The 72089-nt window shown below is 37.2% G+C and overlaps 1 protein-coding gene and 1 pseudogene across 1 annotated transcript; both read left to right on the forward strand.

Annotated features, from left to right (window-relative positions):
- Positions 1-32585: 32585 nt before the first annotated feature.
- On the forward strand, positions 32586-33247 carry LOC140515675 (charged multivesicular body protein 1B2-like; annotated as a pseudogene).
- A 16253-nt stretch (positions 33248-49500) lies between these two features.
- On the forward strand, positions 49501-51950 carry LOC140516378 (uncharacterized). Its single transcript, XM_072627325.1, has 2 exons — positions 49501-50671; positions 51827-51950. Exon 1 carries the CDS (start codon positions 49501-49503, stop codon positions 50635-50637), a length of 1137 nt encoding a protein of 378 aa, XP_072483426.1. The 3' UTR covers positions 50638-50671; positions 51827-51950.
- The last annotated feature ends 20139 nt before the right edge of the window (positions 51951-72089 follow it).

Here is a 72089-nt window from a genome sequence, read left to right on the forward strand (position 1 = left end):
TGTGCTTCCAGAGAGTTCTCAGGGCAAAATAGTCTTGAAAACTGTATATGAACAGGCAAAGTGACTGAGGCAGTATTGCAATACAGCCTCAGGGTTGTATCAACAAGTAAAGGTCAAAGAGACAGAAAATGGTTGAGGGGGGAATTTTTTAAAGGGCTAACCCCTCAAAAAAATTCAAGAGAAAAGCACTCAATAAAAGCCCAGGCACATAGAGATAAGTCAATGGAGAAGAACCTAAAAACAGAAGGAAGAATATACAATAATTCTTCAAAAAGAATATAAAGCTCCCAGAAATCGAAGACAAAAGAAAAAGAAGCAACAAGTTATGATGTATTGAATAATGGAGACTCTGAACACCATATGGAACAAGAAGAAAAAACACCAGACTGCTTCAAAAGATGAATTAAATCCATAAAGGAAGATATTAGGTAACAAATGTCAGAATTTAGAGCCCTGAATGGAGAATTTTAAAATCCAATTTGATTAGGAAAAAAAATGAAACCACAATGGAGAGTCTCTATAAGGAAGTGAAAAAAAATTGACTCATCTGTAACACAAAAATACTGATGTAGAAGAAAATCTGACAGAGGAGAAGCAAAAGGAAACATTGTTAATAGAAGAGCTGATTTCAACACAAGCCAAAGTGAAAGACCTTAAATAAAGGATATACAGACATAATTTTAGTATCAGTGGTCTACAAAAATATGACAGACTAAAAATTTAAATATCATAATGCAAGAAAGTATACAAGAAATCTTCCCCAAGCTTCCAAAACTAAACCAAAACAAACCCCTGATCTTCAAACTCCAACAAACAGAGTAGTTAAATCAAACTATTTTAATGGCAGTCAGCAAAATTTGTAAGCAACCAGGTGTAACAGAAAGCATCCCAGCATAAAAAGGAGGGCCTGCTGTACAGGTTCTTAGATCTGCTTTTCTCAAAGGAAAGCAACTTTGGAGGGGTCAAGAATCATTTTAATCAAGCACATGTCAAGATCATGTATCACTCACTTAATTCAGGGGGAAAAACCAACACCCTGAACTCCAGAGAAAATACAAACAGAGAAATAAAGATCAATAGACAGGGCTTCCAACTGTCTGACTGTAAGCAATACATATATCACAGATCAACAGACAGATCCTACTGTCTGACTATATATACATAGTTATCAGAGAGAGAAGCATCAAAATCTGGGTTTTCAAAGAGTGGGGGAACTTCTAAGGAGCTACTCAGAGTCTGGTCTGACCAAACAAATACTTCCATTGAGTAAGTCCCATAGTAAAAACCTCACCCTCAGAGTTTTTACATACTTTTCAGAGCCAGGGGGCACCACAACCCTTGAGAACTAGTACTTCAATAGAAATTAACAAAAAGTATAGGCTTCCCCTAATCAAGCTTCCCTTAATGGTCATGCTTATCAATGGGTGGGGAAGATCTTTAACTCTCTAATTAACTTTAGACCAGGAAAACAACTGGCATATATAAAGGAAAGAAAATTTGAATACCACCAGACTATTCTTTAGCAACCATATATCCTTTTGAGAAGCAAAAGTCTTCAAAATGCAAGCCCAAATGACATCATTCTGCAAGCTAGAGCTTAATCATAAAATTTAAAACTAGGCATTCAATCAAAGAATGGCATGAAGTATTTCTCAAAAAATGTGACCAGTAAAATGTTAAATAAAATATTCCCAAGCACTTAAGTAGTTAAGTAGTAGAGCTCAAATTCAAACCTGACTCCTCTGACTCCATGTCCAGCATTCTTTCCTCAATGGAGTTAATATAAGTACAGGAAGAGGTATTGAACCTGTAATTTCATTCATAAACAGAACTCCAAGACTAGAAAACTCTCTTGACTAATGGAGGGCTGCAAAGTACAGTTTTAGAGAGTTGCTTAGAGCACTGAGAGATTAAATGATCTACCCAGGATCATAAGAGTTAGCATGTGTCAGTGGTGGGATTTCAACCCTAGTCTTCAAGCTTGCAAAGGGAACTCTCTATCCACTATACCATGACACCACCTAGAAATGATTTTTTTCCTCTTCAATTGCTCCCTATACAATATAAGCATTACTTCTTCCTAAAATACACAGGTACACTATTTCTTTCATTAATTCTATACTACCTCATGCCTTTAAGAGAGCCACACAGAAAGGTTACTATTAATTCTCATATGACTCCTTAAAATAAAATGAACAAATTTTAAGAAGGCAGATCCATAAGTGAATTAGGAAAATGAGCTGCATAATTTGCAAACCGTGGTTGAAGAAATGAAGAGATTGGAGAAATAAAAAGTACCAAAAACTTTCAGTGTTCAAATACCCAGAAAAACCAATTAGATTGAGCTGATATTCTGATATGAATATATCATATTGACTCTTTGTTGCCAATGAAAAATATATCTCAGCATAATTATTTTGTAATTGCTTTAAGAATAGTGAAAGAAAAATAATGAAAATACCTAACACAAGCACTATACTGTTTACTTTAAAATTTGCTATCGGTCATACTTAATTTTATAGACTGAAAAACATAATATTTATGTCCTTCATTTACAAAGGGCAGAGAGGATGATCTGCATGGAAAGGGCAGTCTAGGAACCAAACTTAGAGTTAGCCCTAATTGCAACCCTAATTTTGAGGAAGGGCTAATAGTGATTCAGCTAAAACTGTAGTCCCTAAAATTTACATGAAGTCTGCCAAGCTGATTCATCTTCTTGAATATATGCGTCTATAACTTAGTCATTATGACTACTCCCTCCCCTGATGCCCTCTGTCTCAGTCTATGTGATTCATATCCATGTAGTGGAGGACCTTGCCTCATTTTGTTTTCTTTTAACATTTGTATGCACCAATGCAACACTTGGGTTTATCAGATCAATTCAATTTAGCAAACAGTTACTAAACACCTACTATGTGCAAGGCACTATAGTAAGTGCTATGGATACATAGACATTTCCTCAAGAAGCTTACATTCCACTGTAGTTTTTTATTCCACATGATTGATTCCATATATATGTATATGTATGTATGTATGTATGAATATATATATATATATATATATATATATGGTGCTACTTTCTCACAGTCAAGTTATTATAGGTAAGATGCTTTATACAATCTCCACATGCCAACAACCCTTCCATTGCCCTTTGGGTCACCTCACATTCTTATTGTTACTAAAGAGACAGATGTTTATAGAATTTTTTGTAACTCTGGGGTGTGTTTTGAGAGGGAATTTAGCATGAGGGTAGTTTTAGTGGCTGTACATGGAAATTCAAGAGTGAAGATATACTCCAGGGCAAGTGAGGCGATTGGAAGTCCATTTATCCAACATGCATTTACTAAGTGTCTATCATATATTAGGTACTATGCTAGGTACTGGAGGAACAAAAGACAAAACCAAACTATTCCTTCTTCTCAAGAAGCTTAGATTCTGCATTAAGGGTACAACAAGGTAAAAACAGGTAAATCAATAGAAATGGGGCCTAGATCTGTGATATCGTTGTGTATGAGCAAGCCCTGGGTGAGAGAACTCCTTCTAATAATGCAGTTCACCAACTTTATGGAACTACAGTCTCAGAAGCTTGCTTGGAGCATTGCCAAGTTAAGTGACTTGCTAAGGGTCATATAGCCAGGACAGGTCAGAGGTAAGACTTGAATTCACATCTATTTTATTTCAAAACTATGCCATGCTTTTTCTCCAGATATAAAATATAGGCCAATTAAATACAAAGTCAATTCCAAGGCATGGGGGACTATGGTCAATCAGGGCAGGTTTCATACTGAAGGTGGCATCTGACCTAAGCATCAAAAGAATTTAAGAATTCTACAGGGAGATAAGGAGAAAGTATACTAGGCATGGGACTACAAAGGCAGGGAGAAGGGAGATGGATTATCCTGTGCGGAAATAGCAAATAAGTATCTGACTAGAATGCAGGGTATGTAAAGATAGGCAGTAAGCCTGGAAAAGGAAACTGGAACCAGATTGCAAAGGGCTTTAAATGCAACACACAAGAGTTTGAATTTGATCATAAAGGCTCCCTCCTTGAATGACTTGAGTGAGGGAGTGACACTGTCAGACCTGGGATATAGAAATACGAATGTGGAAGATGGGATCAAGAGTAGAAGAAGTTGGAAGAGCAATTAAGAAACTGTGGCAATGGTCGCTGCAAGAAGTGATGGGGGGAGCGGAGCCAAGATGGCGGAGTAGAAAGACGCACATACACATAGCTCCGAACCCACAACCCATAGAACATCTACAAAAAAGTAACTCACGGCGAATTCTGCACCCAGAGGCCACAGAACATTGGAGCGAGGGAGATTTCTGTTCCAGAGAGACCTGCAAACCTCTCGCGAAAGGTCCTTCGTGCCATGGACTGGGCGCCGGGACAGGGAGCTGAGTACAGCCCTGCCGCGGCTGCGGCGCCGAGAGGAAAAGATCTGAGCGGGCTTCAGGTACAGGATCTCCAGTGGCCACGCGAGTACCCCCACCCACAGGTGACAGGGGTCGGTAAGAGGGTCTCTTTGGCGGGTCGAGAGGGGAGTGGGGTGCCCCCATAACTCAGGCCCCCTCGGGAGGCAACAGTGGAGGCGGGTGCAGACCGGGGCTCCCCAAGCAGGCAGGAGCCCGGATCCATTGTGGAAGGTCTCTGCATAAACCCCCTGAGGGAACAGAGCCTGTGAGGCTGCCCTGCCCTGACCTGAGCACCTAAACTTAATCACACACTGAATAGCAGCCCTGCCCCCGCCAAAAGCCCTGAGGCTGGCAAGCAGCATTTGAATCTCAAACCCCAAGCGCTGGCTGGGAGGATCTGGAGGCAAAGTGGGTGTGAAGAGAATATTCAGAAGTCAAATCACTGGCTGGGAAAATGCCCAGAAAAGGGAAAAGAAATAAGACTATAGAAGGTTATTTCTTGGTGAGCAGGCATCTCCTCCCTTCCCTTCTGATGAGGAAGAACAATGCTTACCATCAGACAAAGACACAGAAGTCAAGGCCTCTATATCCCAGCCCACTCAATAGGCTCAGGCCATAGAAGGGCTCAAAGAAAATCAAGTTAGAGAGGTGGAAGAAAAGCTGGGAAGAGAAATGAGAGACATGCAGTCAAAGCATGAACAGCAGATCAGCTCCCTGCTAAAGGAGACCCAAAAAAATGCTGAAGAAAATAACACCTTGAAAAATAGGCTAACTCAATTGGCAAAAGAGGTTCAAGAAGCCAATGAGGAGAAGAATGCTTTCAAAAGCAGAATTAGCCAAATGGAAAAGGAGATTCAAAAGCTCACTGAAGAAAATAGTTCTTTCAAAATCAGAATGGCACAGATGGAGGCTAAGGACTTTATGAGAAACCAAGAAATCACAAAACAAAGCCAGAAGAATGGAAAAATGGAAGATAATGTGAAATATCTCATTGGAAAAACAACTGACCTGGATAATAGATCCAGGAGAGACAATTTAAAAATTGTGGGCCTACGTGAAAGCCAGGATCAAAAAAAGAGCCTAGACATCATCTTTCATGAAATTATCAAGGAAAACTGCCCTGAGATTCTAGAACCAGAGGGCAAAATAAGTATTCAAGGAATCCACAGATCACTGCCTGAAAGAGATCCAAAAAGAGAAACTCCTAGGAACACTGTGGCCAAATTCCAGAGTTCCCAGATCAAGGAGAAAATATTGCAAGCAGCTAGAAAGAAACAATTCAAGTATTGTGGAAATACAATCAGGATAACACAAGATCTAGCAGCTTCCACATTAAGGGATTGAAGGGCATGGAACAGGATATTCCAGAAGTCAAAGGAACTAGGACTAAAACCAAGAATCACCTACCCAGTAAAACTGAGTATAATACTTCAGGGGGAAAAATTGGTCTTTCAATGAAATAGAGGATTTTCAAGCATTCTTGATGAAAAGACCAGAGCTGAAAAGAAAATTTGACTTTCAAACACAAGAATGAAGAGAATCATGAAAAAGTAAATAGCAAAGAGAAGTCATAAGGGACTTTACAAAAGTTGAACTGTTTACATTCCTACATGGAAAGACAATATTTGTAACTCTTGAAACTATTCAGCATCTGGGTACAGGGTGGGATAACACACACACACATGCACACGCACACGCACACACACATAGAGACAGTGCACAGAGTGAACTGAAGAGGAGGGGATCATATCTTAAAAAAAAAATGAAATCAAGTAGTGAGAGAGAAATATATTGGGAGGAGAAAGGGAGAAATGGAATGGGGCAAATTATCTCTCATAAAAGAGGCAAGCAAAAGACTTTTTAGTGAAGGGAAAAAGAGGGGAGGTGAGAGAAAAACATGAAGTTTACTCCCATCACATTCCACTAAAGGAAGGAATAAAATGCACAGTCATTTTGGTATGAAAACCTATCTTACAATACAGAAAAGTGGGGGATAAGGGGATAAGCAGGGTGGGGGGGATGATGGAAGGGAGGGCATGGGGAGGAGGGAGCAATTTGAGGTCAACACTCATGGGGAGGGTCAGGATCAAAAGAGAGAACAAAAGTAATGGGGGACAGGATAGGATGGAGGGAAATATAATTAGTTCTTATACAACACTACTATTACGGAAGTCATTTGCAAAACTACACAGATCTGGCCTGTATTGAATTGCACCCCTTCCAAAAGGAAGGGGTGGGGAGGGAGGGAGGGCAGATTGGCAGACAGGGGCAATTAGAACGCTCGGTGTCTTGGGGTGGGGGGAGGGGACAAAAGGGGAGAAAATGTGAAACCCAAAATTTTGTGAAAATGAATGTTAAAAGTTAAATAAATTAAAAAAAAAAAAGAAGTGATGGGGGCCTGAACCAGGGACGGATGAAGGAGAAGTCATAAAGAAAGGTGGAAAGCAACAAAATGTGGAAATTCATTGCATCAAAGATTTAGAATTTGAAGACATTTTAGAGGCCACTGAATCTAACCCTCTTGCTTTACAGATGAGATCACTGAGTCTGAGAGAGTTTAAGTGACCTGCACAAGGTGACAAAGATAGTTAAGTGTCTGAGGCAGGATTTTAGCTCAGGATGACTCTGAAGTTGCCAACTGTTTACCAGAACTTGGTGAGAAAGACACAGTTTGGGAAACAGAGCCACCCATCCCCCTCCATGTAGCATATACTGAGCAAGGAGTGAATAATACGAATTCATATGAATTATTGACTTGTGAGCTCCTCTTGGTTTCTGTTAAGGTGGAAAGTAGGCACAGGATGGCCTGGGTAAGAGTAACACCACAAAGTGCACTCCATCTGGAAACTGGGGAGGAAGAGAGCAGGGAAAGGGAAGGCATACACAGAACTGTGACAGAAAAAACAACTTCGACCCTGGAGTCTCATGCTCATACTATAACATACTTAATGGCCTAAATCATCTGCACTGCAGGGGGCTAGAGAGTAGACTCATTACAAACAGAGGAAGAACTTCTATAACAATTGCCTTCTATCTTATTAATCAATAAAGGGGAGGAAACAGTTTTAAAGTCATTCATTTTGGAAAATATTTATCACTTCCTTTCTCTCAACTGACCTTTTGTAATTAATTTTAAAATATTCTTTCCCCATTCACCTTTAATAGTGAGCAATGTTATTCAGTTGAAGATAATTTTTTAAATTTCATATTCTATTAGAATAATGAAAGTAATTATACAACACTCTTCATCCATCTAGCAGTTCTCAGCTAAATTGGAAAATGCAAACCAATTTCTGCTCAAAAATGATGTTTCTGATTAAATGAACCCTCTGCAACAAACTCTCACAAGAATTTTTAACAAGCCACAAATACGTGAATTAGTGATATTTCAGTATTACATATGTGACGTGAGATTTGGAAATGGGTTATAAAAAGGTAGCATTCTGTTAAATTAGGAGAGAAAGTTATTTTTCCTATCCTTCTAAACTACCTTCAAGATAGCTGTTATTTTAATTTATTGAGGAAAATTGGCATTATAAAGTCACTGACCTGTCTTCCAAGTAGAAAATTAATATGATTAATAAACTTCATATATGTCTACAATTTGAAAGCTATGGGCTTTAAAAATGTCTTTTTAAGTCCATAGAAATCCATGTTTATTTTTGGGGGGCCTCCTGCCAGGTCACTTATTAGTATATACTGATACTAATAGCCTTTTAAAAATAACTCTATGAATGTTTTCATCAGTCTTATTTGGCAGAAATAATGAATTAATGAAATTTCTTTCACATTTTAGGATATAAAACAGGGCAGGCATCTGTTTTTTTTTTATTGTAAATACATAAAATGCAAATGGAGGAGCTGAATAAAGCAAAAACAACTCTGTGGTTATTTACATTTAACCATAACCAAGAGTTTTGCTACAAAATACAGTGAAAAAGAATACAAACCTAAAGGCGCTTGGTTCTCTAATCCAAATACAAACTGACTTTCAATTAATGTAGTCCTCCTCTCTAATTGGCTAGCTTAATAATGAAATTACTAAATTCAGACAATCAAAGTGCTTTTGTTCTTTCTCCTTGTTCAATTGCTTTCAAATTGATTATTGCAATCTTAAAGCATTTTGACAGTGTTTGGATATCCTATTTTTAAAAACAAAGTTATAAGGTAAAGAACATTTTAAAAGATTATGACATGGAATCATTGGAAACATGAAGCCCATAGTATTTCAGTTTGTGAAACTTATTAACATTGTAGGGATGTGAGCAATAGATATAGATTCTGAATTATACTTTTCACATATGTATGTATGTGTGTGTGTGTGTGTGTGTGTGTGTGTGTGTGTGTGTGTGTGTGTAGGTATGTGTATGTAGTGAAAATGGAAGGTAATTCCAGAGGGAAGGCTTGAGCAGCATGGGAGACTGGTAAATGCATCAGAAAGGAGGTAAACATAAGCTAAGTATTGAAGGAAGCCAGGGGTGAGTGGGGTGGGTGGGTGGGGCCTTATCCAGACTCTCAACATCACGGACAAGTCAGGTACCCTAGAGTAACATTAACTATGTTGTTCTCTCAAGGTTCTAGAGGTACCTCAAAAGATTTTTGGGGTTTCTATCTCTAATATTTGGAGCTTGAACCCTCATTCTGATGTGCTCTCTCTCAGTGTAGCCAGCTAGAGTTCATTATCTACCTTATGTAATCATTACCCTCCAGTGATTTACATTGCAATTTCTTTTACCCAACTAACATAATTAGCTTTTCCCAAAGGATACTTGTTAAAGTTACAAAATATGTCCCTGCATACTCTCCCCTATACCACCTCAGACCCTGGGGAATTTGGGATCAACCTTAAAGTAACTTCTAGACAACAATGGCTCCACCAAGATCAGTTCTGACAGATGAGTCACTCTCTCTCATGGGACCTGGCATATTGGTCATAAGGTCAATCCATTTCTGAGTTGAGTTTTCATCACACCTTGAGGTTGCGTGGCCAGACCAGGCTCAGCTGTTTACAAAATTGATCATGGACTCCCATCATTGGTCCTCTGCCAGTTGACTACCCCCCCCCCTTTGAAGTTCACAGGGTTGAAGCCTAGAATTTTCCATCTCCAGTACTTCTATACTTTAGGTAGGAAAAAGAGATAGACAACAGTAACAGACCCAGAAGTATTTCCAGCCTTATATATTATTCCCTTCATATACTCTTTACTCTAGTCAAAATAGCCCTTTTGCTCTTCTTCTCAGAATACCTATCTTTATCTCCTGTTTCCAGGTCTTAACAACAGCTATCCTCCATGCCAGGAATGTACTCTGTCCTCAAATATACCACTTAGGATCCCTAGTTCTCATCAAAGTTCAATTTAAATATGAATGTTGTTTGATTCCTGCCCACCCCAAGCTGTTATCCCCTAAAATGACCTTGTATTTATTTTATCTAGACTTAGGCTGTCCTCATCTGTGGAATGGAATGGAATCTTCTTGGGGGAAAAGACTAGTGCCTCTGTGTTCTTGTACCCAAATGCCTAACACCCAATATGGGCTTAATGAATGCCTGTGAGTGACAGATAGGGCCTTGACTAGAGAAGAGGTTTGAGAGCTAAAGTTTACAAACTCCCAAAACCAGACCAAGGTTTCATTTTCTTCTTCTAGAAATCAAGAAGAAGGCAGAGCTCTTTAAGATCACTTCTAGATCCAAGAGTCTATGATTCTATAAGTAATATACGTTTTAGAGAGGGATAATGTTCATGGTAGAACCACCCAAACTCTGCACTATTATTCCCAAGCAACAACCTCCATGGGTTAATTCTGCAGTCAAAATAAAGATTATGAATTCCAATTGTCTGTAGAAAGTTCTTTTGGGAATACTTCATAATTAAATCTTGGCCAGAAGGCATTTCATATTTTATCTTCCTCTTTGGAGAAAAAAAAATATTTTTTCAGGTAGCTCACCCAGCAACATCAAATAATTTGGTTCAATATAGGCCTGGAAGAGAACAGCCTTAAATTTTTGTCAACAAATTTGCCTCTAAAAGTATATACAAATAAAGAGGTTAAAATTGTTAAAGAAGTTGACAATGTGATTACAATGATTAAAATGCATCTAGTGCTGCCACAGGCTTACATGTAAGACATAACAGAGAACCTCTCAAGACTTATCAAGATGGATGACAACTACTTTCTTTGGGTGATTGATATGGGTACAATTTCAGAAGTCGCCTATGAAGTGTTGCCAATGATTATGAAGACTTGGGTAAGAGACTGAAGATCACAGAGATATAGACTGCTTTCTTCACTGATACCCAGTGTAAGCAAGGAATGGAAAAGAGAAAAAGTATTTAGGAAAGTGAAGAACTGGCAAAGAAGGTGGTATCTGAAAATGGGAGTTGGCTTTATGAATCCAGGTTTATAAACTATGAAGTTTATAGATTGTTGGCCAAAGATGGGATATATATATAACAAAGGCTGGTAAGGAGGTATTTCCAAATCTACTTAAAGGGTTTTAAACTAAAAAAAGGATTGGAAAGAAGAGATGATCTTTGTACATCTCCAAAGAGTAGCCACAAGAATAATAGCAGTTGTGATATACCCAGGAATTCACATCTAATAGACAGGCTTTAGGAAAACCCATATAAGACCTCACAAGTCTATTGAGAAATGCCCCAATTTTAGTTTTTTTTTTCCTTTAAAGAAGATGTACTAAAGCAAGAGAGCAAACTGGATCTCAAAGATAGGAGAACTGCTAATATTTTCTGCACCTGCCTTAGTTATAATTTATCCTTAAAAAGCTGGTAGAACCAACATTCTATTTAGGATTTGATCCTCACTAACATGGAGGAAATGGTTGCTGGAGTGGAAATGATGATTACTGTGGCAGGAAAGTTACTATTCTATCCTATAGTCTTGACATAAAAGAAGATAAAATCTGGGCATAGCACCTTAGATTTTTACTTTCAAGAGGCAGCTAGATGGCTCAGTGGAAAGAGGGCTGGACCTTGAGTCAGAACACCAGAGTTAGAATTTGGTCTCAGACACTTAATAGCTGTGTGACCCTGGACAAGTAAGTCACTTAACCTATGTTTTCCCTAATACATGAGAGAAGGAAATGGCAAACCACTTCAACATCTTTGCCAAGAAAATCCCATGGACAATATTGGTGCTCTATGGTCCATGGAGTCATAAAGAGTCGGACATGACTGAACAATAACAAACTAAAGGAAAGAAAACAATACACTATTATCATCAATAAATATTGATGCAAAATTTTAAAAGAAAATCCTAGGGAAAACTAAAGCAATTGCTCCCCAAATCCCCATTCACTAGGGTCAAATTGGAGCAAGAGAAGGGACCCAGGGAATGTTGCCAGAGTCAAAGAAGTCCCAAAGCAGTGTAGCCAGGCAAGAAGGGATATATGCAGTATACCAAATAAAGATATTTACAGCAGTGCTTTTTTAGTAGCAAAGAACTGCATACAAAGGAGATGGTCATCAATTGGGGAATAACTAAACAAGTTATGGCACATGAATGTAATGGAATATAATATACTTTAAGGAACAGATGAATATGATAAATATTTGAGGACAAGAAGACTTACATGAACTGATTTAAAATGAAGTAAGCAGAACCAGGAAAACAATACATATAATGATTATAACAATGTAAACTGAAAAGATAACAGTAAAAAAGTGAAGAAGAATGCTAAGAAAGAGTGATGACCAAACTTGGCTCCAAAGAAGATAGAAGTTACCTCCTCCATTTCTTTGCAGATATGGGGGGCTATAGGTGTGAAATGCTGCTTATAATTTTTGAAAAAATTATTTATTTTTAGTTTTCAACATTCACTTCCATAAGATCTTTACTTCTAAATTTCCCCCCCTTCTTTCCCCTCTCCAAGACAACATGTAATCTGATATAGGCGATACATGTAGAATCATATTAAACATATTTCCACATTAGTCATATTGTGAAAGAAGAATCAGAACAAAAGGGAAAAACCATGGGAAAGAAAAAAACAAAAAAAGAGAAAACAGTATGCTTTGATCTGCATTCAGACACCAACAGTTCTTTCTCTGGATGTGGATAGCATTTTCCATCATGTGCCTTTTGGAACTGTCTTAGATCATTACATTGCTGGGAAGAGCTAAGTCTATCCAAGTTGATCACCATATAATATTACTGTTATGTACAATGTTCTCCTAGTTCTGCTCCCTTTACTCTGAATCAGTTTATGTAACTTTTTCTAGGTTTCTGAGAGCATCTTGCTTATCATTTCTTATAGTGAAATAATATTCCATCACAATCATATACAACAACTTGTTCAGCCATTCCCCAATTAATGGCCATTTCCAATTCTTTGCCACTACATAAAGAGCTGGCACAAATGCTTTTATACATATGGGTTCTTCTCATTTTTGTTTTTTTTTTTTTTAAATCTTTTTGGGATACAGGCATTGTACTGATATTGCTCGACCAAAGGGTATGAAATCATCACATTAGTTTGATTAACTATTTTTCCCCTCTTAAAATGCTTATGATCAGGGAAGGCTCTTTTGAAGGAAGAATGTAGGTGATGTAGAAACAAAAGATATCAATTTGTTTAAGATACGTTTGCTATCAAATCTCAAATTGGCACTCCACCTTGTATGTGACTATCACCCTACCCATGGTGTCTGCTGAAACCTTCTCTTCTCAAGCCCCATCTCCCATTCCATCTCCTTCCTTCTCAGAAGAAGCCTATCACATATTGAAAACAATTGAAGCAATTCACAATGATCTTCTTCAAACCAAATTTACACATTAAATACCTACAACCCTGAACATCATCCCCCATTTTCTCCTTCTTTGCTCCAAGGTAAGAGGAAGAAGTGGCCTTTCTGATAACGCCTCTACTTCTGACCTTACTACCATCCTGCACTTTGCTAATGCACCCTGTCAACTCTATAAGGACAGGGAAATATTTTGTTTCTCTTTTTGTATTATCAACACCTAGCATAGGATCTGCCATATAGGATTCGCTTAATGCTTGTTGAACTGAATCAATCTTTTCTTCATCATACATATTTTTAAAAATTTTCTCTTTGGGAGTTAGCTCAATTCAATCATTGCTATTCATATTCTCTTTCTCAACTCTAAGCCTAAATGTATATATGTATGTATATGGGTGTATATATGTCTCTGTCTCTGTGATTTAATCAGTTTCCTTGCCTTCAAATATTATTGCTTTGCAAGTGATTCCCAAATCAATATATACCCCACACTGCTCTCCTGAGGTCCAGGGCTACATTGTCAACTGCCTAATCAACAGTGCCTCATGGGCATCTCAAACCCAACCTATCAAAACCAGAATTCATTATCTTTCCTCCTAAACCCAACCCCCCTCCTAACTTCCCTATTTCTGTCATGGGTACCACCTTCCTTCCTGTCACACAACTGGCAACTCTGAAGTCACCATCAACTCTTCTGACTACCTCAACCTCCACTGAATAATTGACTAAATAATCCCTTGCCTAGTCTTGTCTATTTTATCTCCACAGCATTCCTTTCATTCACCCTGATCGCTCTTCTTACATATCTGCCACCATAGTTCTAGCCCTCATCATTTCTCATCTGTACTATTTCAATAGCCTACTAGGCAGTTTTCTCTCTACAATACATCTTCAAAATGGCTGCCAAATTGATGTTACTAAAACACAGATCAAGCTCCTCTCAATCTGGTTCAAGGTCATCATTCCAGGCTGCTCACCTATTACTCCCCTTCCAAACTGGCCTACTAAGTAATATCTGATCTCTTGCTTCCATGTCTGAAATGTTCTTCTTCTTAATATCTATTTCTTGGTAACCCTTTATATCTCTTGACATCAAGGCTTAGCTCAAAGTGCTACTCTTTACAGATGGCTGCCCCTGACCCAGTTCTCAGTATTCCTGCTGTCAGCTCCTTGAACTATTTTGTATTTATTTTAAATTTACTTATTTGTGGACATCTTGTTTCCTGACACTCTTCCTGCTACCCCACTTCCAACCCCCTGCCCATGAAAGCTCTGTATTTTGTTTCTCTTTTTGTATTCCCAGTGCCTAGCACAGCTCCTGCCACATGAGGCACTTCATACATACTTGTTGAACTGAATTCTTGTTGTTAATGAAATTTTTCTCTTTGGTTCTTCAGAGTGTCATTCTTGAGAGCTTCCCAATCCATCCTGGGCTAACTTTGCTTGTGGAATTTAAGGCCACTTTGGCTCCTTCCTTGATTCAGCTTTGAACAATGATTTTGAGGGGACAGCTATCTCAACCTACTTCCAGGCCAAATGCCAACTTAATCCCTTCTAGTAAAGAAAGATGGTAGTGATGCAAAAAGGTATCAGTTGTAAAAAAGAGAAAGAAAGAAGCAACAAAGTGTTTCAATTGTTTCCTGAAGGTGGCAGACAGAAATATGGAATTATTTGATATTATGTACATGAAATGAGTGGAAGATAAGGAGGGAGAAACATTTAACCCTAATAGGATCCATTTCCTCTTGACAAAACTTGGAGAAATCCTCTTGATGCAAAAAACGTGATGAAATGTGAGTTTTTCCTTCTTTGACTAGCACCCCAAGGGTGTGAGAATTGTTTTCTTTAAAGAAAATACAAGCAAAGGATCTAATGCATAGTAACTTGGTTTTATACTTTATCATCTGTGATGTTATGTTCTAGTCAATTAGTGTATAAGGAATATTGCTGTGAAGAAATAAAATTGGGGTGTTGGCTGATAGCCCAGAGCAACAAAATTTTCAGTCATATTTAGCCATCAATTAGCACTTTAGATAATTTATGACAATGGGTTATATAGCAAGATTAACATACCTAGCAGGCCCTAAAAATTTGTTTGTTAAAGGAATAATTAAAGCTTTTATTTTACAGATTTTTTTCCCACTGTTCCAAGCAGTGTCACATCATTCACTCTTAAGGTATATGTTTTAGAGTTTTCATTTCCAGTGATAGTTCTTCGTAGCACTCTATGTTTTCTTTAACATTTAAAATGTGGCTATGTATGAAATACAGAAATGATCTAACCAAGTTTATACACGTGTGGAGGGAAGACTTCCTGTATTCTATTTTTCAAAGTTTCAATTTCTTTGTGCTTGTAGCACATTTTATACTTACTGCTGACTATCCAAATTTATAAGCTTTTTCAGCTAGCCTCAGACATAGTCTTTCCTGAGATGAGCCTACTCCTTTAAATTTCTGTTTACAAATCCTCATACTATGGAAGAGATTATGTTTTTGAATACCTGGATGAACAGTGAATTGAGATATTCTTTTGTCAATCTACCTGAAAAAATTATCAACTATCTGCTACATGCCCGGCACTGTGCAAATACAAAAATCAAATGAATATATAAAATACAAATATAAACAATATAAAATAAAAACAGAAATAAATATAAGCAGGAAAACAAATAGAAAAGTAACCTCTCAAGGAGATAACACTATCCTGTGGAATACAAAATGATAATAGTCTGCAGCACTTAGCAGTAGAGGCTTAATAATGTTTATACGTGCCAGACACTGTGCTAAGTGCTTTATCGTTATCTTATTTAATCCTCATAACAATCCTGGGAGGTAGGTATTATCATTTCCATTTTATAGATGAAGAAATTGAGACAGACGGAGATTAAGTGACTTGCCCAGGGTCACATGGTTAGTAAGTGTCTGAAGGGAGATTTGAACTTGGGTCTTCCTAACTCCAGGTCCAGTGCTCTTTTTACTGTTACCTTCCTGTCCAATATATTATTAAATAGATAAAGGTAGGACATAGGGATAAGGACCAGATCTGTGATTTCTGTTTTTAAAAATAAATTTTTAAACATAAAATAATGATCAGGAGTAAAATTTATTAGGGGAAATTAAGCAGGGGTAGTAATCATGACCTCACACAAAGTTAAAGCTAAAATAGTTTTAATCAAAAGAGGAAAATAGGGAAACTACACTATATGTCAGCCATATTAATCAATATTGTTTTAGAGTATTTAATTGTGCTGTGGTACAGGAAATGATGAATTGGTAGACTTAGAAAAATATGGAAAGACTTGGACTTATGAAGGAAGAGAAACAGAGGGCTAACAAGTATAGTATAGCATAGTCTTACATAGATGCATATGAATGTATATGTCTATATGAGGAGTATGATTTTAGATATCTAAATATACGTATGTGTATATGTATGCACATGTATGCATGTCTATGTATATATATGTGTATGTATGTATGTAGATGTGTATGTGAATATATACACATATATCTGCACTTAATTGTAGCCTTCTTGGAGGAAGGAAGAGGAAGGGGGGAAAAAGGACAAAATAAAAAGGGCACAGCAGAGAACAAAAGAAAACTTACAATGAAGCAAAAAAAGATTGTATAATATTATTACACAGACTTTCTTGAAATGGAAATTTACTGCTGTTATATTTTTAATCCTCTCTTATGTTCTGCTGTACACATTGCAATGCTTTTTAAAAATTTCTTATTTTGTATTTAAGTTTAAAATCCATTAATCAAAAATAACATAAATTTTCTTGATCATTTTTATATTACCAGAGTTTCTTCTCCAACTTATCCCATAGCTATCCCATATAACAAATAATATGTTTTAAGAAAAAAATATTTTAAAAAGGGGGAAGAAAACAAGATTTTTGGGGAGGGTATGGCAAGCTCAAAAGGGGATGTGGCCAAGAGTCTCACAAGATGTCTTGTATTCTACATCACTGAAAGGAATTACCAAACTGATGGGACCCCAAATGCATTTGGATATTTTGAGTTCTCAATCTTTCATTTGTTATATTTCTATTACCTCATATGTCAAATGCTTTGCAACCCTTAAACCATTATATGAAAGTCAACTATACCTCACAAGAGTGTTGAGAGGCTTAAATGAGACAATGCATATAAAGAAAGTATATTGCAAATCTTATATATAAATGTTGGCAATGTATGGAAATGTGAGAGATACGTTCAATTTCCTTTATTTGTATTTGATCCATTTGGTGAGTGAAATTTACATAAATTTTCAAGTGTGGGAGTAGTGTTATTCAGTAGAATTTGTTACCCAGAATGCTAGCCTCTGAATAATAATACTTTCCCTTACAAACTTCTGGATTATTTCTATTGCAGTGAATTTCCCTTCCTTCCAATGGACATAATTTTATTGTGACATATAGATTAACTAGTTAGTGATTGTCAACTTTCACTCTCATTTCTCACAATACAAAGAAAGTTTACCTTGCACAGCACAATGCCCAGAAAAATGAAGACAGAAGCAGCAGCCATTTTCAGTTATTCTGCTCAGACTGAGAGATCTGTGGTCTAAGACGAGGCTCCTGGAAAGTGTGAACAAGTGCTAGAAGGCCCTCAGCCCAAGCCTCAGGCAGCAATCACACTGAAGCATGATCTTCCACCACTTCCATTTCAGAGGGAAACACAATCGATGAGGGAGCTGTTTACTTTGGTTCTCTTTCTTTTACCATTTTTGAGATTTACCTAAAGTCATAACCTAAAGTCATAGTTGTTGAACTGAATTATTTATTATTCTCATATAGTGCTGAGCCATACCTAAAATCTGAGAATAATATAGAATTAAATTCAACAATCATCTATTAAGCACCTACTAAGTTCAAGGTACTAAGCCAGATTCTGCAAATGTGTATTATACCACTTAAAAATGTACACAGTGCTTTATTTACAACAATGCCCTGAAGTAGGTCATGCCAGTGCTACTATCCCCATTTTACAAATGAAGGGACTGGGTCCCAGAGAAGTTAGCTAATAAGAGTAGGAGCCCAATTCAAACCAAATCTTCAGAATCCAAGACTCACATTACTACCATCATAGAAATAGCAAATATACTTAGAACAAATATACTTAAGAGTAACCCTTCTGACAGATATGAAAAAAATAGAAAAGAAATAAATGGAAGAAAACAAGTCTAATCATCAAAACTTTAAATATGACTGGATTAAGCAGTAGAGCAAGAGGATCCCAAAACTGTTTAATTGTAACAATGCCAAGATTGGCCCTGCAGAAGGAAAAATCCTGAATACTGCATATACTGTCAGCTTCAAATGATGCATTAGCAGGTTTTGCTGAATTGTCATTCTCTGCCACCTGCACCCAGTTTTAAAAAATTCTTTGTTATAAGAGACAATTTGCAAAGTAGGAGAGGGTGGAAGCATATATTTTGAAATAAAGGAGATGTTACAATAAAAGAAATCAATTCAAATTATAAATAATTTTGAAAGAGCAATTCCTCTAAAATGTTATTAGCACATTTATTTCACAGAAACAAAAGTACTAACCCCAATATAAAAAAGTGGTTAAATGGTATAAACGACGAAACTGAATAACGTCAAAGAAACCTGAAAAAGATTGATTTCTGAAAGAGAAATAAGATTTAAATAAGAAATAAGGTCCTCTCCTGTGTAGTGAGTAACTTATACCAAGAACTGGGGTAATTTATATTCCAATATTGATATCAATTAAGCCATTTTCATATACAGAAATAGGAGTCAACCATGTGGTATGCTAAAAAATACTCCTTTTTGATCAAATTACATTTTTTATTCAAGACCATCATGAACCAGGGAAAACTGGCTTTATGAAGCCCTTAGGAAGAAAAGAGGAAGGGAGGGAAGGAGGGAAGGAGAGATTGAGAATATTTCCAGAAATTAAAAAGTACTCAGGTATATTAGACCACCCAAAAACACCTAGTCTGTGCACTTCAGCGACATAACTACTGCTACTGTCTGATGCACTACCAGTGATCAATAAAGCCTGGTGAAGGATTTCATTCCTATTTTTCCTTCATGTGTAGTTTCTGTCTGCTAAAATAGAGATGTGTGTACATAGCTCATGCTGCACTCAAGTCAGTGTAGGATATTTTGAAAGCTAAACAGACCTTCACTGGGTTGAACCCACATCTCAATTCAGCCAGAAGCAGCATTAAAACTCAGTTTGCTTCTTAGTGATGCAAGGATTTAAGATAACTGTAAAAGACTCATGATGGAAAATGCTGTCCACATCCGGAAAAATGAACTATGGAGTCTGAATGCAGATCGAGGCATACAGTTTCCTCTCTCTCTCTCTCTCTCTCTCTCTCTCTCTCTCTCTCTCTCTCTCTCTCTCTCTCTCTCTCTCTCTTATTCTCTATTTCTTCTTTCTTGTGGTTTCTCCCATTGGTTCTAATTCTTATTTACAACATGACTAATGTGAAAATAGGTTTAATATGAATGTATATGTAGAGCCTTTATCAAATTACATGCATTCTTGGGGTGGAGAGAAGGAGAGAGATGGGGAGAAAATTTGGAACTCAAAATCTCATGGAAGTGAATGCTGAAAACTAAAAATAAATAAATTTACTTTAATAAAAGAAAGAAAAAACTCAATTTATACCTTATTAGCAGAAGAGGGAAGAAACTAGGACTGAAGCAATTAGGCAAGGAATAGGAACAAAAATATTTTGGAGACATACTCCTGGGATGAGGAGTTCATCCTCAAACAAATAATGAGAAAATCTGGGAAGTAATCCTCATCCTCTAAATAGTAGCATCCTCTCCCTTTAAATAGTTTACTGTAGGAGGTGCTGTGCAAACAGAGTTTTGAAGGAAACAAGGGATATCAGCCCTTTGATTCAATAAAAATGTGGGGAAATGAGAAAATGGCTTCGTAGAAATGGTGACTATACCCTGAATTATTTTGCTCGGCCAGCGAAATCAAGTATAAATCATCAACAAGGAGTCCAAGAGGGGGAGGTGAAGTGGCAGTGCATTCCAGGCATAAGGGACAATCTGCAAAGGCCTGCAAAAAGGAGGATTGTGCATGAGATTGGGCAGAGCATTAAGAGAATGAACCTAAAAGGAGAGTTTTTTGAGTATCGCACAGTAGAGTAGGAACTGGTAGTGAAAATGGAGAGCAAGGAGCATTCTGCCACTGCCTCTGGGACCTGTCAGTGAGGAAGGAGGAGAGAACAGGCAGCTAGTACTTTAGAAGTTGGTCACTGATGTGGCATCATCTGAGGGGAGCCAGCTCTCATGAAGTGCCAGAAGATAGAAGGAACAGAAGGGGAAGAGATCTCAAATGAAGGGAAATTTGTTAAAGATTCATGTACTCATGCTGAGAGGACAAGGCATAGCTTGCCACAATTGAGCTGATGTGAGTCTCAGGAATGCATCAATCTTCCTAGGCACCTACACTAACACTTCTAGTATCTCACTGTATCACTTATTGGCTTCTCTAGTCCAGGAATCTCTTTGCCCCTCGTTAAGGTCCAGGGCTCCTAAAAAGATCATCGTGTGCCATATCATACCATGCCTTGGAAAACGGAGTCCTGAGAATGAGCAATTGCTTCATAGGGGATACAGTGAGATGGACATGTCATTGTTAGTCACAGATAAACATACATAAACAGATATACATAGTGCATATGTATATGTATATATCGATAAAAAGTTACATTCTTTTCAATATGGAAGGGATTCGTATTTATAACTGTCATCACTATTGCAAGTTAGAATGATCATAGAATTAGTAATATACATGAAAAAGAGTCACAGCCTAAGGAAAATGCCATACAAAGATTCAGTTTATGCAACAAAGACTTTAAATGAATAAACCTTGCAAGAGACTAAAAAAAGGAGTTGACATTTTAGGAAGTCAGTATTTTGTATGACAAAGCTATGAGCACTTTACTAATTTGATCAGAACTGCAAAGTCTGGCAAATGTTTTCTCCTTTCTTATGAGAGATGGAAGGGTGGAGTTTTATTAATCCCAGTTGCTCAGTGGGTTGCTCCAGCTACACAACCTTCTCACCACGTATCTTATATTTTTGACGCATGAATGACAGAGGAGACATCAATTCTGACAATGCTGTTGTCAGAATAACAGCAGGGGAAGGAACCATGAGGAATACATGTTTAAAATTATAAACACTCCCTATTTGCTACAAGTTTGACAATAAACTGTCCTCTGTGAAGTACAAGATTATTTGATGTGTGGTGGCATCATTTCCAGTTCTGTTGATACTTTACCAAAATTCATTATAACTGCTTATTTACTGGGCAAGAATTGAATTTCTTAGCTGAAATAAAGGTTACAAGGAAAAGCATAGAGAATGTTAAGTGGCAGGATACAAGCCATGAATGCAAAAAAATAATAAATACAAAAAAGAAACTGTTTTTACATTTCCCAAGGACCAATTCTGTAAAAATTCTAGATTCAACTCTGTAAGAACTTGGGAAAATGAGAAAATGGCCACACACAAAATGTAAATAGATCACTCATCCTTTTACTTTGTTAATCAAATAAATTTTATATCATTCCACACAATTAGTAGAGAAAGTTGAAACATTTCAGTAAAACAAAAGGAAATCAAATGACAGAAAATAATCATTAAGGGGTGGATAATTCTGTTTCTTGATTACACTGGATCACAGTTTAAAAAGTTAATTCAACACTCAGCATTTCCATTAGAAAGGAGAAATTCATAACAGTCCAGTGTACTACTAGTTAGCCTGCCTGATTTAAAAAAAAATTAATTTGTTTCCAGTTTTCAACAATCACTTCCATAACTTTTTAATTTTCTCCCCCCTTCCTTCCTTCCTCCTTCCCTCTCTGAGACAGCATGCAATCTTATATGGGCTGTACACATACATTCTTATTAAACACATTTTCACATTAGTCATGATGCACAGAAGAATCAAAACGAATGGGAGAAAACATGAATAAAACCAAAACAAAACAAAATATAACACAAGAGAAAATAGTCTGTTTCATTATGCATTCTGACCCTATACTTCTTTCTCTGAAAGTGGATGGCCTTTTGCGTTGTGAGTCCTTTGGACATGTTTTAGGTCCTTGTATTGCTGTGAAGGGTTAAGTCTATCAGAAAGCAGTCCTTGTACACTGTGGACCTTACTGTATATAATGTTCTCCTGGTTGTGCTCACTTTACTCAGCGTCAGTTCATTTATGTCTTTCCAGGTTTTTTTGAAGTCTGCCTATTCATTTCTTATAGCACAATAATATTCTATTACATTCACATACCACAGCTTATTCAGCCATTCCCCAATTGAGGGGTATCCCCTTAATTTCCGGTTCTTGTCCACCACAAAAATAGTTGCTATAAATATTTTTGTACATGTGGGTCCTTTCCTCATTTTTATACTCTCTTTGGGATACAGTCCTACAAACAATATTGCTGGGTCAAAGGATATGCACATTTTTGTAGCCCTTTGGGTATAGTTCCAAATGCTCTCCAGAATGGTTAGATCAGCTCACAGCTCCACCAACAAGGAATTAATGTTCCAACTCTCCCGCATCTTCTCCAACATTCATAATTTTCCTGTTTTATCATGTTAGTCAATCTGATAGGTGTGATGTGGTACGTCAGTATTGTTTTGATTTGCATCTCTCTAATCAATAGTGATTTGGAGCATTTTTTCATATGACTATAGATATTTTTAATTTCTTCCTCTGAAAATTGCCTGTTCATATCTTTGACTATTTATCAATTGGGGAATGACTTCTATTCTTGTATATTTGACTCAGTTCTCCATATAGTTTAGAAATGAGGCCTTTATCACAGTCACTAGCTATAAAAACTCTTTCTCATGTTTCTACTTCCTTCCTAATCTTGGTTGCATTGGCTTTGTTTGTGCAAAAACTTTTCAATTCAATGCAATCAAAATTATCCATTTTGCATTTCATAAATTTTTCTATCTCTTGATTGGTCATAAATTTCCCCATTCTTCATAAATCTGACAAATAAACTATTCTTTTCTCCCTTAGTTTGTTTATAGTATCACCCTTTATACCTACACTGTATACCTATTTGGACCTTATTCTAGTATATAGTGTCAGGCATTGTGCATGCCCAGTTTCTGCCACATCATTTTCCAGTTTTCCCAGAAGTTTTTGTCAAATAGTGAGTTCTTATCCCAGAATCTGGGGTCCTTGGGTTTACTAAACAGTTGACTGCTATAATCATTGACTACTGTGTCTGATGAACCTAACATATTCCATGGATCTACTCCTCTATTTCTTAGCCACTAACAAGTAGTTTTGATAATTGCTGCTTTATAATACAATTTAAGATCTTACATGGCTAGGCCGCCTTCCCCAACATTTCTTTTCATTAATTCCCTTGATATTCTGGGCCTTTTGTTATTCCAGAGGAATTGTGATATTATTTTTTCTAGCTCTAGAAAATAATTTTTGATAGTTTGGTATGGCACTGAATAAGTAAGTTGATTTAGGTAGAATTGTCATTTTTATTATATTAGCTTGGATTATTCATGAGCAACTGATGTTTCTCCAATTATTTAGATCTGACTTTATTTGTGTGAAAAATGTTTTGTACTTTTGTTCATATAGACCCTGGGTTTGTTTTGGCAGGTAGACTCCCAAATATTTTAAAGTGTCTACAGTAACTTTAAATGGGATTTCTCTTTCTATCTCTTGCTGTTGGGCTTTGTTAGTAATATATAGAAATGCAGAAGATTTATGTGGTTTATTTTGTATCCTGCAACTCTGCCAAAGTTGTTTATTATTTCAAGCAATTTTTTACTTGATTATCTAGGATTCTCTAAGTATATCATCATATTGTCTGCAAAGTGATAACTTAGTTTCTTTGCCTATTTTAATTCCTTTTATTATTTTTTCTTCTCTTTTGATAAAGTTAACATTTCTAGTACCATACTGAATAACAGTGGTGATAATGGACATCTGTATTTCACCTCTGATCTTACTGAAAATGCATCTAGCTTATCCTCACTACATATAGTGCTTGCTGATGGTTTTAGGTAGATATTACTTATTATTTTAAGGAAGGCTCCATTTATTCTATGCTCTTCAGTGTTTTCAATAGGAACAGGTGTTACATTTTGTCAAAAGCTTTTTTTGCATCTATTGAGATGATCCTATGGTTTCTGTTAGTTTTGTTGTTGACATGGTGAATTATGCTGATACTTTTCTTAATATTGAACCAGCCCTGCATTCCTGGTATGAATCCTACCTGATCAAATATATTACTCTCATGATAAGTTTTTATAATCTTTTTTGCTAATATCTTATTTAAATTTTTTACTTCTATATTCAGTAGAGAAATTGGTGTATACTATGTATACTCTTCTTTCTCTGTTTTGGCTTTTCCTGGTTTAGGTATCAGAACCATATTTGTATCATAAAAAGAATTTGGTAAGATTCCTTCACCAATTTTCCCCAGTAGTCTATATAGTATCGGAATTAATTGTTCTAGAAATGTTTGATAGAATTCACTTGTAAATCCATCTGCCCTGGAGATTTCTTTCTAGGGAGTTCATTGGTAGCTTTTTCAATTTCTTTTTCTGAGATGGGATTATTTAAGTATTTTACTACTGCCTCTTCTGTTAATATGGGCAATTTATATATTTTTAAATCTTCCTCCATTTCACTTAGATTATCAAAGTTATGGACATACAATTGGAAAAAGTAATTTCTAATTATTGTTTTAATTTCTTCTTCATTGGAGGTAAGTTCACCCTTTTCATTTTTGATATTGGTAATTTGGTTTTCTTCTTTCTTTTTCTTTTAAATCAAACTGATCAAAGCTTTATCTATTTTATTGTTTTTTAATAAAACCAACTCTTAGTTTAATTTATTATTTCAATAGTTTTCTTAATTTCAGTTTTATTAATCTCTCCTTTGGTTTTCAGTATTTCTAATTTTGTATTTAATTGGGGATTTTCAATTTGTTCTTTTTCTAGCTTGTTCAGTTGCATGCCCAATTCACTGATCTCCTCTTTCTATATTTTATTTATATAGTAAGCATTCTGAGATATGAAACTTCCCCTAAGAACTGCTTTCACTGCATTCCATAAGTTTTGGCAGGTTCTCTCATTATTGTCATTCTTTTGAATGAAGCTATTCATTGTTTCTATGATTTGTTGTTTGACCCACTCATTCTTTAGGATTAAATTATTTAGTTTCCAATTAATTTTTGGTCTATCTTTCCATGGCCCTTTGGCTATACATACACACACACATGCACACAACTATATACGTGTATAAATATATATATATATATATATATGTATATATATATATCCACACATGCATATATATGCATACACCCATATACATATATACACATATATACATACATATATATGTACATATATACATATACACACATATAATATATACATATACATATATATATGCACTTTATATATTTTATATATTGAAATGTGTGTGTGTATATATATATATATATATATATATATATATATATATATATATATATATATAAATTTTATTGCATCATGTTCTAAAAAGGATGCATTGATTATCTCTGCCTTTCTGCACTGGATTGTGAGATTTTTATGCCCTAGTACGTGATCAGTTTTTGTGTCTGTGCAATATATTGCTGAGAAAATGGTACATTCTTTTCTATTCCCATTCACTTTTCTTCAGAGGTCTATCATATCTAACTTTTCCAGAATTCTATTTACCTCTTTAACTTCTTTCTTGTTTGAAGTTAGATTTATCAAGTGCAGAGAGGGACAGGTTGAGGTTCCCCATTAGTACAGTTTTGCTATCATAAAAATGGGAAAGAGTCCCACATGTACAAAAATATTTATAGCAGCACTCTTTGTGGTAGCCAAGAACTGGAGGGGATGCCCATTAATTGGGGAATGGCTGAATAAATTATGATATATGAATGTAATGGAATACTATTGCGCTATAAGAAATGATGAACAAGAAGACTTCAGAGAGGCCTGGAAGGACTTATGTGATCTGATGCTGAGCTGTGGTAGTTGCTGTGCACAAAGTTCTCCTGGTTCTGCTCCTTTCACTCAACATCATTTTTATGATGTCTTGGGGATACGGTCCTAGAAGCAACATTGCTGGGTCAAAGGGTATGCACATTTTTGTAGCCCTTTGGGCATAGTTCCAAATTGCTCTCCAGAATGGTTGGATAAACTCACAGCTCCACCAACAATGAATTAGTGTTCCAACTCTCCCACATCCTCTCCAGCATTTATCATTTTCCTGTTCTGTCATGTTTGCCAATCTGATAGGTGTGATATGGTACCTCAGAGTTGTTTTGATTTGCATCTCTCTAATCAAAAGTGATTTAGAGCATTTTTTCATATGATTATAGATATCTTTAATTTCTTCCTCTGAAAATTGCCTGTTCATATCCTTTGACCAGCAGATCATTTTTTTGTGTGTATTTAATGTTTTGGTTTGTTATATGATTTCTCCCATTTATTTTAGCTCTTCTACACAGCATGACTATAGTGAAAATGTATTCAATAGGAATGTATGTGTAGATCCTATATGGAATTGTATGCCTTCTTGGGGAGGGAGGAGGATGGTTGGGGGTAGTAGGGGGGAAAAGTCTAAGTTTTATGGTAGTGATTGTAGAACGTTAAAAATAAATAAAGGTTTTATATATATATAAAGAGAAAAGATGAAAAAAATGAAAAAATAATAAAATGAGGGTGAGAATAGTATTTATGCCACAGGTTTGTCATGAGGAACAAAGGAGTTAAAGCATGTTAAGTGCTTTGAAAAGCTTAAATTGCTATATAAATGATAGTTAATATTATTGCAACCAGTGTGCTGAGATAGTCAAGAATACAACTTGAGGAAAACTTACTTCTTTCAGATTTCTTATCATATAAGAAACACTGTTTTAATGTCATCAACAAGATGGAGAACTAGACATTCCCTCCAGTTTTTGCTATCTCTCAGAAGCTCCCTCAAAGAGGAATTATGAATGACAACTAGACTAATTACTGGTCTCCACAGGTTGAGGCACCAAGAAGCTTAATAAGACAACAATCACACACACACACATACACACACATATATTTCCCATCAATTGCCCTGCTTGGTTTTGACTCCACCAACATCATACCCTTTTCTGGCTGTACCCTTTGCCTCTTTCATCTTTCCTTTATATATCATCTTCTCCCTTTAGATTGTAAGCTCCTTGGGGCCACCCTTGCCACTGGTCCTAGATATCTCTGGATGAAAGACTGAGGCTGGTGATTTTGCCCAACCCTGACTCACTTCAATCCAATTCACTTGCAAGTCAAGACATCATGTTCCTAATGTCATTGATCCTCTTCCAGTACAAAGAAAAAACATAGAAATTAACAACATAGAACGTGAGTCCCTAAAGTGCTGACTCAGCACCCCTTCCCTCCCATCAGAGACCCATTCTGGCAGAGTATTCAACCAGTACTGGAGGAGTCATAGTAATGCATGAGCATGTTCTTTTTGGGACAATAACACTGAACCAGAGAAATAAAAAACATAGGGAAATGAGGCAGGGCACAGGCAGGCATGTGGGGCTGTACTAGGCCTAAAATAAATAGACCTGACATCTAACTAGGTCCAATATCCCTCTAGAAATCACTGGAGACAGAGATTGAAGCTGGTGAAATGCAAAATCCTCAACCTGAGGGAAGCCTGAAATACCTTTGAGGTGATACCTACTACCTAAGAAGAAGGAGTCAAAAAGTGAGTGATAGGGGAATAAGGGAAGTAAAGACTAAACCTATCAAAGATAGGTTTAAAAGATAAAAACCTAAGACAGGAGAAAGAAAACTTAGTTAAAATCTAGAACACAAATAAATCAACATAAAAGATAATAAAACAGAAGGGAAAATGGCTACTAAAATATCTTGTTATTGTTCAGTTATTCCTGTCATTTCTGACTTTTTTTAATCCCATTTGGGGTTTTCTTGGCAGAGATAGTGGAGTGATTTGCTTTTTTCTTCTCCAACTCATGTTACAGATGGGGAAACTGAGGCAAAGTGGGTTAAAGGATTTGCCCACGGTTACACAGATAATAAGTATGTAAGGCCAAACTAGAACTCAGGTCTTCCTGACTCCAGCCCTGGCACTCTATCTAATGTGCCTCCTAACCTAAGACATCTAAATGACTATAAACGCCTTTAAATAAATATTTCAGGCCAAAGAAAAATGAACCAACACTTAATAAAATAATTCTGTGGATTCCTCCAACGACTTTGGCATAGAAGCAGAGTGACCATGAATGGTTTGTGAGAGAAATCAGAATTATGACATTAAAATGGAACAAATGGCAGAATTTATCAACTACACAGCATAAATAATTAGCAAACTAGAAAAAAAAATCTATGGTGATGAGTCTCTTCAAAAAAAGTAAAAGAGTAAATAATTGATTAGGAACACAGGCTGAAATGAATAATGTGGAAAAAGCAAAGCCATTAGAAATAATGTTAAAACACATGTTAACTACACAAGCAAAACACATTGACTTCAAAGATAAGGCTGAACAGAAAACAGTTTTAGGGTCATAGTTCTCCCAGAAGAACATGCATGATATGGAAAAAAAAATTCTGAACAGCATACTGAAATAAATAATATAAAAAAGTACCCAGAACTCCTGAATACAAAAAAACAAAGAGCCAATCAAAAGAACAAATGGATTGCCTTAAAAATTCTAATGCTTCAAACTTTAAACCACATAGTGGTTACATTTAACAATTTTAATGACAAATTCTTCAAGTAACCAGGAAAAAGACTTTCAAATATAAAGGACATTAAAATATCACATGACTCTTCTGCATCAACCAGAAATCACAGAAGTTAATAGAATAATGTATTCTGAAGAAAAAGCAGCTAACAGATACAACTCAAAATAACATGTTTTGTAAACTCGAGCCTCATCATCAGTCAAGAAGACCTGAAAAATTATGGTCAACACTCCACAATCTCCCTCTCTAAATGAATCAGTGACTTTTGTGGGACTAACATACAGAATGGGAGGGTGAATAAAATTTTAAAAGAAGATGAGATTTAAATAAAGGGAATGTGTGATGTACTCTAATCAAGTCATGTTAAATAATAAAAAGGTTAATAACTGTGGTAGTCTCCCAGTAAGAAGAGAGACTACAGGAAAATGGGAGAGATGGTAAAGGGAGGATCAAAATAGCCAAAAAGAGCAGTGGAAGGGGGTCACAATGAAGAATATTCCCATCGTGGGAAAGATAATCTGTAATGATATAAAAATCAAGGATTTGGAGCAGAGGGTTGTGTCTCCATGAACACATATGGAGGTTCGGGTCCTACTGGCAACCAGAAGAATGGGAAAGTCATATAATCAGAAAAAAAGGTTCCATAGCAAATAGGAAAGAAAATTATCATGGGGAAAGCAGGAGGGCAGATCTGGATTGCAAGATCAAGAGAAGTTTCTATTGCAGGTGAGTTCTTCTATCCTCGTGACCTAGCAAAAGAACTGATACGTCTAAGAGTAAAGAACAACAGAAAAAAGGGGAGAGAGGAGATCCACAAGGTAACGACAGAAAAAAGAAGGGAAAACTCAAAATTATTACTACCAGGATCAAATACAAAATCCTCTGCTTAGTATTGAAAGCTCTTCTTTAGTCCCCTCCTTCCACCTTTATATTATTCTTCCTCCTTCTCACTTTACCAATTTTTTATCCAGTGAAACTGGCCTCCTTGCTGTTCCTCAAACAAGACATTCCACTTCCCAGATCCTGGCATTTTTTTCCGACTCTCCTTCATGCCTGGAATGGTCTCCCTCTTCTTCTCCAGCCTCCTTCAAGTCCCAACTAAAATGTCATGTTCTTTAGGAAGCCTTCCAAATCCTTCTCAACTAATGTGTTCACTCTCTTGATTGTATCTCATTTATTTTGAATATAACCTGTCTGTACATGCTTGGATGTTTCTCCCCCATTAAACTGTGAGCTCCTAGAGGGAAGGCACTATTTTAAAAGCTTTCATTCCATAATGACCATAAAGAGACTAACGAAGGAATATATACATATAACTTCCATGAATAAAACAATAAAACTTTAGACAATACACAAAGGGAACACAATTACTAAAGAGAACAAATAAAGAAACCCTTTTAAGAAAAAAGAGCAGAAAAGTAAAACAAAAGTTGTAGTTGAGGGGCAAGGAAGGTGGGAAGGGGTAGTGTTGAATTAAATAAAAAATTCAATAAAAAGGAGAAAAAAGAAGGGAAGAAATACATAAAAAATTAAATATAAAAGAAAAAAGGACAAATTAATCAGTAAGACAAGGTGTGACAAACTGGAGTGGAAGAAGGAATTAAGGTATGGGGAAGGAAGTATGTGGAAAAGATTTGTTTTTAAGGTAAACTCAGCAAAAGCAACTATGGGGACAAAGCAATGTCTTAAAAGAGAAAGAGGAACAAGAATAAATCCCACTTCTGAAAAAAGGCAATACTGTAAACACACACACACACACACACACACACACACACAAAGGAAAACATAAACCTAATTCTCACAACTTCAAATGTAAATGGATTAAATGATTCAATAAAAAAGTTTAAAAGTTACAGACTGTATAAGAAAACAAGAGCCCACCAATTTCTGCTTACAAGAAACATAAAAAAGCAAAAACAGAGAAGAAAAATGAAGAGGAGGAACAAAATTTATTATCCATCAGGTGAATTTTTAAAAAAATGAATCAAAATCATGCCAACAGAGAAGGCAAAAACAAAAAGGCACACAAGAAATAGAAATAAACAATGAAATTACATTATGCTGAAAAGAAGCATAAACAACAAACTGCTATTAATATTAACCTGATATGCTCCAAATGCTTTAGCATTCAAATTCTAAAAGGAAAAAAATTAGCTGAATCACAATAAGATTTAGATAGCAACACAATAATATTTATAGACTTATATGACCTCCTCTCAGATCTGTGCAAGTCTAATAGAAAGATGAACAAACTGCTACATAAACTAAGACTAAAAAGATTTATGGTATCTTCTTCATAATATTTTTGGAAAGAGTATTTTAATTTTTCCAATTACATGTAAAGATAGTTTGCAACATTCATTTTTATATGATTTTAAGTTCTAAATTCTTCTCCTTCCACCGTCCCCAAGACAGCAAGCAATTTGCTTAAGTTATACATGTGCAATCATGTTAAACATATTTCCATGTTAGGCACATTGTGAAAGAAGAATCAGAGAAATAGGGAAAAATCACAAGAAAGAAAAAAAATGAAATAGTATGTTTCAATATGGCATCTTCTAAATGGATACACATACACACAGACACACACACACACACACACACACACACACACATGACCACCATGCATTTATTAGCACTACATGGAGATTTTAGAGAAAAAAATTTACTGTGTGTCAGGGAATAAGTATATTGCAAATAATATAAAAAAGCAGAAATAGGGGATGTAGCTAAGATGACAGAGTAGAAGCAAAGATCAGCTAGAGCTCTCCCCTCAAATGGCTCAAAAACTTGTAAAAATGACTCTAAACAAACTCTAAAGTAGCAGAAACCACAAAATGACAGACTGAAGCAAATTGCCAGGCCAAGACAATCTGAAAAGTTGACAGGAAGGGACTATCACATCTGGCTGGGACCAGAGCACAGTTGGCTGAGAGTGCAGCACAGCTGACTGGGAGTGGAGCACAGCTCAGACAGAGCAAGAATAGGCCTTAGGAGACTGAATTGCAGGAGGTTGTTGTGGATTCCAGATTTCTCAGTCTACAAATGCTAAAGACAGCTTCAAAGGTCAGTGGAAAAAGTCTCTCACCAGGCTGAGCAGGGAGTGTGGTCCAGCCCCAGCCCCATCCCTGGCCGAGTCCCAGTCCCAGCCCCAGCCCCAGCCCCAGGGCAACTGTGGCCACTGCTGAAGTGGAGGCTGCTTCTGTGGATCTCCACTTAACAAAGCTCAAAAGTCAAGTTAACTGGCTGGGAAAATGAGCAAACAGGGAAAAAGAAAACAGACTATAGATTCTTACTATCTCTGTAAAGAGGTATTTTCTTATGTCATTGGTGACAAGGAAGAACAAAACATACATCCAGAAGAAGATAACACAGCCAAAGCTCCTACATCCAAAGCCTCTAAGAAAAATATGAATTGGATTCAGAGATCCAAAAAGCCACTGAGGAAAAGAATGCCCTAAAAAGCAGAATGGATCAAATGGAAAAAGAGGTCCAAAAGCTCACTGAAGAAAATAATTCTTTAAAAATTAGAAAGGGAGAGGAAGCAAGGGAGCTCTAGTGACTTGCAGCCTTCGGCTGGCACAGCTCCAGTTCCTCCAAGCTACCCATGAGCACCTCCAGGTGAAATGACTGGAGCATGTCGAACATGGAAAAACACCTGTTTAACCTGAAGTTTGCTGCCAAAGAGCTTAATAAGAATGCCAAAAAAGGTGATAAAGAAGAAAATGCTGAAAAGACCAAGATTAAAAAGACCATTCAGAAGGGCAATACAGAAGTTGCACAAATACATGCTGAAAATGCAATCCAGCAAAAAAACCAAGCAATTAATTTTTTGAGAATGAGTACCCTAGTGGATGCTGTGGCAGCTAGAGTTCAGACAGCCATGACAATGGGCAAGGTAACTAAATCAATGGCAGGTGTAGTTAAATCTGTGGATGCTACATTGAGGAGCATGAACCTTGAGAAGATATTTGCCTTAACAGACAAGTTTGAACACCAGTTTGAAACATTAGAGGTTCAGACACAACAAATGGAAGACACTATGAGCAGCACTACAACCCTAAAAACTCCATGAAAGCAAGCACGTAAGCTCCTTGAAGAAATGGCAGATGAAGCCAGCTTTGATCTCAACATGGAGCTCCCACAGGGTCAGACTGGTTCTGTTGGCACAAGTGTTGCTTCAACAGAACAGGATGAATTATCACAGAGACTTTCCCATCTCTGGGATCAAGTGTAACACAAAGAACTTGATGCTGCTGTTCACTACACTTACTTCTGAAACCTTGTGTGCGTGTGTGTGTGTGTGTGTGTGTGTGTATGTAGATATCTATGGAATACTCTTGGTAGAATAAGATACTTTGGGCTTGTAGTTCTTTACAAATATGATAAGAAGTTTGAGGGAGCTTTCATTCTTATAGGATTTTGTGATTCTGAACAGTAGAGGTTGAAATGTGAAAGATAGCTTTTATAAGTAAGTTGACACTAGAGTTTAACTCATTCTTTTTGAAACATCTTTTAAACACTGAGTCAAAATTTTAGTACCACAATACTTCATCTCCTGTTTAGAATTACTTATTAAGCTGAAACATTTTAAATCACATGTTCTTTTTATCTCCACAGAACTGAGATTTTTTTAAAGTAGGAATGGAATAGGGCAAGGGAATCTCTCTCTCTCTCTCTCTCTCTCTCTCTCTCTCTCTCTCTCTCTCTCTCTCTTTTTCTCTCTGTCTCTTATTGACTCACATAGCCCAATACACATCATTCCCCATTTTGGGATGAACAGTACTGCGTGCATGTTAGTCTGCTTTTAGTCTGTTTTCAAATTTTAAGCTTAAATTACCATAAGCATTTTCACACCATATTCTGACTTTTATTGTCTGTGTGTGTATGTGTATTTGCGTGTTCTCTAAAATCTTCATGAAATAATCATTTTCACCCATTATCAACTAGAAAAAATGACACATTACTTCATTTGCTGGAAAGATTAAGACCCATTCAAATTTGCTGTTTGCAAGATCTAGATAGTGGTTAACTCACAGTCATATCTGGACTTCCATACTTCTCTCTCCAATGAAATGATAAAATTGAGAAAAAAATATTAGAATGGAGCAAATGGAAACTAATGAGTTTAGGAGAAATCAAGAAATTATAAAACAAAACCAAAAGAATGAAAAAATAGAAGACAATGTGAGGTATCTCAATGGAAAAACAACTGACCTGGAAAATAGATCTAGGAGAGATAATTTTAAAATTATTGGGCTTTCTGAAAGCCATAATCAAAAACAGAACCTAGACATCATCTTTCAAGAAATTATCAAGGAAAATTGCCCTGATATTCTAGAACTAGAGGGTAAAATAGAAATAGAAAGAAGTCACCAATCACTTCCTGAAAGAGATCCCAAAAGGAAAATTCCTAGGAATATTGGAGCCAAATTTCAGAGTGCCCAGCTCAAGGAGAAAATAGTACAAGCAGTCAGAAAGAAACAATTCAAGAACTGTGGAAACACAATCAGGATAACACAGGATTTAGCAGCTTTGACTCTAAGGGATCGAAAGGGCATGGAATATAGTATTCCAGAGGTCAAAGCAGATAGGATTAAAATCAATAATCACCTACCCAGCAAAACATAGTATAATACTTCATGGGGGAAAATGGAATTTTAATGAAATAGAGGGCTTCCAAGCACATATACCTTCAAAATAACCAAACTCCAAATAAGCAGAAAAAATGATATTGAAACTTAGAATAGAAATATAACAAGTAGATACCAGAAACTGTGTTGTTCCATCTGGAGTTTTCTTAGCAAAAATACTGGTGAAGTTTACCATTTCCTTCCTTAGCTTTTTGTAAAGATGAGGAAACTGAGACAAACAGTGTTAACTGACTTGCCCAGGGTCACAGCTAGTAAGTGTCTGAGGCCAGATTAGAACTCATGAAAATGAGTCTTCCTGACTCAAGGCTGGGCATTCTAATTACTGTGCCACCTTGCTGTCTCCCTGCCCTCGTGTGCCCCCACCAAAAGACTATATAAATTATAAAATTAAAAGCTGGTTCTTTGAAAAGGCTAAAAAAATAATAATCTTTTAGCAACTTGATTAATAAGTAGCAGAAAATCAACAGAGAATGAATTAGGCAAAATCACAACAAAAGGAGAAGAAATAAAAAGATTATCAAAACCTACCGCACAAAGTTATATGCTAACAAAATTGAGAGCACAAAAGAAATTGATTACCTTCAAAAATATAACACACTCAAATTAAAAGAAAACTAAATAGGTATGGAAAATAGAAATAGAAATTGCTCAAAAAAGAACAATCAAAGATAAATCTCCTAGTTCTTGTGGATTTACAGAAAAATTTTATAACACTTTTTAAGAACAATTAATACCAATACAATGGAAATTATTTTCAAAACCTGAAAGAAAAATACTCTACCAAACTTCTTATATGACACAAATACAGTTCTTATACCAAAACCAGGGAAGGATACAGGACAGAAAAACTACAATCCAACATGTTATGACAATCAATCTAAATTTTTAAATAAAGTGCAGCCAAACAGACTATAGCAATTCATCCAGGAAATCATTCAACAAGGCTGGGTTATTTTATATCAGGGAAGCAATGATGATTCAACATTAGAAAAATAACCAACATTATTAGCCATAATAAAAATAAGTGCAATAAATACCCCCAAAACTTAAAGTACAATAATCATTTATATTAAAAAAAAAACAACAAAAAAGCAAAGTAGAACTGCAGTCCCTGCTTTTCTAAATTTATCTGATGCATGGTAAGTTTTGTTCTAGCCCTTCTTCTTAATTCTTCTTATGCTTTTGCATTTAGGATATGTTTCTTTTAACAATATATTATAGAGTTTGGTTTTCTTATCCATTTTATCAGGTGATTTTTAAAAATTTCATCGTATTGTCTGATCCATTCAAAATTTTTGATATTAATTTTATTTATTTTCAGTGTGCTACAATCACTACCATATAACTTAGATTTTCCTCCCCTCCATTCCCACTCCATCTCCTAAATGGCATACAATTTTACATAGGTTCTACACATACATTCTTATTAAACCTATTTTCACTATAGTCATGCTGTATAGAAGAATTATAATGAATAGGAGAAATCATATAAGAAATCAAAACATAATACAGGAAAAAAATGATCTGCTACATTCTCTGATTGAATTCCATAACTCTTTCTCTGGATGTGGAATGCATTTGGTCTTAAAAGACCATTGGGAATTTTTTAAAGTCCTTGCATTGCAATGAAGTTCCAAGTCTACCAGAAAACCTCTAGCACACTGTGGTTGGTGCTGTGCACAAAGTTCTCCCAATTCTGCTCCTTTCACTCAGCATCAGATCATATAAGTCTTTCCAGGCCTCTCTGAAGTCTTCCTGTTCATTACATTCAAATACCATAATTTATTTAGCCATTCCACAAATGATGGGCATCCCCTTGATTTCCAGTTTTTGGCCACCACAAAGAGGGCTGTTATAAATATTTTTGTATGTATGGGAACATTTCCCATTTTTTATGATCTCTTGGGGATAGAGTCCTAGAAGTGACATTGCTGGGTCGCTTGCTGGATATATTTGTATCTCTTTGGGCATAGTTCCAAATTGCTCTCCAGAATGGTTGGATCAGCTCACAGCTCCACCAACAGTGAATTAATGTTCCAACTCTCCCACATCCTCTCCACGATTTGTCATCTTCCTGTTCTGTCATGTTTGCCAATCTGATAGGTGTGATGTGGTAAATCAGAGTTGTTTTGATTTGCATCTTTCTAATCAATAGTGATTTAGAGCATTTTTTCATATGACTATAGATACCTTTAATTTCTTCCTCTGAAAACTGCCTATTCATATCCTTTGACCATTTATCAATTGGGGAATGACTTGTATTGTTGTACATTTGACTCATTCTCTATATAGTCTAGAAATGAGGCCTTTATTACAGATACTAGCTGCAAAAATTCTTTCCCAGTTTTCTGCTTCCCTTCTAATCTTGGTTTCATCGGGTTTGGTTGTGCAAAAACTTTTCAGTTCAATGTAATCAAAATTATCCATCTTGCACTTCATAATGTTATCTATCTCTCCTTTAGTCAAAAATTCTTCCCTTCCTCATAAATCTGATAAATACACTATTTCTTGCTCCTCCAATTTGTCCATAGAATCGATCTTTATACCTAGATCATGTACCCATTTGGATTTTATTCTTGTGTACAGTGTCAGGCATTGGTCTATGCCTAGTTTCTAACTGTTATCCAGTTTTCCCACCAATTTTTGTCAGACAGTGAGTTCTTATCCCAGAAGCTGGGATCCTTGGGTTTATCAAACAGTAGATTGCTATATTCATTGTCTACTGTGTCTTGAGTACCTAGCATATTCCACTTGTGTACCCTTCTGTTTCTTAGCCAGTACCAAGTGGTTCTGATAAATGCTGCTTTATAATACAATTTGAGATCTGGTAGCACTAGGCCACCTTCCCTAGCATTTCTTTTCATTAGTCCCGTTGATATTCTGGACCTTTTGTTCTTCCAGGTGAATTGTGATATTATTTTTTCCAGCTCTAGAAAATAATTACCTGATAGTTTAATTTGGTATTGCACTAAATAAGTAAATTACTTTAGGTAGAATTGTCATTTTTGTTACATTGCCTCAGCCTATGCATGATCAACTGATGTTTTTCCACTTACTTAGATCTGAGTTTATTTGAGCAAAAAGTGTCTTGTAATTGTGTTCATACAGTCCCTGGGTTTGTTTTGGCAGGTAGATGCCCAGATATTTTATAGTGTCTACTGTAGCTTTAAATGGGATTTCTCCTTCTATCTCTTGCTGTTGGATTTTGTTACTAATATATAGAAATGCAGAAGATTTGTGTGGCTTTATTTTGTAACCTGCAACTTTGCCAAAGTTGTTTATTATTTCAACTAGTTTTTTACTTGAATCTCTGGGATTCTCCAAGTATATCATCATATATCTGCAAAGAGTGATAACCTAGTTTCTTCTTTGCCTATTCTAATTCCTTCAATTTCTTTATCTTCACTAATTGCTATAGCTAATATTTCCAGTGCTATGGTACTAGAAAATTAATTATTACGGAATAATAGTGGTGATAATGGACATCCTTGTTTCACCCCTCATCTTATTGGAAATGCATCTAGCTTATCTCCATTGAATATAATGCGTGCTGAAGGTTTAGGGAGATGTTGCTTATTATTTTATGGAAACTTCCCTTTATTCTTATGCTCTCCAGTGTTTACAATAGGAATGGGTGTTGTATTTTGTCAAAAGCTTTTTCTGCATCTATTGAGATAATCATGTAGTTTTTGTTAGGTTTGTTTTTGATATGATCAATAATGCTAATAGTTTTCTTAATATTGAACCAGCCCTGCATTCCTTATATAAATCCTACCTGATCATAATGTATTATTCTCATGATTATTTGCTTTATTATTTTTGCTAAAATCTTATTTAAAATTTTTGCATCTATATTCATAAGAGAATTTGGTCTATAATTTTCTTTCTCTGTTTTGTCTCTTCCTGCTTTAGGCATCAACACCATGTTTGTATCATAAAAAGAATTTGGGAGGACTCCTTCTTCCCCAATTTCTCAAATAGTCTATATAGTACTGGAATTAACTGTTCTTTAAATGATTGATAGAATTCACTTCTAAATCCATCTGGCCCTGGAGATTTTTTCCTAGAGATTTCATGGATGACTTGTTCAATTTCTTTTTCTGAGATGGGGTTCTTTAAGTATTCAACTTCCTTTTCTGTTCATCTGGGCAATTTATATTTTTAAAAATACTCATCCATCTCATTTAGATTGTTGAATTTATGGGCATAAAGTTGGGCAAAGTAATTTCTAATTATTGTTTTAATTCCCTCCTCATTGGAGGTGAGTTTACCCCTTTCATTTTTGATACTGGAATTTGGTTTTCTTCTTTCTTTTTTTAAAATCAAATTGATGAAAGGTTTATCAATTTTATTAGTTTTTTCATAAAACCAACTATTTTATTTATTAGTTCAATAGTTTTCTTAATTTCAGTTTTACTAAACTCTCCTTTGGTTTTCAGTATTTCTAATTTGGTATTTACTTGGGGATTTTCAATTTGTTCTTTTTCTAGCTTTTTCAGCTGCATGCCCAAGTGATTGATCTCCTCTTTATTTTATTTATGTAGGCATTCAAAGATATAAAAGTTCCCCTAAGAACTGCTTTTGCAGTATCCCATAAGATTTGGTAGGTTGTCTCATTATTGCCATTCTCTAGAATGAAGTTGTCTATTATTTCTATGATTTGTTGTTTAACCCACTCCTTCTTTAGGATTAGATTATGTTAGTTTCCAATTAATTTTTGCTTCATGTTTCCATGGCCTTTTATTGCATGTATTGCAAAATTTTTATTGCATTATGATCTGAGAAGGATGCATTGTCTATCTCTGCCTTTCTCCACTGGACTGTGAGGATTTTATGCCTTAGAGCATATTTTTGCCCATAGAGTCTATTTTTGTATATGTGCCTTGTACTGCTGAGAAAGACATATAATCATTTCTTTCTCCATTAAATTTTCTCCAGAAATCTATCATATCTACCTTATCTAGAGTTTTATTAACCTCCTTAACTTCTTTCTTGTTTATTTTGAGGTTGGATCTATCAAGTTCAGAGAGGGGGAGTTTGAGGTCCCCCATTAGTATAGTTTTGCTGTCAGTTTCTTCCTGCAACTCCCCCAACCTCTCCTGTAAGAATTTGGAGCATATTTATTCAGTAATGGTATTGCTTCCTTCTCTATGGTGCCTTATAGCAGGCTATAGTTTCCTTCCTTACCTCTTTTGATTAGATCTATTTCTGCTTTTGCTTTGTTTGAGATTAGGATTGCTACCCCTGCTTTTCTTACATCAGCTGAAGCACAATATATTCTGCTCCAATCTTTTAGTTTTGACTTGCCTAGTTCTAATTTTTATCAAATTGTTTTCTTCAGTTAACTTTTGAATCTCCTTTTCCATCTGTCCAATTATTCTTTTTAAGGTATTATTTTGTCCAATTACTTTTTGTACTTTCTTTTCCATTTGTTCAATTTTCCTTTTTAAGGAGCTGTTCTCTTCAGTGAATTCTTTTTTCATACTTAAAATCATTGGCCAGTTTTTCTTCTATTTCCGCCTTCAGCTCTTCCAGGAGAGTTGTTTGTGAATGGGAGCAGTTCATAGCCCCTTCTGAAGTTTCAGATGGGAGTATGGTCTCAGTACTGACCTCTTTGGTATTCGTGTTTTGGTCCCTGTCCCCATAGAAAGATTCTATGGTCTTTTCTTTCCTCCTTTACTTCTTGCTCATGATGGTGAGGCTTTGTGTGTTGTGGTCTCTGACTCCTTCAATTGAAGCTGGAGAACCTGGTGTTGAACTGACTAGTGTGAAAAAGCTAAGGGCAGGTGCCTTTTTTTCTTTTTATTTTGTGTTTCCCCAGATCAACCTTGGGGCTAGCTTGTTAAGTGTGCAGAGGGGTTATCTGGTCCCTGGAGATCTCCTCAGCTGAGCTAGAGCAAAGGCAGGCTCAGTACTTGGTGATCCTTGCTGCCTTATTGTCTTCCAGTTTCACCTGGAGTGCTTAGGCACACCTGGGTCCTAGTGTGAGTTTCCACCCCACACCGCACCCCTGCCTCCTGGTTTGCCTCCACCACAGTAAGAGGAATCCTCCTTAGCTATTTTCCTAGCCTCAGGAGCTACGAGACTGTTTGCCCCTTCTGCTGATCCCATTGATTCAGGATTTTTCTGGGGAAATATTTTATGGTTCTTTCTAGGTCAACAAGGGGAGGGGGAGAGAACATTTACTGATCACTCCACCATTTTGGCTCCCAGAAGTTCATGTAGGTGACTTACAGATGTTTAATCTGTGGGCTGAAAGTCTCAGGAGCCACTGTGGCTGATACATGGGGCTCAGAGGCTGTCACTCATTTGGTTCCACTGGTCTCCCACCCTGGGCTGCCAGTCAGGGGTTCTGCCGTGCTCCCCCTGGCTCAGGCCATCCCTGGGGGTTTCCTGTTCAGATGTGCTACAGCAAGATGTGCTGTGCCGTGTGCTGTGGGCTCACCCCTACAGAACAGGTCCTTTCCATCGACCTTTCAGTCTGTCCTGGTCTGTGAATCTGCCACAGTCTGTCTCCTATTGGATTCTGCACCTCCAAAATTTGGTCAGTTCTCTTTCTAGAGGTATCTGAAGGAGTTTGTCTAAGAGCTTAGGTGAGCAGTTGCTCTCACTCTACTATCTTGGCTCCAATCCCCCCCCCCCTCCCATTTAAAGTTATAGGAGTTAGCTTTATATTTTCCTCCTGATTTATGTTTCTACTGTTGCTTTTTTCTGAATTAGGAATTTTTTCTTCCTTTTTAAAGACAATACTCTGTCTTTATGCCTACAGAATGGAGGGATCATATTTAATATCATAAAAAGAATCTATATAAAACCCAAACCAAATATCATATGGTAAGCAGAAACAGTAGCAGTTCTCCCAATAAATAAAGGAGTAAAGCAAGAATATTCACTTTCCCCTCTATTATTTTATATAATTCTAGAAATTCTAGCAAAGGAAATCAGACAAGGGAAATAAATGAATGGTAAATAGACAAGCCAAGACTAGATGAAACTACTTGATAATACAACATTTTACTAAGAAAATACTAGATAATCAGCAAAGATGCTCATTGAAACAACTAATAGCTTCAGCAAAGTTTCAGGCTACAAAATCATCCCCCAAAATCAACAGCATTTTCAAGAGGCAGTAACATAAAGGAAAATCTCCCTCAAAACAACATCAAAAAGATTAAAAAAAAAAAAAGATATGTGGAGAGCAATCTACCAAAGCTTGGGAAACACTTGCACAGATTCTGTTACAAAGTGTTCCTCAGTGACATATAAAACAAGCTAATAGCTGGAGGAAAGTTTACTTCAATCTGTGCCATTAAAATAAAAACAACAATCTTACTGAAGATCATTTACAGTTTAAATTCTATCCTAATCAACTACGCAAAAAGATATTTTAAAGAATAAGGTAAAATAAGAAAACACATTCAGATTTAAAAAAGATCTTAAATATGGAGGGAAATAATAAAAATAGGTACGAATGAATGAGGAATAAGTCCTCTGGCCTTCAGACACCACTTGGTGTTGTTAAAAAAAAAAAAAAAAGAGAGAGAGAGAGCCCTGGGCTTGGAAGCAGGAAGACTCCTTTCCCTGAGTTCAAATGTGGCCTCAGAGACTTGCTAGCTGTGTGACCCTGGGCAAGTCACTTCACCCTGTTTGCTTTAGTTTACTGATCTTTATTCCAGAGCTAGGCATATGCCCAAAAGAAATCACTGAGAAGAAGTTCCCATATACACTAAAATATTTATAGCAGCACTCTTAGTGGTAGCAAAGACCTAGAAACAGAATAGATGCCTATCAAATGGGGAATGACTAAGCAAATTTTGGTATATGAAAGTAATGGAGTAGTACTGTGCTGTGAGAAATGGTAAATGTGATGAATACAGAGAAACTTGGAAAAATGTAAATGAATTGATATACAGTGAAGTATGGCCAGCTATGTTGTACAGTGTTTAGAGTAGTGGCACTGGAATGGAGACCCATCTTCATGAGTTCAAATCTGATTTCGAACCCTTACTAGCTGCATGTCCCTGGGCAAGTCACTTCAACCTGTTTGCCTCAGTTTCCTCATCTTTAGAATGAGCTGGAGAAGGTAATGGCAAACCACTGCAGTATCTTGGCCAAGAAAACCTCATATGGGGTCATACCAAGTCTGACACAACTGAAAAATAACTGAACAACTAAAGAGTGAAGTTAGATGAAGATGAAACAGAAATACACATAATAATTAACAACAAAACAATCGCACAAAACAAAGCAAAGTAAATGTTTCAAAACTACAAAGGACAAACATGGCTGCAAAGAAGGCATCCGTGAAGACACCTCCTTGTTCTCTTCAGCAGAGGAGAGAGCACCATGGATATAGAACAATTCATAGGTTTTCAGGTGTTTTTGATTATGCTATTTTAAATTTTTTTTCTTTATTTATTAAAAATATTCTTTGTTTTATGGCATTTGTCTCTAGGAAAAGTCTGGGAAAGAGAAACGGGGAAACTGAACTGATACAAAAACAAAAGATATCAAAAATTATTTAAAAAAGAAATACTTTTTTAAAACAATGTACTAGTATATATTGGTTCACATTCCTAACTCTTCATAGTAAATGAAAAGTTGTTGAATGACAAGTTCGAGCACTCTTGGGAAAAAGGCTGCACCAGAAAAGGAAAACAGAAATGGCACCAAAACAGGGAGAATGATGACGCAGATCTAGCAGGACTGAATTGTGAAGGGGAAATATTGTTGGGCCTGAGAAAGTGAAAGACAATAAGGATTAAAGCTAAAGAAGGGCTGGAGAAGGAGGTGCAAGAAGAGGAAAGATTTGAGCAAAAGACACTGAGGAGAAGATGAGGCAAGGGGGCAGGGAGACAAGAGAAGCTCAATTTTCTGTGGTGGTCATAGTACAAAGAAAGTGAGGAGAATGACAACTGGAGAAGTGAAGAAGCCCCCAAGGACAATTCTACAGAAGACCTGCAAGCATGGAAGGTAAAGGACTGAGAATTTCAATTCCACCAAACATGGAAAATAGGGAAAACTGTGCAACCAACTGCAAACTGAACGATGTTTCTCATTTCTGCTGTGGCCAAGTAACTGCTTTCTATAGTCAAAGCCCAGGTTGGCCTCTTTTATAGAAGGGAATGGAAAGAGAATACAGGCCCAACTCTTCACTCTCCAGTTTATCATGGGGAATGAAGCATTTCTTAAATGCACACGCATGCATGTGCACACACACACACACACACACACACACACACACACACACACACACACACACACTCAAGCATGCAGGCACAGGAATTCAGCAAGCATAAACAAAGAAAGAGCATGATCTGAAGCCACAAAGGATAATCTTGATCCATGTCAGGATGGATGTTGAAGAGTAGATGAAAAGAAAGAGAAAGAAGGAAAGGGAAGGGTCAGGGAACACTTGGAGCTAAGCACCACATGTGAGATTTTCCCCAGTTCAGGTGTGGATCCAAAAGAATTCTGATATGAGAAATCATTGAGTAAGGGTAAGGGAAATAAAAGAAAAGTTATGGGACTCGACCTTCTGTTGGGAAAAAAAAACGATAGAGAGGTGCTGTTTTCCTGTTTTCTGACACCTTCCTCCTCTGCATTCACTCTATGATGTAGCTGTATTGATCCAACTCTATCTCCAAAATACTTTGCAATGGCCTTCCGCCTCACCTCTGCCTCTTTGTTTCCCTAATTTCCTTTAAGATTCAGCCTTTCCTGGTTGCCCCAGTTGCTAATGTCTTATGAGTATACATGTGTAGCCTATATCACATTACATGTCACCTTGGGAAGGGGGAAGGGTGGGACGAGGAAAAATTTAGAACTCAAAATCTTATGAAAGCAAATGTTGAAAACTAAAAATAAATGCATTTTAAAAATTAAGTTAAATTTAAAAATTAAATTAAATTTTTTTAAAAAAAATTCTAGGCCTGGAGTGGGGAGCCTGCACCCTCAAGGCCACATGTGGCCCTCTAGGTCTTCAAGTATGGCCCTCTGACGACATCCAGACTCCACAGAACAAATCCCCTTAATAAAAGAATTTGTTCTGTGAAACTTGGACGCAGTTAAAAGGCCATACCCAAAGACTTAGAAGCCACATGTGGCCTCAAGGCTGTTGGTTCCCCACTCCTGTGACAAATAAAGGAACACCTGTCAGATTTGTGAACTATTCTTTTTAAGTCTTTAAAGGTAAAATTTACCTCATTTACGAAATGCAAATTAATCAAGAAAATTAGAGTCATAGAATTTTAAAGTGCCAGAGCTAGAAGGAAATTGAGAGATCATTTAATTAAATTCCATCATTCTACATTAAAAAATATAGGACTAAAAAGAAAGAAAAAGTACTTTGAATGAAATCACCTTGCAAAGCTAGAACCAGAAACTGGATGAATTACCTGATTTTTAGAACAATGTTCTTTCTATTATATCACATTACTATTAGGAAAGGGAGAGAAATTAGTGGGACAATTTAATTTTTATACACTAGAAAACAGAATCCAGAATTTAAAACTATAGTTTCTCAGGTAAAATCCAAGGCTTCTTAACCAAATATTTACCACTGCCTCACTAACTCTCCTCTTCACTCCACAACCCAAAGAGGTAATAAATATAGAGGATCATAGGTTTGGGGCTGGAAAGGACCTTGGAGTCCACCTAGTCCAACCCTTGAGGAAACTGAGGCCTGGAGAGGGGAAGTGGCTCCCCCATGGTCACACCCAAACCCAGCCCTCATTCTACCACACCATGCTACCTCCACTATTTGGATTATGCATTACTAAGTTAATACAAATTACAAGGCTAGTCTTTGGGTCTAACATATCAAAGACTTTTGCAAATATTCAATTTCAATCATATCCTAGCTTGCCAATTTCTACAGAAAACACAATGCCAGCAGGTCTAAAACTGTGTATTTTCATAAGTGACATAATTTAACACCTGCCATTTACATTTATCATCTTCTCAAAGGAACAATGATATCAACAAGTGAAAATTCATTCTCTTCCCCACTCCTAGAATCCGTTATTTCACTATTGGAACTTCTGCCTTCTAGTGACACAGATCACCAGCCCCCCCTATAATTCAGGGAAGTATCCTCAAGAGGTACTTGAGAATTAGTGATCCTGGGGGTCAACCAAATAATGAGCCTCTTCAAACTTATTAGGTTGGTGCTCACATTATAGACTATTGGCCATTGCTCACTTTGGCAGGGCCTGTCAATGCTGTTGTCATAACCATGAACTGAGGGTTACCTCCACACTATAGTGAGACACTGAAAGTGCCAATGTCAGTGGAGGATCTATAATGTTGTGATGGCTTAATAGTTTGTAAAAAAAAAGGATTATACTAAACACTGAGGATGCAGTGGGGAGGAATAAGGTAAGGAAAATTGTGATTAATATATTTATACAACCCATTCATTCAAAGATATACAATAATATCATTTAATTGACTTTACTTTCTTTTGTGGTACACTTTTGAATATGTAATTTTGTGGTTTAGTATTTTTTCAGTTGTGTCCTACTCTTTGTGACCTCTTGTAGAATTTTCTAGGCAAAGATACTGGACTGGTTTTCTATTTCCTTCTCCAGCTCATTTTAAAGATGAGGAAACTGAGGCAAACAGGGTTAAATGACCTACTCTAGGAGTCAGACAGCTAGTCAGTATCTGAGGCTGGATTTGAAGTCAGGTTTTTCTGACTCCACGTCCAGGACTCTACCCACTCTGAACTTGTCATTTTAATACCCACAACTTTTATCATCTATATTCCTAATAAAATGGAAGCCCAGAGATTTTTATAATTTCACTCCCACACAAGAAATTAGGTCTCCTCTTGTTCAATTTTCTAATGAATTAAGAAGTAGCATGCAATCAAGGGTGTAGAAATTGATTGCTGATAATAGAGTCTCTAATTCAACTGCTTTCTTTTGACCATAAGCATGTTTCTTGATGTGAAGCTTCTTTATATAATTAATTATGCTACTTGTCTTGTATTATTTTTAAATGATGGTATTTATCTCAATGGAACAAAAAGCTAAAGTTCTATGCCCCCTGGGTGTAAATATATGAATATTCTTGTTAATATAAATTTTCTTGATGTGACAATATCATACCATATCAGAAATAGAATAAAGTAGTTATTTGAAAATGATCATTTATTTAGAATATGAAAATAAATCTTACTACATGGTGAATCTAATTGCCTACAGGAAGGTTTGAATAATTAGACAAAGAATTTTTTTTTTCCTTTTTGACCAAGCTCCAAAAGCAATTCATTCTATGAGGATCATCCAGGCAGAAAACTAATTAAACCAGACACTTAAGAGTACCTTCCTAATATATATAAAAACCTCCCTCTTTTGTTATCTATATGAACATAAGGAAAAGAGAGAATGACATAATAATATAAGAAAGAAAAAGAAAAGACTATAGAACTAGGGAGCATATGAGTATCTAAAATCTCCGTCATTAAGCCAATTCACCTGCCAGATTGAACATGATGAATGGGGAAACAATCAGCTTTAGAAAACCTGTAACCATTGGTTAAATTAGAACACGATGAGAAGACTTCCTAGGAAAACAATTTCATTCTTCTATAGGAAATTAAAAAAAATATTTATGAATTTTATAATTCACAGAAAAATAGAACTTTCCTAGGTCTTTCTGTTTGAAAATATCTATTACCATAATAATCACAAGAGGGGAATAGGTGTCATTAATGGCATGGTTTTTCATCAGAAAGGAGTTAGAAAAAATAACGCCCATACAGTAAATCTGAGACGAAAGTTTGAGAAATGGAATTTAGGTTTCCTTATTACCCAGGCAGCGAACTGGTCACCTGATCCTACTGATTTACTAAGTTTTCCAATGACTGTTTCATTAGACTAGAAAAAAAAACAAACTTATTAGCCAGCAATGGAGTGGTCCCTGTCATCCTTCCTGAAGTTTATTTGTTGGTGGTGTAGTTGTACACCTTAGGGGTGGAGAGCAAGATGTGAATGAAATAATGGAGGTCCATATTATTAATAATTACTTGCCATTTAGTTGGGGTAGGGAAAGTTGATCCCCTTTACAATACTAGCCACAGTGAGACACATTACCTTGACACATTTGCTTGGAAAGTAGCAAGGAAGGGCAAGAGGAGCCCACAAAGTATGTGCAACAATTACAATTTCCATAGCCTTTTAAGATTGTGAGACATTTCACATCAATTTCTCCATTTGTACCAAAAAACAAGCTTGTAAAGAAAGTATTATGGGGATTACTAGACTGAATTTACACATGAGGAAACTGAGTCTCTGAGGTCAAACTGCCACCCAGGATTGGGAATCTACCCCTCCTGGGGTGGGGATGAGGATGGGGGCTGGCTGTAGCAGTAAAAAGATGGACCAAAGGGGAGGTCATGGCTACCTGGCAAGCAGCTAAGCTTCTGGATTTCTTTGCTAATGATACAGTGAATGGGGCACTAGGTTTGGATTCAGGAAGACCCAGGTTCACTGCAGTAGATGGCTTCCAAGGTCCTTTCCAGCTATACATTTATAATCCAATGGGAACAGACATGTCAGACACTCTTATTTAGGGCTACCTACATGTTTCCAGTGCTCAGGTGACTTGGGAAAATCACTAAAGGGGAAAGAGAGAGGCTCAGTAGCTTGAGAAAAGGGCCTTAAGGAATGGAGGGAATACAGGTGGATTCAGGGCTCCAGAAGTTCAGGGTTTTCCTCCCAAATGTTGACTCAGCCCTTTAGCTTCCTTACTATGGCCAACCTGCAGTCAATTCTGCTTTTTGTATGGGAGTAGGTGTGAATCTAGTTGTTCGCTTCCACAGCCAAGGGTCATTGACTGGCCTGGGAGGGAAGGAAAGTCTCCCACAGATAGAACAATTGTGCTAAGTGGCTTCCCAGCAGGGTTCTGCTCAGTCTCCTCCACTTTCCCTTTTGGCTGGGGTGAAGGCAGAAAGTGAAAGTGAGGTGGCCGCCCTTTTACTATTCTTGTTCTTACTCCCATTAAATTCATGAGTGGCTTTAGACCTTATGTTCTTTGCATGGGATTCCCTAATAAGGTTAGAAATGTCAGAGATCTTTCCCAGCCTAGGTCACTTTCATAGGTAAGACAAAAGAGCACCACATATCCTGAGGGTTTCAGACATGAGGTTAGGGCTTGATAAGTAAGCTCTTGGCATCAATACCTTCTGTAGGAAATCTCTAATTTGAAAAACATTCCGAGAGAGAGAGAGAGAGAGAGAGAGAGAGAGAGAGAGAGAGAGAGAGAGAGAGAGAGAGAGAGAGAGAGAGAGAGAGAGAGAGAGATCACATGAAAGGAAAATAACACTGAAAAATCCCATGTTCAGGAAATGCATTTTGCAAGTTCCAAGCCTTTTCAGACATGAGTCCAGACAAGGGAAAAGACTTTTAAATTTAGGACTGGGAAAATATTTTGTCAGACACAACCAGAAGGTGTCCTGAGAAGGGCCTGGACTCCAAGTTCTACAATCCCTTGAAGGTCCTGGGGACTTTTGGCTTGGGTGGGATTTTCTAAAGGTAGCCATAATACCCAGGATTTACTTGAGAGGGCTGCCTAGCCTTGCTTTGTTTGGGCCAGAGGTCAGGTGTGGGCACCAAAGGTGGAAACCTGAGGCACCCTTACATTGTACTATGAGAGATACATTCACACCAGGGTACACGTCACCACTGGGTCTAGCCAGGGGGAAGCAGTCACTAGTGGGTGAGAGTCTGAAGGACAACCCAGCCACCATCCCATCAGGTCTCAAAAACTTTTTCTGAGAGAACTGGGGTCAATGACCTTGGAAATGAATGTCCCTCAAGCTCTCGAAGGCCACCGCGTGCGGAGGCCTGAATGCCACCACCAACAGCCAATTGCTGACCCGGAGAGCCTGCGATGGGCTTGGCGTCCTCCTTGTCAGCCTATCAGAGGGCAGCCACCAAGCGGTCGCTGTCCCGCACTTGGGGGCTGGGGTGCAAGGCCTCCAGCCATCGAGGCCTCATCATGCACCCCAGCCCCACCAGTAAGGGAGATGGACCAAGGAGATGGTGCGAGGCGGATAGGGAGGTGGCAGCCGCCTTCGTGAGGCAGCTCCATCTGGCCTTGAGCAGGGAGGGGGCCCGGAGCTACCGCCCAAGTTGGCCTGGGCAGGAGGAGGAGGAGGAGGAGGAGGAGGAGGAGGAGGAGGAGGAGGAGGAGGAGGAGGAGGAGGAGGAGGAGGAGGAGGTCGAGCCTTTGGCCTTGGCCAGGGCCCCAGGCAGCCCCAGTGAGGCAGAGAAGAGTGAGCTCGGGGCTCAGGCAGCAGTGGCAGCAGCAGCAGCAGCAGCAGCAGCCGCCGAGGTAGCAGCAGTAGCAGCAGTTGGGGAAGGAGCAGCGGAGGCCGAGGCTGAGGCGCCGGCCTTGGCCCACGACATCGCCCTGGAGGACGACCGGATGGAGCTGGAGGATGAAGGCGACGCCATGGAGGAGGAGGAGGCCGGCGACGCAGCCGCCTCGAGCCGCGGGCCCCAGCCCCTGGTCGACGACCAGGGTTTCCAGGAGGGGGAGGAGGAGATCGGCCTGGAGGAGGAGGGCGAGCGGGTGGCGGCGGCGGCTGCCGCGGCCCCCTTCCCCCGGCGGCTGCCCTTGGAGGGGGCGTTTGGTGGGGGTGGGGGCGTCCGCGGAAGCGGAGGAGGGGATGGCGGCCCCGGCCCCTTGCTGTTCTCGGCTGGGCTCGGGGTCCCTCCTCTCGGGGGGGCGGCCTCCTGGCTAGCCCAGGGCCAGGGGGGCGCCCCCTACGCCGGGCCCCGGGGACCCCACTGGAAGCGAGGTGTCAAGAGGCCTCGAGAGGAGCAGAGCCGCGGCTTCACCAACGGCTTGGAAGGCAATCAGTTCGAGCCGGTGCAGCCTGCCGCGCCCCCTCGGCAGGCGCCCCAGGGCCCAGCGCTGCCCCTGCCAGCCCTGGCACCGGACGAGCCGCCCCGCGAGCCCTCGGCTTTCGGGCTGGGGAGGAGAATGCGCCTGGTGCCGCTGGGCAACCGCGGCCCCAACTAGGAGCGAGCGCCGCAGGAGGAGATCGCGATTGCAGGTGAGCCCAAGCCTGCCCCGGGCGCTCCCCATCCCGGAGAGGGACCGAAGGCGGGGTGCATGGGGGGCAGTCGGGGACAGCAACGGGAGGGGGGAAATGACTGAGAAGGGGTGGGGGAGGGAGAGAGAGGGAAGCCGTGAAGGGAGGAGGGATTGAGAGGAAGGGAGAAAAGAGAGGGGAGGGGGTGGGGGAGGGAAGGGAGAGGGAAAAGGGAACGGATGAGATAAGGTGCCCCCCCAAACCCCCTGCCAAGGCTTCAGGTAGAAGGTAGTTCAAATACAGTTTGATTTGGATGGGGCATTAGAGCCTCTAGCCCAACGGGGAAAAAGGAAAAAAAAAAACAAAACTCGGACATAGGGAAGGGAGGAGACATTATCTAGATCAATTGTATAGGCAGATGGTTGAGCGAAGATTAAAAATCATCGTATTTTAATCCAATATTCTTTAGTACTGCCCACTACTTACTTCCTGGTGGAAGAGAGTATTTTGCAAAAAAAAAAAAATATTAAATGTAAGCTTTTATTATAATTCATTTTGCCCCCTCTGGAAATGAATAACCACTTGCTTAAAAATGCTCTACAGGTAATTCCTGTAGGGAATACAAGGGAGGGGTCCCTTTCAACAATGAGATTTTACAGCTCTGTGATATTCATTTAAAGGCCCCTCCACATTCTACGGTGCCATTTTATGCCTTTAAGTGTAAATCTGACCTTTCTGCTTTCAATAGACTCTTGACTGGCCTATTAGTGTGGCGTAGCAGATTCAGATATAAAAGGATAGACTACATACTCTTAGCTATATCTGCTTATTTCAATAATCTTTTTTCTCTGCCAATTACAAAAATTATATGCATCATTTGAATAAACGGGCAATTACTTAATTCAGATCTATGCACACTAGTGTATTCGTACATTTGGAGAGAACCTAGAAATATAGTTCTTCCCATAAAATCTGAACAGTTGACTCTTTTCCCTACAATCTAGGTATTTTAGGGAACAATATGGATTTAGGATGTTCTTGATTTTTCTCTGTGAATTTCCGAATTAGAGTATAAGGCCCTATTATCACAAAAATCACTGTAAACATAGTTTGCTGAAATGGGATTTTGACCACGTACATGAATGCAGAATTTAACAATTTGATATTTTAATACAGATAATGTGAAGAAAGATGACAGCAGAAAGGTTTCAAAAGAAGATCTTCTTCCAAGGCCCTGCCATACTACATTGTTGCTTACTTTAAAAGAATATTTGAAAAAAAATAAAATTGAAAGTCAAAATACTGATTCAGCCTGTTATTTGCAAAAAATAAATAGAGAATGGTAGAGAAAGCATTATTTTGCAGACATTTCAGCATGTGTGCTGAAATGTATGAATATATGTATAATATACAGATATATGTTTATATGTGATTAATAAGTAATATAATAAATTCTCATTTCTCTAGAATCAAAGTGAGAACAAAAATCCTAGTAAATTGAAGAAAAAGGCATATGGTACATATTCTAACAGAAGTACTATCAAAGGTTTCTTGAAGTTCAAGCTCCAAATAATAATTTGACATAAAGAACATCGATAGATGGTGATAGATTGTTAAGAATTAGTAATGCTTAAGCAAGTGGGTAACTTGCCTCTCCAACTGTCATTACTATTTAAATTTATTCCCAGCCATGAATAATACAAGATTTTGGTAATAAATAGCTTCCTTTTAGTACCAAATCACAATTCCTGTTTCACTTGCACAATACCTGTACAATACTCTCCTTTAGATCATCTAGTTTCTGTTTGAAGAACTGGAGCTTACTATATTTCTGAGCTACAACTATTGGAAGATTTGCTTTATATCTAGGCAAAATCTGCCACTTTGCACCTTCTACCAATCAGTTCTAGTTCTGCTCTGTAGAGCCTATTGAGACAAAGATCATTCTTTTTCTTTAAGGAACTACTTTAATCCTCAATGACAGGTGTAAGGTCCTTTCTCAAAAGTCTGGTCTCTAGGCTAAATATGCCCAATTCCTTCAACCCAAATTCAATTTGCCACAATTTCAAGGCCCTTTACTGTGATAATCATCCTTCTCTGAATGTATTCCAGTTTCTCCACATTTTTAAAATTAATTCCTAGAGTAATACTTTATATTCCAGATACAGTAAAGGCAGTATTCAGCACCATGATCTTCATAATTGTCAAAAGTATGCCTCTATTAATGCAGCCTAATAATAACATTACAAAATCTATTAGCGTGCCTTTTGGGGATGCTATGTCACAGTTTTGACTCCACATCTTTTCATACACACTGTTGTCTAACTTTCAGATTTGGCAACTGAGAGATCACTGGTAACTCCAAAGAGAGCAGTATAAGTGGAGTGATAAGGTCAAAGGCCAGGGGTTGCAAAGTGCTGAAGGGTGGTGAGTGAGGTGAAGTGAAGGCAGCTTGTGTGGATGGTTCTTTTCAAGGAGTTTGAGAAAGGAGATATTTATGACAATGATCTGAGGGGTTGGAAGACTTTAGACTAGGGCTTAGAAGGCAGTAGGAAAAGAGCTGGTTAACAGAGAAAGATTTAAGAGAGGGAGGATGATTGTAGATGCAATCTGTAGAAAAAGAAGAGGTAATGAAATCCAGTGCACATGCAGAGGAGCTGACCCTGGCAAGAAAGGCTACTTCACTACTAAAGACAGCATAAGAAGAAAATGAAAGATGTCAAGGAGCTTTGAGTTGAGGAGAACAGAAGGGGGAACATATAGAATGACTTCAATTTGAGCTTATCCAGCCCAACCCCTTTATTTTATAAAGGAGGAAACCACCTGAAAGAAGTTACTTTTCTGAGATCAGTTAGGCAACAAATAGTCAGGATTCAAACCAAGGTCCTTTGACTCTAGATTCTGTCTTACCCTGTCATCTTCATTTCCACTGGACCACAAAATCTTGAAAGAACTGTGCAATTTTCAAAATGCAATCGAGTCTATTCTCTTCTTTCTATTTAATCATGAGTATAGGTCACTGTTCATCTGTGGTGCCTGTATTTATTGTAACTTGGTTATACTTGGTTAGGGTCATTTGCTTTTAAATGCCTAAAGACCTCACTGAAGTTATGCCTTCTTTTAAAATCAGATAAGTATGCCAAAGCAATTACATGAAGGTATTCCAAAAGTAAGAGATGTAGAGCAGAGTCTATGTCTGAATCTGTGGAAACTAAGTAATGACTATTGAAGAGCAATCTAAGACTCTGTCTTTAATAAGATTAGAGATGTAAACTGAACCAAAGATAGCTTCTACCAATGGATCATTTAAACCAAGGTTCCAAGAACTGCAAAGTGGCCTTGTGTTCTAAGATTTGTCTCTAAATTTTTCGTAAGTCTCTTGAAATGCACAAATAGACAAATACCAGAGGATATATGTTTATTCATGAATCGGGACATTTAGACAATGAGAAAATGTCTAAGAATTGAAAATTAAAATCTTATCTATATATATCTGAAATTTGGAGCTCTGCTCTCCAATTTTTGATAATTTCAAAAGTAACCATAGAAGGATATTACTTTCTCACTAGGAACAAAATTATAGAAGAGGGATTAAATGTTTTAGAATTCAGATTATGATTTCATCAGAGGTAGTGTGTGCTTGTGTCTCAGTTTATTTTTCACAGAATTAAAAAGCAAAACGGGAAAAATTTTTTTACAGACAGTTTGACTTGCTGAAAACCATGAAACACGAAAACATGTCAACAGTTGTTTCACTATAATTATTTGCTAAGTTATTAAATTAGACTAAGACTGCTATACTGACAAATGAAATTTGACAAAATTTCTGTAAAATTCCACTTAACTGATTTTCCTATCCCAGTATCTTCCTGCTTCCCATTCCCCTTTTAATATTTCTTAATCTATAATAAATTCCCTGAATAAAGCTTTCTGACTTGCCATTAACTACAAGGCAGTAGTATTCATTAATTCTTAGGGAGATAAATTAATAGCTTACTTATTGATAAACATCTTTATATTTCAATACTTTGGTAAAGGGGACAAGATGAGCTAAAACACAATCACTCTATTCTGCAAGTGAATCATTTAAAGTCAGATTCAAACCAACGAACAAGCAAACACACACCCCAAAGGCTCCGAATGAATCTGGGCAGGTCCACTGCAAACTGCCATTAAGCAAAATGCCAATGGGCTAGTGAGAATCACAAGCCATAGGTTAAGAGAAAGGGATGAGTCAGAATGGTGGCTCTACCACATCATACCTTGTGACATCTATTATATATTTAATGCTCTTGTTAAAAGTAAATTTCAGGACAGTCAAGCTGGTGAATGTATAAATAAATGTATAAAAGACCATCACAGGCATACAATTAGCAAAAAGTCACAGACTAATGGGACAGGTTTGATGAAGCAAGTGAGAAAAGTAACAAGTGCCCACTTGTTCTTTGCTGTGCTCAGAGTTGGAATGTAGAAGGTCTGTCTGCTGTTCCCTGGAGCTGCCCTGCTCATGTCAACTTACAGTTTGCCTTCCCTCAAATAACTGCTCTTTGGTGTCACTGGGACATTAGCCCACCTTTCTAATCAGTCAGTCATTTACTAAGTGCTTACTATGTGCACTGTTCTATGTGCTGAGGACATAAAGAAAGGGAAAAACCAGATCCTGTTCTCAAGGAGCTCACATTCTAAAGGGGGAGACAATATGCACATCACCATGGACAGACAAATTCTATACAGGGAAGTGGAAGAGCATTTCAGAGAGAAGTCCTCTTACAAAAGGTGAGATGTGAGCTGAACCTGGAAGGAGAACAGAGAAGCTAGGAGGTGGATTTGAGGGGGAACATTAGAAACATGAAGGGGATGGTGAATGAAAGAGCTAGAGTGCTGTGTTCAAGGAACACCAAGGCCAGTATAGCTGGATCAGAGAGTAGGTAGAGGGAAATAAAGTATAAAAGTACTGGAAAGGTGGGAAGGGGCAAGGTTGTAAAGAGCCATAAATGCCAAATAGACCGTTTTACATTTGATCCTGGAGGTAATAGGGAACCACTGGAGTTTAAGTAAGGGGATGTCATGGTTTGACCTGGGCTGAGTGGAAGAGGATGGCTTGGAGTGGGAAGAAACTTGAACAGTAATGTGGACCAACAGGGTATTGTATGAGGTGTGAGGTTATAAAGGCTCACACTAGGGGAGCAGCTAGTATAAGCAGCTGTGTGATGAAGAGAAGGAGAAATATATGGGAAATGTTATGAAAGTAGAAATAATATTTGACAAAAGACTGGATATGTGGAGTGAGTGTGGAGGTGAGAATGACAGAGAGGTTCTCAATCTAGGTAACTACAATGATGGTGCTTTTGACAGTAATAAGAAAATCAGGAAGAAGGGAGTCTTTAAGGGAAAGATAATGAGTTCTGTTTTAGAAAAGGAGGGAGGGATTTGTGACTAGAACATTCAAGGTGCTCTACCAGACTGACAATTTTTCCTTGAAAGGAAAATATTAGTTCAATGAGTCCTCACAAATTAAAACATAAACTTTATTATGTAACTTCTAAAAACTTCTAGATTTTCTGAGAAAGCAATCATGTCTCCTGGACACTGTACTGAATATTTAACAATTGTATCTGATGATTAACTTGTTATAAGTTGCATTTTTTGCTTTTCTCCTTTTAATTCACATAAATATATAGAGTTGAATCAGATGTGTAAATCCTCCTCATGGGTATGTCTGTGCACGTCAGCTCTGATTATTTTAGCTATACAGAAGGTCAGTGATTTGGAAACTTTCTTAGCTCTAGATTAGAAAATCTAATCCCTGGTCCACTGGTGGAGTATATTTCTCCAAGAACATTCATTGCAAGCTGCTCATCTGGTACTTTTTGCTAGTTATAAGCTCCCCAAAACAGAATTTTGAAGAGGAACTGGAATGACTAATGAACCTAATTTTCACTGTGGACCATCTTTCGTGGTAGGAGTCTAAGGTGGTTTGGGGAGGGAATATAAGTGGAGTGGTTGTAATCTGAGTTCACTTCTACCAAGACCTCAAATATTTTATTTTTTTGGAGGGGGAAAGGCAAAGCAATTGGGGTTAAGTGACTTGCCCAAGGTCACACAGCTAGTAAGTGTCAAGTGTCTGAGGCCATATTTGAACTCAGGTATTCCTGATTCCAGGGCTGGTGCTCTATTTACTACACCACCTAGCTGTCCCAAGACCACAAATATTTAATTTTTTTTCTTCATTCATTTTTTCAAAACCTTGAATTCCAAATTCTCTCTCTTCTTTCAGTCCCCTCAACCCCCCCCCCCCCACATTGGAGAAGGAAAGTGATATGATATTAATTATAAATGAGAAATCATGTGAAACATTTTTGCATTAGCCATGTTGCAAAAAAAGCAAAAAAAAAAAGAAGAATAAAGTATGCTTCAATTGAACTCAGAGTTCATCAATTCTCCCTTTGGAGCTGGATAGCATTTTTCATCATGAGTCCTTTGGAATTGTCTTGGATCACTGAATTGCTGAGAAAAGCTAAGTCATTTACAGTTGATCATCACTACAATATTGCTGTTACTGTTTGCAATATTCTCCTGGTTCTGCTCACTTCACTTTGTATCATGTCATATATGTCTTCACTGAATTTTCTACAACCATTCTGTTCTTTGCTTCTGATGGCACAATTGTATTCCTTCCCAATCATGTATCCCAGCTGGCTCAGCCATTCTTCAATTGGTGGTCATCCTTTCAATTTCCAATTCTTTGCCATCACAAAAAGAGCTGCTATGAATTGTTTTGTACATATAGGTCCTTTTACTTTTTCTTTGATCTCTTTGGGATACAGAACTAGTAGTGGCACAGTTTTGTAGCATTCGAGGCATAGTTCCAAATTGTCCTCCAGAATGGTTGGACCAGTTCACAACTCCAGCTGTGCATGAGTGTCCCGATTTTTTCACAGCTCCTCCAGCATTTGTCACTTTCTTTTTCTGTCACCTTAGCCAAACTGACAGGTGTGAGGTGACCCCTCAGAGTCGTTTTAATTTGCATTTCTTTAATTATTAGTGATTTAGAGCATTTTTTTTCACATGACTGTTGACAGCTTCAATTTCTTCTTGTGAAAATTACCTGTTCAAGTCCTTTGAACCCCTTGTTGAATGGCTTTTATTTTTCAAAATGTAGTGCAGGTTCCCTATATATTTAAGAAATGTGACTTTTATCATTATAGCCATTTCCTACTGTGTATTGTGTACCTATTCTATTCTACTAATTCACCACTCTATTTCTTAGCCAGGACCAGATTGTTTTCATGAAACAATCAAAAGTTTGAAATGCGGTACTGAAAGGCTATCTTCATTCACATTTCTAAAATTAATTCCCTTGATATTCTTGACCTTTTGTTCTTACAGATGAATTTTGTTATTGTTTTTTCTATCTCTAGAAAATAATTCTTTGGTAGTTTGATTGCCATGGCACTGAATAAGTAAATTAACTTGGGTAAAACTTATTTTTATTGTATTGGCTCAGCTTACCCATGGGCAAAGGGATATTTCTGCAATTGTTTAGATCTGTCTTTATTTGTGCGAAGAGTGTTTTGTAATTATGTTCACATAGTCCATGGGTTTGTCTTGGCAGGTAAACTACCAAGTCCTGTATATTGTCTGCAGTTATTTTAAATGGAATTTCTCTTTCTATTTCTTCCTGCTGAGTTTTGTTGGTAGTACATAGAAATGCCAATGATTTCTGTGAGTTTATTTTATATCCTGCAACTTTGCTAAAGTTTTTTATTGCTTCAACCAGTGTGTTAGTTGATTCTCTAGAGTTTTCCTTTTGAGTATTTTGTTTAAAATTTTTACATAAATATTCATTAAGGAAATGGATTTTTGGTTTGTTTTTGTTTTTTCTCTGTTTTGGCTCTTCCTGGTTTAGGTATCCAAACCACATTCATATTACAGAAGGGATTTGGTAGGATTACTTCTTTATCTGCTTTTCTAAGTGGTTTATATACTATTTGAATGAATTGTTCTCTAAAAGGTTTGTAGAATTAACTTGCAAATCCCTCTGGTCCTGGGAATTTTTTCTTAGGGATGTTCAATTTATGGATGCTCAATTTCTTTTTCTAAGATAGGGTTATTTAGGTATTCCATTTCTTCTTCTGTTAATCTGGGCAGTGTATATATTTTTGTAAATACTCATTCATTTCACTTAGATTATCAGTATTATTGGCATATAATTAGGCAAAATAGCTCCTAATAATTGCTTCAATTTCATCTTCATTAGTTGTATATTCATCCTTTTAATTTTTGAAACTGGTAACCTGGTTTTCTTTCATTTTTTAATCAAATTAACTGATGGTTTATCTTTTTTCTCAAAAAAACCAGCTCCTAGTTTTATTTATTAACTCAATTAATTTTAATTTTTTTTTTTTTTACTAACTCTCCTTTGATTTTCAGGATTTTTTATTTTGGTGTTTAATGGAGGATTTTTAATTTGTTTTGATTTTTGTAGTTGCATGCCCAATTCACTGATATGCTCTTTCTCTCTTTTATTGATGTAAACATTTAGAGATAGAAAATTTCCCCTCAACACTGCTTTGGCTGCATCCTACACATTTAGGTATATTGCCTCATGGTTATCACTATCTCTAACAAATTATTGATTTTTTCTATGATCTGTTCTTTGACTCATGCATTCTTTAGGATTAGTTTCTAATCAATTTCGAATCTATGTTTTCAAGTCCCTTAAAACATAATTTTTATTGAGTTATGGTCCAAAAAGGGTACATTTAATATTTCTGCTTTTCTGCATTTGTTTGGGGGGTTTTATGCCCTGATATGTGGTCAGTTTTTGTGAAGGTACCATGTACAGCTAAGAAAAAAGGTATACTCCTTTCTAATCCTATTCAGTTTTCTCCAGGGACATGACTTCCTAAACCTTGCTACAGGGAACCCCTACTGTTATATGTGCACTACTCTTGAAGGCAATAAAACATGTAAGGGAAAAACGTAAACTACAACCTATATGATTGGGAAAAGTGTAGCTTGGAAGAAATATTGCAACAAGCAATGAATTGGATTTTTATTAGCAGAATAGAAGCATAAAGGGTATATTATTCTCTTTGAATATATATGTTCATGTATCTGTGATTGCATCAATGTAGCTGTACCCTCCAGTGGTGAAGATTATAAACCATTCACATTTTACTCTGTGTGATTCTTATCCATATCCACCCATCCATCCTCCATAGAAAATATACCTAATGCAACAAAGGCTTTCCTCTCAGTCTTTTAATATTTTCCTGAGCATCACTCTAGCTATATGACCAGCCCACCTCATTTTCTCATTCTTCCACACATACAAGCATTATTTGTTAATACTCTGTAATCCCATCTTGTCTAGCATATCTCATTCCATTGCCCTTTGGGTCACCTGACGTTTGAAGTAGGTTATTTGCAGTATAGCAATGACCAGCTGCCCTGTCAGCACTGAGGGCAGTATTAGAAGGACTGCTCTTAAACAATAAAAAAAAGTTATTTTAGCTAAACAAAAATAATTTCTTGAAAACCAGTAGATTAAGCAAGAGGCTTCCAAATGAGATAGTGAGATCATCCCTGGACTTCATACGAGTAAAGCCAATATCCATCTATTATGGAGGATTATGGTGTACACCTACAAGATATAGTGGGTTGGATTGGATGTTCCTGTTATCCATTACCACCACCATCCTTTCTAGGCTGAATCCTATGAGGTTAAGATTCAATCAACTGAAAATATGTACTACACATGAGCTGTGTGACCAGATCTGTACTAGATGCTATGAAGTTACCAAAAAAGTAGATGATAAGTCCTTGTTTCTTGATTTATTACAATCTAGTTGAAGAAAGAAGATTTATATACAAAAAACAATTAAAGAAATTATAACAATAATCAATTGCTAGTTGTCTGGTTCAGGCTATAAATGCTAATATAGTTCAGAGAATTTTCTGAAGAGTTTCCATATAATACACAGTTATCTATATTCATTGCAAGTTATACTCTGTGAGATGCCTACAATTATCATTCTGTTTGGGCAGATTATATAGGGTTCTCTCACTACGTACACCAATGATTCCTTTGTTGTTTCAGATCATAGTTTCTAATTTTCCAGACAATTTTCTGTCCCCATAAAATCCTTAGTTGGGGCCATCATGATAAGGTGTCATCTATTCTTCAATTTTCAGTTCATTCACTGTTCTCAATAATACTAATTGGTGATGATCATGAACTCAGATATATGCTGTAATCAGTAGATAATGAAACTAGTTGATTATTCTTCAAAAAGTAGTATAAATCAAAATAATCTGTAGAATATTACAAAATCTGGTCAAATGTTCTGTATTCCCATCAACCCAACATGAGAGTTAGGATTCAATTAAAAACTATTGTCTCTCTCTCCTCTTTGTCCACCTCACTTTCAGAATTACTACTTTATATTTGTAATTACACAAAATGGCATGACCTCACGCTATCAAAGCTGGATATGCAACCAATTCTTTGTCACAAGAAAGAATGGGATAATTTTCACTGAGGCCCAAAATTATGCTGCTAAGAAGCTAATTTATTATCAGTTCAGCCCCATACTACAAGCTGTGACCAGAGATACCAAAATGAAGTGTCTATATTTTGTTGTATTTCTTCGGCTTGATAGTTACTGTGAGGTTTAGATATGTTTAGAAAGTATAGTCTACTACGTAGGTAAAGATAACCATCAAACTTAGACTTTTAAAAGCCAATCAGAAGATGGAATCAGGGATGAATACAAAAATGTGGCAAGGTCCTGTAAGAGTGCAGCCAGGAAGAGTACTGAAGCTGAGAAGAAGCTAAGTGTGATAAAGACAGCTAAAGGCAATGACAAAGAGGGGGAGACAGAGAATACCTTGGAAGTGATACAATAACCTCTGGAGAACAGCCATAGGAAATACATGCCTAATATGGGATTCAACACAAGAAAAGAAAGAAGATAATAAATAAGCAATCCTCTGCCTCTGAGGAGTTCAAGTTACCAGGACCAGATGAACTATATGATAAGGGACCTGAATAAAGTAGAAGATGTGACTCCTGAGCCACAGTCAGTGATATTTTTTTTATTTTATTTTTTTAAAATTTATTTATTTATTTAACTTTTAACATTCATTTTCACAAAATTTTGGGTTCCAAATTTTCTCCCCTTTTGTCCCCTCCCCCCACCCCAAAACACCGAGCATTCTAATTGCCCCCGTCTGCCAATCTGCCCTCCCTCCCTCCCCACCCCTTCCCTTTGGAAGGCAAGTAGTTTTGCAAATGACTTCCATAATAGTAGTGTTGTGTAAGAACTAATTATATTTCCCTCCATCCTATCCTGTCCCCCATTACTTCTGTTCTCTCTTTTGATCCTGTCCCTCCCCATGAGTGTTGACCTCAAATTGCTCCCTCCTCCCCATGCTCTCCCTTCCATCATCCCCCCCACTCTGCTTATCCCCTTATCCCCCACTTTCCTGTATTGTAAGATAGGTTTTCATATCAAAATGAGTGTGCATTTTATTCCTTCCTTTAGTGGAAGGTGATGAGAGTAAACTTCATGTTTTTCTCTCACCTCCCCTCTTTATCCCTCCATTAATAAGTCTTTTGCTTGCCTCTTTTATGAGAGATAATTTGCCCCATTCCATTTCTCCCTTTCTCCTCCCAATATATTTCTCTCTCACTGCTTGATTTCATTTTTTTAAGATATGATCCCATACTCTTCAGTTCACTCTGTGCACTCTGCCTCTATGTGTGTGTGTGTGTGTGTGTGTGTGTGTGCATGTGTGTGTGTGTAATCCCACCCAGTACCCAGATACTGAATAGTTTCAAGAGTTACAAATATTGTCTTTCCATGTAGGAATGTAAACAGTTCAACTTTTGTAAAGTCCCTTATGACTTCTCTTTGCTATTTACTTTTTCATGGTTCTCTTCATTCTTGTGTTTGAAAGTCAAATTTTCTTTTCAGCTGTGGTCTTTTCATCAAGAATGCTTGAAAGTCCTCTATTTCATTGAAAGACCAATTTTTCCCCTGAAGTATTATATTCAGTTTTGCTGGGTAGGTGATTCTTGGTTTTAGTCCTAGTTCCTTTGACTTCTGGAATATCCTATTCCACGCCCTTTGATCCCTTAATGTGGAAGCTGCTAGATCTTGTGTTATCCTGATTGTATTTCCACAATACTTGAATTGTTTTTTTTCTAGCTGCTTGCAATATTTTCTCCTTGACCTGGGAACTCTGGAATTTGGCCACAATGTTCCTAGGAGTTTCTCTTTTTGGATCTCTTTCAGGCAGTGATCTGTGGATTCCTTGAATACTTATTTTGCCCTCTGGTTCTAGAATCTCAGGGCAGTTTTCCTTGATAATTTCATGAAAGATGATGTCTAGGCTCTTTTTTTGATCCTGGCTTTCAGGTAGTCCCATAATTTCTAAATTGTCTCTCCTGGATCTATTCCCCAGGTCCGTTATTTTTCCAGTGAGATATTTCACATTATCTTCCATTTTTTCATTCTTTTGGTTTTGTTTTGTGATTTCTTGGTTTCTCATAAAGTCATTAGCCTCCATCTGTTCCATTCTAATTTTGAAAGAACTATTTTCTTCAGTGAGCTTTTGAATCTTCTTTTCCATTTGGCTAATTCTGCTTTTGAAAGCATTCTTTTCGTCATTGGCTTTTTGAACCTCTTTTGCCAATTGAGTTAGCCTATTTTTAAAGGTGTTATTTTCTTCAGCATTTTTTTGGGTCTCCTTTAGCAGGGTGTTTACTTGTTTTTCATGCTTTGCTTGCATGTCACTCAATTCTCTTCCCAGTTTTTCCTTCACCTCTCTAACTTGATTTTCAAAATCCTTTTTGACCTCTTCCATGGCCTGAGCCCACTGGGTGGGCTGGGATACAGAAGCCTTGACTTCTGCATTTTTTCCTGATGGTAAGCATTGTTCTTCCTCATCAGAAAGGAAGGGAGGAAATGCCTGTTCACCAAGAAAGTAACCTTCTATAGTCTTATTTTTTTTCCCTTTTCTGGGCATTTTCCCAGCCAGTGACTTGACTTCTGAGTGTCCTCTCCACCCCCACCTCGCCTCCAGATCCGCCCAGCCAGCACTTGGGGTCTGAGATTCAAATGCTGCTTCCCAGCCTCAGGGCTTTGGGTGGGGGCAGGGCTGCTGTTCAGTGTGAGATTAAGTTCAGATGCTCATGTGGGGGCAGGGCTGTCTCACGGGCTCAGTTCCCTCAGGGGGTTTATGCAGAGACCTTCAACAATGGATCCAGGCTCCTGCCTGCTTGGGGAGCCCTGGTCTGCTCCCACCTCTGCTGCTGCCTCCCGAGGGGGCCTGAGTTATGGGGGCACCCCACTCCCCTCTCGACCCACCAAAGAGACCCTCTCAACAACCCTTGTCACCTGTGGGTGGAGGGACCTGCGCAGCTGCTGAAGATTCAGTCCCTGAAGCCTGCTCGGATCTGCTCCTTTTGGCACTGCGCCGCCGAGGCAGGGTTGGGCTCTGCTCTGGGTCTGGGGCACGAGTGACCTTTTGCAAGAGGTTTTCAGGCTCTCTGGAGCAGAAATCTCGTCCGCTCCATTCTGTGGCTTCTGCTGCTCCAGAATTTGTCGGTGGTTCTTTTTTTTTACAGGTATTCTATGGGCAGTGGGTTCGGAGGTAGCGTATGTGCATCTTTCTACTCCGCTATCTTGGCTCTGCCCCAGTCAGTGATATTTAAAAGAGCATGTAGAATGGAAGAGAAACCACAGGACCAGAGGATAAAGGATCCCTCAAATTTCAGAAAGAAAGGAAGAGAAGAAATCAGTCAACTATTGTACACTGAGAGTGACTTTGATTCCTGGTAAAATTCTACAAAGTGTTAACAGAATGGGTAGTGAATATCTAGAAAAGAATCAACAGAGGGACAGGACTAGGAAAGGTGGGAAATGGATTGGGAGAACCAGGAGCGATGTACTCTCAGGAAAGATGAGGCTGTTAAAGTGGAGGAAAAGAACATGTACCTGGTAGAAGAGAAAGCAGAAACTGCAGAGCCTCTAAGCCAAAAATGCTTAAAGAGTAGTCTCTTTCCTGGAAATAGAGGTGAAAAGACATGTGAGAATACTGTTCTCACAACAATTAAACTCCAAATAGTTATTTCAGAAAATATTCAAAATGATCACTAAGGTTTCAGGAATTTGAGCTCTAAACTGCTGGAGAAATTTCTCTGTTTGCAAATATTATGACTCTAGGCACACACTTGTGCCAAAAAGAATATGAACCACTATTGTAGCAATTAAATAATATATTCCCTATTAAAATAAACATAATTCTTTGGGGTATTTATATATACTTCTGGCACTTTTATTTAAAGCACATTTAAAGCTCTTTTTTAGCATTCAAACTTGCTGTCTGTCCACATGCCAAGCCTAAAGATTCATTTTAAAAAATCCCCAAACTTTCCTTCAATTTAGAATACTCTGAAATATTTTAAGCTCAAAAGGCTACTATCAGAACAAAAGACTATTTAATATGGTAGCAATGTAATTTATTAAAGATAAGGTTTTTGTCATTTGTAAAAAAAACAGATTAGTAAATACTTCAGGGTAAAAATAAATGTAAACCACTTAATATAATCTCAAAATGCCTGGCAGTCTTCACTCCAGCACAATTACTTTGAATAAACCAATGAATTTCAAGGAAAAAATGATATTTTTCAATAAATAACTTTTATTCTCTCCTACATGGATTTTTTGGAAACAGTGCCAGCCTCAGACTTAGTTCATTCAGAGATACACATTCTTTGTGCATTCTACGACTGGAGCCTTAATCACAAGAGATTGACCAACTGATAGCAAAAGTACTGCAACATTAGTATTATTTGATAGGAACAGAGTCCCTTCATGAAAAGGGGACCTTCTTATGAGATACTGGCCCTCCAATTTAAAGCTGCCTTTGAAGTTAACCATGTGAAGTATGAATGATTCGTATTAAAGAGGCTTTTTTCATAGAGATCAAAAGTCAGTCATACCGAATGATACCTCCAGGAGTGAATTCCACTGTTTGTGTAGTCAAGGAGGTAAATGTTACCGACTCCAGGCCTAGCACTCTATCTATTGCACCACCTAGTTGCCCTGATTATTTACCACTAAAAAAACCGTTATCACCTAATATCCTATATATGTGCAAAATCATGCCATAAAACTTTATAAGAAAAGTATCTGAATGAAGTGGTATGTGATTAGCAAGGCAAATAAGCATGACTCCTCCCACAGTCATAGTTGTCATAACATTTGAGACTCAACTGATGGGAAGGAAAGTAATTTCAGTGTCAATTCATCATAATATGCTCTAACTATTTTTTCTTGGTAAATCCTTTCTTTTTCTCTCCAGAACTAAAAGGATCTATAGAAGTATTAAGCAAAGTCATTCATAATGATTCTTTATAATGGCATTTCAAGTCAGAAAACACTCATCACAAATCTGCATCTACTTCCAGGACAAAGAGTCAAAGGGTAAGAAGTGACCATTCACTCTTTAATGGCTGTTTGAGTAATTAATTGAAAGACAGCACAAGGATAGTGAATAAAGTACTTAACCTTATGACTGGAGGACTTGGATTCAAATTCTGTCTCTGATACTCAGCAAATATGTGACGATGGGCAAGCTATTTAACGTCTGCTCTCTATGAAATGGGGATGATAATACTTGTAGTACCTATCTCACGGGGTTGTTGTGATAAACACATGAGATATATTAGTATGTAACAAAATTTAAAACCTCTTTGCTCACAAAATTATCTTGTAGTTTGGCATTTTTGCTGCTGGAAGCATTCATTATTATATCTTGATGTGTCTGGTGTTGGATTTTCTGACACACACAAAGGAGCAAGCTGAGCGTTGGTTTGGAACTTGGTACAAATACGGCCACTTCATAATTTTGGTTTTTTGCTTCTGTGATACTTTTTAATATGATTATATAACACATTCAGTGACAAATTATTTTCTCCTTGGTACAAATACTTATACAATATTTTGAGGGTTTATTAAGACCAATATGCCAGGAATATGCTAAAATGATCATTTCTTAGCATACAAGACAGCCCAGAGAATTTCATCAGGTGGTATCAACCTTCCCTGATGTGACATATTTGGACAAGCTGAGGGAGGATATTTTATAGTTGCAACCATGGCTATTAAACAGAAGTATCAGATAAACTTACAAAGTTGGGATTAGGAACTCAAAGCGGAATATGACATGGAGATGCAGCCATCATCATTTACTGAATATCTAAGGGCACCATACTCTGCTCTTGGTTTTGATCCATGACCAAGGACTCAAAAAAAAAAAAAAGGAAAAAGGGAAGGCAACCTAGTATGTTGTAAAGAACACTAGGCAGGCTATAAAGAGCATAGTAACAGGCTGTTGATGAAACTCTGACCACTCTGGAAAACAATTTGGAATAATACAAGAAAAGCCACTAAACTGTTCATATCTTTTGAGAATATACCACAAAGAGGTAAAAAAAAATTCCACTATATATCAAGACATCGATAGCAACTTTTTGTGCTACCAAAAAGCTGGAAAAAATGGTTGCTTATTGATTGGGAGCAGTGAATTGTCGTATACGATAGTAATAAAATGTTAGTATTTGGCAAAGAAATATTGAATATTATCAATTCATAGAAATACAGGAAGAGTTTAATGAACTGAAAAGTGAAGTAAACAAAATCAATATACATAAAGACCACAACTATGTAAATAAAAAGATCACTAAAAGGACGCCAAACTTTAAGTAACTGAAATAAGAATAATAGTACCAGGGAACAGAAAAAGAAACATACTTTCCTCCTCGTGGTCAGAAGGAATATGAGGGCAAAAATGTTAGATACATTGTTAAACATGACAATTATATCTTCTATTTTTTGCTCAACTTTTCTTTGTTATAAAAGGGAATAATTATGTAAAAATAAAAGATATCAAAACTTATTTTAAAAAAATGCAAAGAAATCAGATGGGAAATCATGAGGCTTGTGTTCATGGATCTGCCATAGCCTACTAGGTTGCCTTCTCTTTATGACATACCTGTACATTTGATCTTGGGCAAATCCCTCATTTCATTTTCCTCATCTTTAAAACGAAGAGGTTAGACTAATGATCTCTAGGTGTCCTTCTAGCAAAAAAGAAAACAACCATAGAGTAAATGATACAAAAGAGCCATTGCCATGTCTTTCCCTTTGCAATGATGTGCATAAGGTGGCACTGACAAAAGCCATTCTGCAATAGCATCATTAAGACATTAAAATTGTGCTTTAGTATCACAGAATGTACTTTTACCATTTGCAACATTTATAAAACTAACTGCAATATATAACTTCCTTTCCATTAATATTAAGTTGGTGAGGACTTATTTGAGAGACAAAAGCTATCTTCAAATGTCTCAAGTAATATCATGTGGAAGAAGATTTAAGATTTAACTTTCTTGAATCCAGAATGCATAACTCAAAACAATGGGTGTGTGTTGCACAAAGATACATTTCTTTTTTTAAATTTATTTTTTTAATGTTCTACAATCACTACCATAAAACTTAGATTTTTACCCCCCCACACCTACCCCCCTCCACCCCTCTCCCTCCCCAAGATGGTTTACAATTCTATATAGGATCTACATATACTTTCCTATTGAATATGTTTTTCACTATAGTCATGCTATGTAGATGAACTAAAATAAATGGAAGAAATCATATAACAAATCAAAACATAATACACACATACACACACACACAAACATGATCTGCTACATTCTGCGAATAAATTCCATAGTTCTTTCTCTGAGTGTGGAAGGCATTTTGCCTTAGAAAACCATGGGGAATTTTTTTTTTTAAGTTCTTGCGTTATTACGAAGTTCCAAGTCTACCAGAAAAAGCTCTCGCACACTGTGGTTGTTGCTGTGTACAAGGTTCTCCTGGTTCTGCTCCTTTCACTCAGCATCAGATCATAGAAGTCCTTCCAGGCCTCTCTGAAGTCTTCTTGTTCATCATTTCTTATGGCGCAATAATATTCCATTACATTCATATACCATAATTTACTCATCCATTCCCCAATTGATGGGCATCCCCTTGACTTCCAGTTTTTGGCAACTACAAAAAGTGCTGCTATAAATATTTTCATACATGTGGGACCCTTTCCCATTTTTATGATGTGTTGGGGATACAGTCCTAGTAGTGATATTGCTGGGTCAAAGGGTATGCACAATTTTGTAGCCCTTTGGGCATAGTTCCAAATTGCTCTCCAGAATGGTTGGATGAGCTCATAGCTCCACCAACAATGAAATAGTGCTCCAACTCTCCCACATCCTCTCCAACATTTATCATCTTCCTGTTCTGTCATGTTAGCCAATCTGACAGGTGTGATGTGATACCTCAGAGTTGTTCTGATTTTCATCTCTCTAATCAACAGTGATTTAGAGCATTTTTTTCATATGATTATAGATAACAAAGATACATTTCTGCTCAATGTAAGGGGAAAAATATTCCTATCAATGGGAGCTATCAAAAAGGAAAATGTCCAGCTCTAGGAAGACATCTTCCTACCTGACATTTATAATGTCATAATATAATGTTCCAAATTCTCTATTCCTTTAATAGTCTAGATATTAAATCTTGTGTGTCTTGTGCATAGCTCCTTGGTGCTTGAATTCTGACTACTTGAAATATTTTTACTTTGATCATAAAGCTATGGATTTTGGCAATGATGTTACGAGTAGATAAGTTGTGATTTTTTTCTAGGAGGTCACTGTTGCATTCTTTCTATTTTTGTTTTACCATCATCTGATTCTAAGAGACCTGGCAATTAAAAAAAAAACCATGAAAGGCATGACCAACGGAAGATCCTAGACATATTTCAAGAAATATTTTTTAAAAAATCTCTCCTTGACCTGCTTTCCAGGTGAATTATTCTTGTGTTGAGATATCTTGTACTTTATTCTATTGTTTCAATTTATTAACATTGTTTTAATATTTCTTGTTGCCTCATAGAGTCATTAGTTTCTACCTGATTCATTCCAATTTCACTGGATTCTATTACTTGGGTAAGTTTTGTTTATTTCTTTTACTAAGATGTTAATTCCCTTTCCAAGTCTTTCCTCTATAACTCTCTTTTCTTTTATGATTCCTTCACCTATATTTTTTATTTCATTTATAAAATAATTTTAACATTTTATTCCAGGAATTCTAATTGCTCTTGTGCTCAAACTGTATTTTCCTTCGAGCCTTTGCCTGTAGGTATTTTGGAATCATTCTCTTGCTCTGAATTTGTATTTTTGGTGTTTCTTTAACCATGATAGCTCTATTTTTGTTTATTGAATTCTGACTTTTATGCATACTTCTAAAGAGAAAATACCTAGTCCTTATTTGGTCCTATTTTATATTTTCTTGTGTGATTTTTTTTTTCTGGGTAATGAATGCTGTGTTCTTCAAGAATCTCAGGAGTAGGATATTCCAATGTGCATAGAGTGGCTTGATTCACGGAAAAGTCTGATTCCTGTCATTCTGGTCTGAGCTTTGCAAGGATTTGAGTAACACAACTGTGAGTTTGTTTCTATTTGGAGTTCTATTAGTCTGCATTATCTATTAATCACATTCAGTAAGCTGGATGGCTCTTTATGTTCAGAGGGACAAAACTGCAGGTTCTCCTTCAGTATAACCTCCCTACTCTGTGTATTCCAAAATAGGCTTTATGTTGTACTGGGGTCTGGAGCTGAGGTCTCTCTCTGCTGCCAAGATGCAAGCCACACAGTGGTTTATCGCTTTTGTTCATTCTCTTTTCAAAGTACCCATTCTCAGAACTGTGACTGATTCTTTCCAGGGTATTCTAGGCCTTGGTTCTACTTCTGAATCCCCACTGAATGTACAATCCAACTTTGGTATCCAGTCCCTCTTTGCTAAATATCAGACCTCTTTTTATCATAGTCTACACCTGCAGGCCTAGTTCAGTCCCTGCACAGAAAATCTATGTCATTTTCCTGCATAGATCCTATGTCAGACTGTCTTCTTACATTGACCTGGGCTAGAAAAAGTACTCACTGAGATTTATTCTTGTACTTCTTGCTCAGAACTTGGTTTCCTATTTTATTTTGTCCTTGTGGAATATTTATGAAGGGAGCTGAACTTTACTGATTCCTTCTACTCTGACATCTTAGCTGTTCTTCCTTTCTCATTAGAATGTAGGACCCTTGGGGTTGAGATTATTTAATTTTTTGTACATAGTAAGCACTCATTAAATGCCTACTGACTGAGAGTGTTTCTAGTTCTGATGAAATCATAGATCCTTTATATATTCCTTAGATTCCCTATGCCCATTTCACATACAGGAAAATATGTCATTCTTTAAAACCCGCCTTTTAGTAAGAATGGGGGGTTAACTGCTTATAGAGAATAAGCTTTACATTATAGGATTTTGTATTCAGAATGTTTCAGATATTATTTAAGATTTTTAAAACAAAATGGGAAATTCAAGAATAAAAATGAGCTACAGTAAGCTAGAATTGCTTGTTAAACATTTAAACAAGATAGTGAAATGGCACTGATACATTTTTAATATAAATCTTCAACACTATTTAAAATTGCAACCTTTAAAATTAAACAAGATGTTTGTAGGGCCATTATGTTCTTACTGTTCTGTCTGGATAGCAACAAGGCAATTGTGAATGTATAGTTTATCTTTCCTCCAAGGACACAGAAATGTGTCTTATGTTTGTAAGGGAGGTAAGCTGATAAGTTGTAACTGCACATTTGAAACAAAGACTTGTGAAATTCATCTGAGGAGCAAAACAAAATAACTGATTTAACTATATTTCAATTTTCCCACATAAAGAATAGTATTTCACACTTAGATCTTTAAAAATCTCCTTCCTCACTGAAATATTTGAGTGATTACTTTGCTGATGAGAAAACTAAGAAATTAATAAAGTGCTGCCATTACTACAAACCCAAATTATTTCCCTTTGGAAGCTATATAGTATTGGAAATATAAAATGATGCTTATAAGGTTATCTTTCATTAAGATGATTTTTAAAGGTTAGGATTTTAACTAAGATATAACTTTTAGGTGAAATAATTTCAAATAGTTCAGTAGCCCTCATAAATGGCATGCTGTATGTGAAACAAGGCTGGACAAGAATATAGCCTATATACTTAAGAGCTATCTTAAATTTATCCCCTCTTCCATCCACAAAAAATCATAATATGGCTGTTTTTGTATGTAGCTATTGATTTTTCACAATGTTAAAAGAATTTCTCAGCCTACAGTAGTCACCGACAATAAAAAAGGTTAATCAAGCCACAAGCACTTATTAAATATCTACTTTGCCAAGCTCTATGCTGAGCACTGGGGAATACAAAGACAAATGTTAAGTTTGTCTTTATTAAGTGTAATATTCATTAATAGAACTAAG

This window comes from Notamacropus eugenii, chromosome X, assembly GCF_028372415.1.
Source record: "Notamacropus eugenii isolate mMacEug1 chromosome X, mMacEug1.pri_v2, whole genome shotgun sequence".
Classification (NCBI taxonomy): domain Eukaryota; kingdom Metazoa; phylum Chordata; class Mammalia; order Diprotodontia; family Macropodidae; genus Notamacropus; species Notamacropus eugenii.

Excerpts from the sequence above, each read along its gene's own strand:
- LOC140516378 (XM_072627325.1), top strand. The coding sequence starts at position 49,501 with ATGGGCTTGGCGTCCTCCTTGTCAGCCTATCAGAGGGCAGCCACCAAG.